Here is a 70,418-nt window from a genome sequence, read left to right as displayed (position 1 = left end):
GGCGCTGAGACCTGCCCCCCAAGGTGCTGGGAGGTGTCGGGACACGGCCCGTGGAGGTTTGAGGGTAGAGCCCAGGCAGATGGGATTGGTGCCCTTCGAAGGAGACCCCCAAGGGACCCTTCACCGCTGTCACAGGACATCCCAGTGGTCACCACGAGACGTCTGGGACCCAGAGGAGGGTCCTCTCCCCAACCTCAGACCTCCTGGCTCCAGGACTGTGAGCAGTGTCTGGCAGGTCCCATATTCTTTCACTGAAGAAGCCAGACCGTGGCGTCGGGAGCGTGTGTTCAAGTCCAGCGTCTCCCCATGGAACTGGTCCTTCCAACGGCCGCTCCTGCCTCAGCAGCGGAGAGTGGAGAGCCGAGAGCCCACGCAGAAGGCCAGCCCCCAGAGACACAAAGCAGGGACACTCTGGTCTTGGAGACCACGTCCACATGAGAAGCCAAGCAGATATGTGTGTCCCTTTTCCACCACGCTGCCGGGCGACATCCCCCAGTGGGCAGTCGTGGCTGTCCCGGGCCTCCCTAAACATGTCCTCTTCCTGTCTGTCCCCAGGCCAGGGGCTCGTAGCTTGTGGCCCAGGGTCCCCAAAGGACCTGGAGCCAGAACCACCAGAGCAGAGGACGAGCCGCATGCAGCACAGAGGGGCACCCCAGCCCTCCCCCCAAAAGCCCAGCCATAAGCACAGGACACTCCCGGGGGCCGCTCTGCTCCGGGAACCCCCACAATGCTGGTTTCTCCCGTCCTCCTGGCTCACAGACCCCTCCTGACCGCGCACCTCCTCCCTCAGCTCATCTGCACCCCTGGTCACGCTCTCGGGGTCTGCTTCCCAAATACCCCACATGACGCCACGGGACGGGGCTGTGATTTGTCTCGTGCTCTCTGGCCTCCAGCTGAGAAGGCAAACATCTGGGGGCAAGCACGGCAGTGCCCATGACTGTGTCAGAGGAGGAAACGGCCAGTCTGTCCCCGCGGCAGGTCCCCATCACCAGAAGGGTCGCTAATGCTCATGGCGGCCAACCCAGCTGTGGTGCTGCATCGTTATAAAATCACCATTACCATGAGCGTGGGGGGAAGGGCAGCAGGCTGGCTCAGACTGTGAACACCGGACTCCTGATCTACAGGTAGGGGTTCAAGCCCCACGCGGGGGGCAGAGCCTACTTGCACACACACATGTATACACACGTCCGCACACACAGAGACACGTACACACAGATACACAAATACATACATGCATGCACACACACACACACATGCACACAGACACGCATGCACACACACATAAACACGTCCGCATGTGCACACAGACACACGCGCACGTGTGCACACACACACAGCAGTTGCATACATCAATTTGTTTCCCGTCCCGCGTTTCAGTTTGTGCATTTAGAGCCTTCTGAGAGGGGGTCCAGAGCTCCGCCAGATCCTGGGCTTTGCAGCACAAGGAGGGGTTAGAACCCTGCCCTACAGCCAGCATGTCTGTGTGGCAGCGCCCCAAGGCGAAGGGTATTCTGGTTTAAAGGGTAAAACTGCTACAATAGGCCACACGGGCGCGTATTCCCAGAAGCGGACCAGGGTGCTGGCTTTACTCTTCATTCTTCTAGAGCCAGGCCCCGCGTGTGCAGGCAGAACAGAGTCCAGGCCAAGGCTCGTTCTCGGAGCGGGAGTGGGGGTGCCTCTCTCCCAGCTGCTCCCGCTGACATCCTGCTGGCACCCCAACTTCTCCAGCAGGTGCAGCCCAGCACTTCCAGAACCCACAGGAGCCAGCCCTCAACTTTCGGAACAAACAGCGTGGAGGCGGGCTGCTCCCTGGTTTCCGCGCCCAGCGCATGCTTCCCCTCCGCGACCTCCCCCCAGACTCTCCGGGCAGGAGGACCACCGTGCTCCTGAACAGCAGCTCTGGAGGCCCCTCAGCCCACATCTTCTCGCCGACTCCCCCTCCTCACGGCTGCGTGCCACCTACACTTGACCAGGGGCTCTCAGAGCGTCCTGCGCGGCTGCCAGTGCCCCCCACGCTGGCACGCGCCCCTGACGGAGGCGGCCGACTTCAAAGCCATTCCAAGCACAGCCCCAGTGTTTTCCAGGTTCCTGCAGATGTGCCCAGCACACAAGTGCACCCCGCCTCCTCCATCACACTATTGTCTTCCTTTGCCTGAGGTCGCCGCGGGCTGCGCTCTTCCCAGCATCTGTGCCAGGCCCCCGCTGCGCCTCTGGAACGTCTCCGACTTCGGGCAGCGTCTCCGGATCAGCACCTGCATCCGTTTGCTGCTCAGGTGACTCCCCGCCAGCGGTGCGGGGGCCGTTCCTGGAGTCTTCCCACCACCCGGCAGCACCCCCGGCGCGGCAAACCCACAAGGTCACACGGCTCGAAAAGCAGCACACATCCTCCTTCATGGAAATTTCCAAACCAACAGCTGTGAGTGTTGGTTGCGTCTGCAGAAGACCAGCCCTTGCTCTACAAAACCAACGCAGGTGACGTCCGCTCGCACCAGGACCCTGCTTCCCTCGCTGAAAACCGGGTGCTGTGACCCACGCGCCATTCGGAGGGCGGGTGTGACTCCAAAGAGGGGAGACGTGTGGGTCAGGGCCGCCCAGCACCGCTTCTGACCTTCACACATCTACGTGTTGTCGGCCCAGGATGACCTGCTCTGGCCAGGACGGACGGCAGGAAAGATGCTCACTACCGCCAATCCCCGCGGAGGGGCCTCAGCGTCTCTCCTCCTGCCGGCTCCGTGGGGCGCTCTGGCCCAGCCGTGTCAGCGCAGAGACCCCAGCAGTGCCCAGCCCCAGCCGCACAGCCAGGCAGCCGCACAGCCAGGCCCTCCTCGCCCCGGAGCAGCACCATCCGATTGGATCCTGAAGTGCCACGGGGCAGCGTGAGGAGATGGACGGAGGTCGAAGGCCAGAGGCACGAGCCCCGCGAGGAGGATGCCGCGTGTCTGGGGAGAAACCGGGCCGGGGAAGAAGGGGGAGGAGTGGCTACACGGAGCCGGGCTGCCACCCTTGCTCAGGACACCCCAGAGTGAAAAGGGGGACGTCACTCGCGGGACAAGTCCTGCAGAGCTTACCAATGGGGACCACCCCCACCCACCCGCCCCCCGCTGAAAACGCAGCACATTCTTAGCAGTCCGTGGTCCGTGGAGGGGCCACGCAGAGGAGGGGCAACCCCCACCCCAGTCCCTGCTGTCTGTCCCACTTCGAGGTCTCCTGTGAGGACAGCTCCTTTAGCCTTCATATGACGCCGCTGTCATTCACCCCACCAAGCAGACCAGGCACCAGTCAAGGCTGTACCAAGCCGGGGGCGGGGGAGGGCAGGTCAGAGCTGGTGCAGCCACCTGCCGTCCACACTCACAGCTGGGGCGGGGCGTTAGGCCGGTCCGGGGCTGCGGGTGCCTGGGCTCGGTTGAATGTTGTGCCTCCCTTGTCCAGTGCTTGGTCGAGCGTCACCTGGACGAAATCCCAGAGCCACGCTAAACAAATCCGCAAGTTGGTCCCGTGCAGCCCTCGGTTCCCGAGGCTGTTCTCTGTGTCAATGAGTCAGTCCTGTGAGAAGGGTCAGGCTACGCGGGGCAGGAGGAACACTGGCTTCCCAGCCTCAGGCGCGGGCTGCACGGTGACGGGTTACAAGCCCGCGTGTCTGCTCTGTGAAGACTGAGGGTCTGAAACGCGGAGGCCCCATCCGGTCGCTGAGGCTGCGGGGCTGTGGACCCACGTGGACGCGGCTACAGGGCGGCCCCATCCGGTCGCTGGCTGAGGCTGCGGGGCTGTGGACCCACGTGGACGCGGCTACAGGGCAGCAGGCGTGAGCTCCCCCCGCATCCCCCCTCCCACGAACAGCGCCTCCGTCTGCGGACCGCGCTCGCTGTGCCCCGCTAGGGCTGGCCCACATCCTCTCCGGGCTTCCTTGTCAGCCTCAGGGCGGGAAAACCCTGGCCTGGGAGGATTGCCACCAGGAGGCGGCGAAACTGGGCCTCCAGCTAGACGGTCTTTTTCTAGAAAGAAGCAGGGAATGGAGCGCGGAGCCGCCAGCCATCGCCCCAGGACACTCTGAAGGAAGAACAGGTTTCATGGACCAGAAAACAGGTCCCTTTCAAAGGCGCCAAGCTGGAGAAGCCCCTGGGAATCCGGCTGACGATGCCGAAGAGGAGACGGCCGGGCCGCGGACAGACCCCCAGAGCCAGCACTCACTGGGCTCAGACTCCGGGGACGCCCCTGCCACCGCAGATGGGCCTCTGCCCTGTGTGTGGTCGGGGGTGGGCGGGTGGCGGGCAGGCGTCTGTGCCTTGAGACAAGGTGGGAATCTGTGCTGTCGATGGCGTCCTGCCTCCTCTCACATCCCCGCACTGAGACCTGGCGGGACCCTGGCCGCCGGCCCGCCAAGGGCAGCTCCACAGGCCAGTCGCAGGGACAGACTGACCCAGCGGCCCCGGCAGTGGCCATGCCGTCAGACCGGCTTATGTAAACCCCCAAGAAGGTGAAATGCCACAACCGCTTTGGAAAATGGTCTGGCAGGTCCTTGAAAAGTTAAACCTGGGGTTTCCGCATGACCGTACTGTAGCATTTCTATACACCGTCCTTGAAGTGTTAACACATGAATAATAACTTTAAAAAAAAGAATTACTGGACGACTAGTAACCCAGGAGAAAGGAACACATTTATTCCCGCGTGAAGTTCCCACAGAGGCTCACGGCGGTGTGATGGTTCTAACCCAAGTATGTGAACAACCCCAACGTCCACCCATGGCTGAGGGGAAAATGGGAAGAGAATGAAAACTTCTTGGCAATAAAAAGGAACAGGCACTGAGCTACAGAATCACAAGGACGGTGCTCAAAAACATGCTCTCTGGAAGACGTCAGCAGGAGAGGACCTGTGTGGTGCCGGGAGGCCCGAGGGCAGCCCAGCCAGGCCTCCATGCGGAAGTCAGGAGGCAGTTTGGGGCAGGGGTGCTGGAAAGCTGCCTATGGGAACTTTCTGGGGTGGCAGGAAGGTTCGATCCTTGTTCTGAGTGGATCCCGCGAGATTGTGGAAACTCTTCGGACCGATCTGTTGAGATCTGTGCCCTTTGCTGGAGTCCAGTCTTACCCTCAAACATGGAAACCAAGCAAATAACCCAAGTCTTGACTTTGGGGTCTCCAAAAGCTACAGTCCTTGCAAAGACACTGGATTTAAGGGAGTCGCATGGCCGAGTGGAGGTTACCATTCTCCCAGGGCTCGGGGAGGTGAGCCCCGTCGGCACACACCAGGCGCGGTGGCGTCCACCTGGAGCACAAGGACAGACTCCCCCAATCCGTAAAGTCACAGAGGCGCGGACTGAGGGCCAAGACTGAGCCACACCCCAAGCCTCCTTCTGGCCCCAGGTCACACGTGCACGCGCTGGGCGGTAGCTCCCCGCAGCTGGGCCGAGGACACGTGCACGATCACAGACAAAATGGGCACATGGCGAGCACAGTGAGGTGCACCAGGAGTGGCGATGTCTGCGCTCAGGCAGTCCAGGCTCCTGGGAACTCATAAGCAGGGGGGGAGCGGAGAGGACCCCAGACTGAGCAAACACGAGTCGAAAACGGCCGAGTCTCCAGGACCTGACAGGGGCTGACCCGCTCACCCGGGCAGAGGGTGTGCTCAAAGCGCAGATCTGGCGGGTCTGCGTGGAGAGCGTGTTGAGTCGTGCACAGCACCTGAGTTCCCAGGAGTGGCGATGCAACCCTCTGCCCGCGGTACCAGCGGCAAGTAGTTCGGCCCTAGACGGCCAGTACGGCAGTGAGCGCGGCTGTGAGCGCCTCTGTGTTCTTCCGAGGGAGAACTGGCTGAGACGGGGCGGAGACGGCGGCGGCCTTCAGTGCTCTCTCCTGGGTGGGCCACGGGACTGTGGCCGCGGGGCGTGGGAAGAGGCGGCACCCGTGCTGGGCCTGGGCCCTGCCTGGTCACCCCACACCATGTGCTCCCACTGAGAAGTGGAGAATCGGGAGGAACAGGTCACGAGTCTCCCCTGCAGTTTCCTCCGCTGGGAAGAGGGACTGGCTGGTCTCCCAGAGCATCTGCTCCACGATGTTCCACGGAACATCCGCACGTCCAGCCAGCATGTGTTGACCCAGCAACACCTGGACTGGGTCACGGGGGCACCATGAGAACCCACGTCGAGGTCGCCCCGGTGACTGGTCCCGCTGCGGGTACAGGCGGCACCAGGAATGTGTGTCCGTGCATAGGGCACCCCAGCCGCCCGAGGGCCCAGCCATCCGTGGGCACCACCTCTCCCAGCAGCGTCCACACACAGGGGGAGCCAGTCAGGGCTGGGCACTAAGCGCCTACTGAATGCAGGAGCTGAGCTGTGCCTGTGTCTGCCCACACTGCCGTTGGGCACAGGACGTGAGAAATAACAAGCAAACTGGTAGGAATGTTTAACTGATGGAATTTTGGCAAAAAAAAAAAAAAAAAAAAAACCGCGTGCCCCCAGTGAGGCAGGAGAAAGGGAAGAAGTGAGCCTGCGGTTTTGTCGTAGGTGGTCAGTATGGAGTTACCGACACAGGTGATCGGAAGAAGGTGACCTTTCAAGACACAATCACTTATTTCACTTTCAACTGGAAAACCTACTGTCAGAGAAGGAATCCAATTAATACACAGATGTCTAGTTCATGTCTTACCACCAGGAGCTAAAGGCTTAGCATCATGACCGACTCGTTCTCAGCTCGTTAGGACACAAAGTAACTGTCCACATCGTCTGCTCCAAGGAGCACAGCCTTGCTGCTGCTCCACGACCCGAAGACCGTCCCGGCCCATTCGGACACAGGGACGCAGCCGCCAGAAGGAACACCGGCGCCCGAGAGACGGCCACTCGCACGGTTCCCCGGGAGCAGGAAGCGGGCTCCGAATGCAAGGCCGGCGCCTCGTGTTGTCGCATCACCCAGGCAGACACGGAGATTGGGGCGTGTGCGCAGACACACGCGTGCGTGCGCCCGGCCATCTGCATCGGTGACGCCCCCGCCACATGCTTCCACGCCTCGCGACATCTCTCCCCTCTGCCGTGGCCAGTCGCGCAGACCAACCAGCAGCCCCGTGCTCCCGGGAGCCTCCCAGAAGGACGTGACGGGACGGCGGGAGCAAGAGCCGTTAGGGTCGCACCTGCCGCCCCGTGAGTTATGGGCGCCCCGACCGTCTCCGCGTCTCCCCGTCAGTGAGAACCTTTATTTACCCTTAAGGCACTCGGCAGCTGCTAAGCGGCTGTCTGTGGCAGTTTGGTGGAGGCAATAATAATACATTATAAATCAATGAAAATGAAGTTTTGCTGTGATAATCCGATATGGATTTGCTAACATTTGTATGAAATTCAATTCTGTTTGATTGCATCAGCATATGCTCCATCTCCCCCAGCACTATTGATTTTGAAGGCTCTTATCCATATGTCTAAATTATTTCCATCACGCCTTTGTGTGGCTGCTTGGAAATAGCCCGGGTGAATGTGCCGCTTGCCTCACGTCCCGCTGTTTGAACACCTCGTTCGTCCTGGGGACAGGCTCGGGTCTGCGCTCCGAGAGGCAAGAGGAGCCTTTGTAAGAACGTCTTCCTTCCGCCGCCACCCGGGGTCCAGCATTCAGTGCTGGGTCCGTCGTCCCCCCACTGTCACCGCCTCCGGAGCGTCCACCTTTCGGAAAGGGTCAGAGCGTCCCACAGCCGCACATTGGCCTTCTTCTTGGGAAGACCTGCCCGCTGGGAGTGGGACCGAGGCCCGTGGGCCGGCGGCAGTGCGGGCTCCGCCAGAGCTCAGGAGGAAAGGACAGGGCCGGGCTCACGTGTCTGTGTGGCTCTGCGGGGTCTTCAAAACCCCGTCAGAAATGCCAGCTCCTCGGACATGAGCGCCTTCCCAGCAGGTGGGCCGGGTGCAGTTCCCAGCCCCCAACGCTAGGAAAGAGCAGAACCAGCTCCTGCCTCACCTGGGCCAGACCCGACCCTCGACCCCAGCCCGGGGGATGCCCAGTCCCGGGAGCAGACCCGACTTCCTTCCCTTCGGTATCACCTAATGTGTGGGAGCACCTGGGGGAGAGAAGGGGTAATATATTCACTAACTGAGACTTTTCTCCTTTAAAATGCAGTTGATTTCTAAATAAGCGCACCGAGGAGTTAGCCCGCTGTCTGGCCCCTGCGCGCTCCCACGTCCTCAGCATTTGGAAGGTTCCGTGATGACGACTCACCCAAAAGTGGCACTTGTCACTCATGCCCAACCTGCTGTCTCTCATAAAGCCAAGTCATAGGGGCGCCTGGGCGGCTCAGTGGGTTAAGACGATGCCTTCGGCTCAGGTCATGATCTCAGGGTCCTGGGATCGAGTCCCGCATCGGGCTCTCTGCTCGACGAGGAGCCTGCTTCCTCCTCTCTCTCTGCCTGCCTCTCTGCCTACCTGTGATTTCTGTCTGTCAAATAAATAAAATCTTTAAAAGAGAAAAAAAAAAAAAAAAAAGCAAAGTCACGTAACGTGTAGAACAGCCCTTCACAGTAATGCGAAATCACCCCACAGGGAACAGCACGCCCAGCCAGACCAGACACTGGCGGCGGAAGGAAGCTTCTCACCTTTGCAAATTGGCTCCCCAATTTCTGCACCTACTTCCAGCCCGCATCTCACGTAAGACACGGCCACGACCACGCGTCACGAGTCATCGGAGCGCGCGCGCCTTCCCTTCCGAGGCCGCCCCTCCCGCGCGGAGGGCAGGTGCGCCGAGGGCCCCCGCCGCGCGCAGGCCGGTGAGAAAGGAGGTTTGTGGTGATTCTCGCCTGCGTCGTCACTTCCTTCCCCATCCACGGCCTTTTGTGTCACAGAAACAAACACAGTAGCTGGAAGTTCACATGTGCTCTCCTCACGTGGGTAAGGGAAGGCCCCAGAGCCACGGGACAGGACAATAGGGCCAGCGTGCAAGGGGCCTCAAGCAGCCACCGGTCCCAGCCCCCACAGCAGCGCCACAGACAGAGCCAGGACAGACGGCTGCCTCGCCTCCAGGGACAGAGCCCTCCGGGTGCCTTGTAAGGTGTTTTGGGGTTGAATGAACCGTTTTCACCTGGGCTACTTGGCGCCCTACGACCACATTACAAGCACTCAGAAAGCAGGTCGATGGCCAAGCCCACAAAGCACTCAAGAAAGTCGTCTCCTTCCTGCCTGCCATGATTACGGTTTCCAGGGGAACCGGGAACAGGCCGGCTTACCTCGATTTCCCTTGACAAGGCATCAATCTCTTTGCAAAATAAAAGCTTTGGCAAACCCCATTTTCTAAAGTCACGTATCAATTTTGTTTAACTGAAACTTCACTCCCATCAAGTCAGGCCTTTCTCTATATATATGGCTTCTGTGAGTTACCACCAGGAGCGACTTGGTCGGTAACAGGTCCCTTTCATCGGTTTTAACAGAGGAAGTAGGGCCTTGGGATAAAAGTTTTGTTTTGCTTTGTTTTTTTAAGCATCAAATTACGTTATTAAACTTGACGTTTCAGGAGCTTATGGATACGACACCTGGGGTTGACCGCTGCATTTTAACCTCAGGCCTAATTTAAAGTTTCATTTGTGCCATTTCTGATTCAACTTTGTACTTAACCAAAACCCTTTTTTTGGGGACTGTTACATTCTGATTTTACAAATCATTTTCATACTCTGTTCCCCTCCATCCTATGATGCAGTAAATACCCCCCAGGCCCCTGCTCTGGGAGAGTCACACCGCAAGTGCCCGCACACAAAGCACACACCAACAAACACCGGCAGGCCGTCAGGCACGTGCCCCAAGGCCACCCTGCTCACACCGACGCAGCTCGGAACGTGAACACCTGGAGTCAGAAATCAGAACTTGCTGTGCTAGAAAGTGAACAGGCGTTTGAACTTCGTCTCCCAGATTATTCTGAGTGTGTGTGTGTGTGCACGTGTGAGTGTGTGCACGCGTGTATGTGTGTGTGCGGGAGTGTGCACATGTGGGGTGGGCGTGCATGCGTGCCCGTGTGTGTGTGCGTGCCCGTGTGCGTGTGTTCACGTGTGCACGCACCCTCCCAGCACTACTCCTCCGCTGATAACAACACTACTGTACAGTTAACCCTAGCGCTCGGGGGCCGGGTGTCCGTACGCGGGAACAGCGTCCGACAGGAGCGCGATGGGTTTTCTGGACGTCGACTGATACCGCACAGACAGCTCTCGCTTTGCGGCTGGGATCGGAATCATTCTTAAACTACCAAAATCTAAAAACAAGGGAAATGCATGTGTTTTAAAAAAATGCTTTCTTTGTCCTGTTTTCAAAGGCTTTTCCACTATCCCACTACGCATCGGACTTAAGTGTTGTGAGACCCCGTCACTCCCTCTGTGACAACAAAAGCACAGTGGCACCGTCTCGTGACTGTGTCACCGTCTCTGATTCTCAGGCCCCTCCAGGCCCAGACGGCCGTTGCGCCCGTGCACTGCTGTCCTGACCGGTCACACTGAAGTATCTCAGGAGGCCGTGTGGCGCCCGGGAGCGGTGAGGTTTGACCCCGCGCTGGACGGGGCGGACGGCCCTCCGCCAGCCTCCCCCGCCCCATCTCCCCATCCAAATAACCAGACTTCCGCGTTGCTCTGCTATGGCTCTGAGGCTATCTTCACAGGAACCGCAGCACCATCTTGCAAGTGCGGTTTGGTCCTCGCTAACCCACGTCCTTACGCCGGGACAGTAAGGGAATCCGATTACTCGGCAAGGACCAGCGTCAGTGCCGGATGCCCCAGATGCTCCTGAAAGCCAGAAGCAAGATGGTGGAGGACCAAACCCCGGCGGGGCGAGCCGCACTCCTGTCAGAGCCCGCGCAGCCCTCCGTGTCGTCAGCGCGTCCCCCGCGGCGGAGACAGCAGGCACGGGGCGAGTGACCCCTTCACCGGGTGAAGCATCGGCACAGCTGTGGGCCGCAGGGCAGGACACCGACAGCTGGACTCCGGGGTCTGTTCCTCACGCCATTCTCCTCATTGCCACGTGATGCAGGAGACACCAGACCACGGAAATAACCCACGCTAGCTTCTACTTTGGTCTACCGTCGCTCTGCTCACCAGAAGTCTGGGTGTTGAAAGGGCTTTCCGGGAACCAGGAGTGCGGGGCCACAGGCTCCGTGAGGGATTCCGTGTGTGCCGGGCCCCGGCATGGCCTGACCTGCCCCCAGGCCTGCAGCAGACAAGCACAGTGTCCACACCCGGGAACAGTGCTCACCCCGGGGACAGCATCCACACCCGGGGACGGCGTGTGGATCCGCACCATCCATTGCGAGTAGGAAAGGAAGATGGGTCAGACCTCTCGGGGTGCCGTGGGGAGCCGGCATGTTTCGCCGTCATTCCGTGCGTTCGTTTCTTAGATTCAGAAAGAAGATCCTGAGACAACGGCAGAGACTCTCGGGCCCACTTCGCGGTACCCGTGGCGAGGGTCGGTCGTGGCCGCGGGGCCGGGGCTGCTGGAACGGCCTTCTCCGACGGTCCTCGGCCTCCGCGGTGTGTGCGCGGCTCCCGCGGCTGCTGCGGCTGCTGCCTCGGCCTCAGTTTCCACCCTTCCCCACCCCCACCCCAAGGCCCGCACTGCGGCTCAGCCCACTGGCCGCCGCGAGCAGCCCTGACGCCCAGGATGTCACCGGAAGCGCAGACGACAAGAGGGCATAAGCTGGGGAGTAGCGGCGTCGGAGGAAAGTTCTTCATTCGCTCCTGCCCTAACTCTGTCTTCTTACCGTACATAGAAAATAAAAAAATCAATACCGCCTCACAGCGCTTGATGAAGGTGCCGGCCGAGCACGGCAGGCATCTGGAAATAGTAAATTAAAGTGATCAAAACTTCCCACCAGCTCTGCCTGCGCCCATGGAAACGAACAACCCCGTCCGGCGTCCGGCCGCCGGCAGCGTGGCTTTCTCTGCGCCTCTGAGGACCTGGGAATGAGCGCACCTGCCCGCGTCTGGGAGCCTCCGTCTCTGGCGTGGACATGTGCCCCAGGGAGGGGCTGCCGGCAGGACGGCCATCCCACGAAGCCACAGGCCGCTGCACGTGTGTGTCCCGAGCGTGGCGGGCCGTGCAGGGGCCGCAGACACGGGGGTTGGTGCTGCGGAAGGCCATGGAAGGAAGGAAGCCTAAGGAAGCCTCGGGTCTTGTCTGCAAAGGGCCACGATAACCTTGGTATCATAGCATCCACCCAGGCCGCAAGCATCTGAGATGGACACGTGCTCCCACACTGTGCGTTTTCTTCCCTTTTGTGTGCAAACACACACGTACACACACGTACACACACGTATACACATGGACACACACACATGCACGCACCATCAACACTGAAATACGATATGCTTTTCACCGCACAGACAATTTTCCATCTGGATAGAGAAACATTCCGTGTGCATAGTCCTAAAACACCAGATTATGGAAAGACAGGGATCACGCAGCCCTTCACAATTACCAGTGCGGAAACCAGCCTCCCCCAGCTCGAGTACAAGGCACGTGAGCTGGAGTCCAGGGCCACAGTCAGAGTGTGCGCCACCCGCGAGGACAGCTGCTGGGAGCCCAGCGACCCCGTCCAAACCCATGACCCTTGTGAAGTCACTGAGGCGCGGCCACGTCGGAAACGCACTAAAAGCTCACACCGACCTTCAGAGAGAAGCAGGAGGCATCAGGGTGCACATCCATCCGCCCGCCAGCCTGCCCAGGCCTCCCAGCCAGCTGCAGGGAGATGGCGGGACAGCAGCCAGAAACTGCGGGAGCACGGGACAGATCCGCGGGACAAAGTCCATCCCGAATCCACATGCACGTTTCCAAGTCCGGAAGGTGGCCCCCAAACCAGCTCAGAGAGAGGAGCCCTGAACCCGAGGGTCCGCCCAGCTGACAGCCTCAACAGGACACTCCCTCTTTCCAGAGTTTTGAGCTCCGTGAGCCAGCGCCCGCAGAGGGAGTCATCACCCCCTTGCTGGCGGCACCTCCCAGGAAGGCCACAGGGGCCAGAGGAGGCCAGGCCGGGACACATCGCGCTCAGCGGCTCTCTGAGCCCGGCCGGTCCGTGTGGGCCCACGCAGCAGAAGCCCACAGGCGGGGGCTGTGCACCAGACAGGAGCGGGTCTGCGTACAAGCACGCACACACACGCATACACCGCACAGGCACACACGTGCACGCACATCACACCCGTCACAGGCACACACGTCGCACAGGCGCACACACACTCCCTGCAGAGCCTGGAACCTTTCCCTCCGCGCTGTCAGCAGCCAGGGCAAGGACAGGAGTGCACAGATCTTGGCTGTAAACACGCATCCGCCCGGGCCCTGGGGACCCCTGGGTCCTCCGAGTCGGACAACAACGATGAGCAGACCCTGTCCCGCCGCCACCGTCTTATCTGAGGCCGACTCCCTGGGGCCCCCGAAGGCTCAGTCTGCAGCACGGGGCATTTCCAGACCCTCCAAGGTTCGACTCTCCTCCCTGTGGCCCCGAGTCTCTCTGAGTAACACCGAGCCTGTGCGGCAGGAGCAGCTCCCCGAAGTCCGCGGGAGACCATGGAAGGAGCACACCTTCCTTCAGCGCCTGAGGAGCTCGACTGGGGCCGCTCTCTGGCCGCTGTGTCTGCTGCGGGCCGTCCGGTTTCTCACCTTCTGTTAGAAAGTCAACCGTCCTCTGGACACATCGGAGCCCTGAGTCCAACTTGCCGAGTCGCTCCTTTGCCACGTTCCTTGCCACCGTCAGCCCCCAGACCCACCACGGACCCTCCCGTCGGGCTCAGGAGCAGGTCACACGCTCGTCTGTGGAAATGTGAGTCATCCGCACACACGCGTGTAGGACCCGGGAAGGAAAAGCTCCAGCCCCGAAGCCCAGGGTCTGCGAGCGCCCCCACCGCTGCACCAGCATGGGCTGCGCGCGCCAGTGGTGCACCGTGGAGGCTCCAGGCTCTGCACCGACCGACGGCGCCGGCCTTGGCTGTGGTGGGTCTCCCCGGCTTCAGAACCCAGCCTGAGGCTTTTCCTCAGACAGATTCTTACAGCCAGCTTATTAAACGTCAGTTAATAATTAATACTCCCGACATTATAATCTTATTGTCTAACTTTTAAACCAGGAAGCATTGAATAGTTGGGGGAAAAGTATGTTTTTAAAGTGTACCTGTGGGGTGCCTGGGTGGCTCAGTGGGTTAAAGCCTCTGCCTTCGGCTCAGGTCACGATCTCAGGGTCCTGGGATCAAGTCCCGCATCGGGCTCTCTGCTCAGCGGGGAGCCTGCTTCCCTCTCTCTCCACCTGTCTCTCTGCCTGCTTGTGATCTCTGTCTGTTGAATAAATAAATAAAATCTTTAAAAAACACAATATACCTGTGAAAGGTGAGGTGCGCATAAGCGACGTGACACTGAGTGGCCACTGCTGGCTGCACGGTGGCCTCCCAGGACAGGAGGGGAAACCCTGAAGACACCTCGACCCCGCAGGTGTGGTTCTTCTCTGTGTCCTGGTGTAAAAGGAGCGAGAGAAGTCCTCCCAAACCCACGTTTCCCCCAAAACTCTCCAGCAGCTCTGCCTTCGTGTGCCCCCAAAGGCGGCAGGAGTGGGGGATGGCCCCCCCATGCGCCCCAGAGGGCTGGTGCCCGAGGCGTCACGCGGACAGCCCCACCATGACTGCCCCACGCCACAGACGACAGTGGCTGTCCGTTGTGGATGCGGACTTCGACGTAAATGACACAAAACATTCTCTGTCTCCCCTGGAGAAGGAAAAAAGAAGTCGCCCGTGTTACATTTATGCGTTCACAGACCCCTCCCCAGCTGTGCTCAGTCGGGAACGCGGTGTGGCCAGAGAGAAGCCTGAAATCGAAATAATCTGGTTCCCCGGCATTTACTCAGTGCATCCCTCGGAACTCCATGCGCCGGGGCCCGAGAGCTCGGATTCTAGGGCTCACGTTTTCTAAAGGGTGGTTTTCCTGTTCCAGGAAAGGAAGGAATTCCTGGTGAGAGCGGCCGCTGTCCACTCCACGGACAGGGAGGCGGGCGTGCACGGACAGGCCTGCATTGCCGTCGGACACGGTGTCCACGGTCCCGCAGACCTTCCGCCTCCGCCGATATTAACAAGTTGGTTTGACGTCATAAACCCCTTCCAGATCACATTTGGAAACTTGTGCTAAAATGGCTGTTTTTATAAACCTCGTGAATGGCATTGCCGGTTTTATTTTGCAAATATATATGCTTCCTTCTGTTGCTTCCGTTTGTAAAGATGTACTCATTCTCGGTATATGAATTTATTTTGATCCGACCATTGCAAGGAAGAAAGAAAGAAAGAAAGAAAGAAAGAAAGAAAGAAAGAAAGAAAGAAAGAAAGAAAGAAAGAAAGAAAAGGAACAAGAAGAGGTTCTGGATGCCTAAGGCCTTTCTGCAAACGACCTCCTCCGTCTTCACGCCATGCGACTCCGGAGCCCTGAGGAAGGTCCGGCTGGCGTAAGGACAGAATGAGAGAGCGTCGTCTTTGGTTTAGAACTCTCCCAGAGTCTGTGGGCACGCCAGCCTCCCCGGGCCTGCGGGGCTCGCCTGGGTAAGTGAGGTCTGTCTGATGACGGGGCTGGGAAACCGTGGGACACCAGCAAGAGCAACGGCTCGGGTCGACCCAGAGGCTGCAGCGCCCCACGGGGGAAGGGGAGCGCGCTGCGGGAAACACCGTGGCAGTCGCCGGCTGGCACGGCCTCTGAGACCACTTCTGCCCCTCCGCTTCCAATAGAGCATGACGCCACATCCAAAACGTCTAGATGAAAATTTTTTAATGTTTCAGGGTGTTCTCATTCTCTCGGGTTTTTTTAAAGGTTTTTTTTTTTTTTAGATTTTTATTTACTATTTATTTGACATGGAGGGAAATCACAAGCAGGCAGAGAGACAAGCAGAGAGAGGGGAGGAAGCAGGCTCCCCGCTGAGCAGAGAGCCCAATGCGGGGCTCGATCCCAGGACCTCGACATCATGACCTGAGCTGAAGGCAGAGGCTTTAACCCACTGAGCCCTTCAGGCGCCCCTCATTCTCTCATTTTTAGCAGAATTAAGATCTACTTCTGTGATGTCTAAATATTCTGGACGCCCATGTCCCTCAGGGCCGTACTCTGCGCAGAGGCACGGGGACAACTTCGTTTGCTTACGTGTCTCCTCGCTGTAGTCTTGCCAGCGGCTTTGCGGCAGTGCATCTCCTGACACACCGATATCTACGGCCCTCTGATTGTTTTCTTAGGATCGAGACCTAGAGGTGGAATTATTAGGTCAAAATGTGGGATGTGGTTGGCATTTGAGACCATATGGCTCTAGTAAGTGAAAACCTAATCATCCCCTAATTCCTCAATGACCCAGCTTTTTCCTAGTGAGCCTAAAGCCTGGTGTCTGCGCTCCTTGCCCAGTGACCCTGGCTTGGCCGCGTCCCCACTTCGGAAGACTCCACCGGGACTTTGGTGGAAACATGAGGGTTAGAGCTACTGGCGGTCCCTGAACCCGATTTCCCCATGACCTCTCACCCCCAGATGACAAGCCCATTAACTTCTACTAAAAGAAAATTTAATTTGTTCATGGCTGTTGACCTTAACATACGATAGGGTCTCTTGGTTCCCAAAGCAAAGGCCGGTGTTCAGAAAAGACCTGGAAACTCCGAATTGTCCCATGCCCCCAGGGACATAAGAGTCTCCGGACACTTTTTCCTATGTCTGTGTGGTTCATCTGTGCCTCACCAGGAGCCTGTAGCTTGAAGAAACCGTTCCCAGCTGAGGAGAGTGGACACGTTCTCACTCATGAGCCTCCGTCTTGCTAAAATCCTCAAAATACAGCTTCATGGGTCGACTCTGCTTGGGTGTCACAGAGACGCAACCGCCCCACCCCAGCGGTCCTGCCGAGTCTCCTCTGGTGCCCCCCTGTCTGTCCACCCCCTGTAAGACGGACACCGTAGTCACTTTCCACGCATCCGTCTCTCGGGCTGGCACCAAATTCAACAGGGAACCGTGAGGAGCTAGGACATAACCAGGATAAGGATCGGGCCCTCTTTAAGTCACCAGGGAGGGGCCCACTCGGAGGCTGGCTCTTCCCTCAACATCCATCCACGCGGCCCACACAGGCACAATTTCCAGGATTTAGGCTTGCTGCATAGACAGGTCTGCGCGAAGAACGCTGTAGAGAGAAAGATTCAGCTGAAGGTTACACATCACTGTCTCGGGGAGCGGAAGAGAGAATCAAATGGAATAATGCCCCAAGAAGAAGGGACAGGACACCCAGTGACGGAACGGATTCAGAGCAAAGTGGAGGGGCGCCTGCGGGGCTCAGTCAGGTAAGCGTCCAACTCTGGGTTTCGGCTCCGGCCATGATCTCAGGGACGTGGGATCGAGCCCCGCATTGGGCTCCGCACTGGCCTGGAGTCTGCTCGGGGCTCTCTTCACCTCCCTCTGCCCCTCCCCTCCCGTGGGTGAGCACCTCTCTCTCTCTGTCTTCCTCTCTCAAAAAAATAAATGAATGCATGGATGAATAGACAAATAAATAAGAATACTGTAAAAAGCCACATTAGGTCCTCCCCAAAGGGCAAGCTAGCATCTTCTCAGATTCTCCAAGAAACCCCAGAAAATCGTGGGCCTTCTTCCCTGCCTCCCTGTGTTTCACATGAGCTGCTGCATCCGCGTGCTCGAGAGCCTGGTGAGCCTCGAGGGTCGAGGGCAGCCAGAGAGCCGTCGCGTCCTCAGGCGTGGGCTTCGCAAGCCACAGTGCAGAGAACCCTAGAGGACCGGGCAAGGAAGGGCGGCCGTGGCGGCCGGAGGAAGCGCGGGTTGTAAACAGAATTTCGGGAATGGACGGCTCCCCTTCAGAGCTTTGGGAAGGAAAATCTCTGCATCTTACAGTCTCGGTTTTACAGTTTGTGTCGTTCACACGTCAAGGGAAACGTATGAAATCTCAAGTACGACCAAGGCCTGCAGGGACCCACCACCGCGAGACCCTGCACACTCGTCATCCCCCACCGCGAGACCCTGCACACTCGTCCCACCACCACGAGACCCTGCACACTCATCCCACCACTGCGAGACCCTGCACACTCACCCACCACCGCGAGACCCTGCACACTCGTCATCCCCCACCACGAGACCCTGCACACTCACCCACCACCGCGAGACCCTGCACACTCGTCATCGCCGAGAGAAGCTTTCGCCCCAAACTGCAATCCGCAAGACGAGGAGAGTGACGGCAGCGGCCGGGAGCGGGACGTGGGAGCTGCGGGGCTTCTAGGCGGCGACTGGGTCCCTGGGTCCCGTGCGTCGTGCGCCCGCTGGAGGGGGTCGCTCGCCCCATGGGCAGCCCAGCTGGACGTGCTCGCTTTCCCTGCGCCCTGGGCCGCCAGCTTCCTGGACGGAAATGCCTACGACATTCTCTTCTCGGTTCAATCTGTTTTACCCTCTTGTCTGATATTTTCCAGGCCTTTTAATCACAAGGCCAGCGGATTGATCAGTGACGGATATGAGCAACGACTTTTGCATGCTAACAGTGCTGGATTTTTTATCTGAGATAATATTTCTCTCTTAAAAAGCCTCTGCACGGCTATGTATTAATTAAAATCTAAATACTAAATATTGATTGATGCGTTATCAGGCCATAGCAGTTGGGCCCTGCCACATTGATTTTTTGCTGTGATTTATTATCATATTTAAGAAAAATCATTTTGTGTGATTATACGAGGAAATAGACTTTAGCGAGGGTGTAATTCTTTTGTATCACTGCTGTTGTGGGGGCCGGACCAGCCCCTCAGTGCGGCTGTGATAGCTGATATCTTCCACCGCGTCGCCGCGCGGCCTCCGCCGGCTAATGCTTTAAGCCTGCTTGGTCTTGTCATTAGAAATAATGGGTATTAGGATTTCCTCCTTAATCACAACCGAGATTAACAGATGGATGAACCCACGTTCTTGAAATTATCTGGTTATTAACAAGTATTTCTTTTTATCACATTAATAACATTGTTGCAGAGGATTTTTCTTTAACAAGTAGAACGAAGCAGAGCCCCAGAGCAATGCTCAGCCTGGCCCGACGGGGAGCCGTCAGTCGCTCCATCTCTCCTCTTGGTGCAGAAGCCAGGGGTGTGGGACGACCCCCAGCCATGAAGAAAAACGGAGCGTGTGTCTGGGGCGGACGAGGGCTGTCTCTTACAGAACACACCTGCAGTCCTTCAGCCCCTCGCACAGGAACGACACGGACTATTCCAGGGGAGACCGCTGACCGCCTTGGATGCCGACTGTTTACATCATTCCCCAAACAGCAAAGGCAGAGACACAAAATTGACCATATGAAAATATTTGCACTTCAAATCACAGATTAAAGTATTGATGGAAATATAATCACTCTGGGTCATTTGAATTATTGAGTCTAAATGTTCCTCGTATTTTATTTTCTTCACATTTATTTGTATATTCATCTTGGGAGAATAAAATTACTTTTGTATTAATTGAAACCAAAGACCACTCATTGTTTTCCCACTCGCCATCTCTTACCTAGGGATAAAAACTAAAGAAAACAAACGTGTTGCCTTTAACTTTGTGCTGGTGATTTTTTTTATTATATTCAGTGATCCTTTCATTCTACAGAATTTCGGCAGTAAGGAAGGACAAACAGAGAGGAACAGAGGAAGGACAGGGAGAGGCGAGGAGAGGCAGGAGCGAGGCAGGAGGAGGCCGGCGCTCGCAGTGAGGGCTCGTGTCAGGGCTGTGCTCCGCCAGCCTCCAAGCCCGAGGCCGGACCCAGAAATGGGCCCAACACCAGCCCCCGAGCTGCCCGCCGCGTCGTGAGGGGCCGTCCCGCGGACAACCTGAGGCCCCACGCGCGCTACGGGGACACGGACAGTTGCCATCACAGCCACGGCAGCCGGCGTCCCCGTGATGAAAAGGCACCTGAGCGGCGTGTGGAAGAAGCGGTGGAGGGGAGGCCGCTGGGCAGGGGCCGCCGAGCGCAGGGCTGGAACCTCGCTAGGGGCGTTTTGTGGGTCATGAGGCGTGTGCGTTCCACGGAGTCCAAAAATGTATTCGGGATCCGGCCTCCTACATCCGAGAAGGGAGCCTGAAGCTAAATCTGTGGAAATTATTTTATAGGAAAAGCACTAAATTCAGTCCCACCTATAAAACCCTGTTTTCATGCCTTGGCGTCTGTGGCTGAATTATGAGACAGGACGTAACAGTCGGTGACCCGTCCGTCGACTCGTCAGCTCCGCACACGCCCGAGGACGGAAGGCACAACGTGAGGGCGGACGGAGTGGCCTTTAGTGGCCTTGCGGGCCTCTCACAATGCTCACGCCTTTTCCTGGACGAAACCCAGAAAAGCGGCTTGACCGCACGACGGCCTGGCCCTCGAGCTCACATAGCCTCTGCCGGGAGGTGCGTTTGCGTTCGGTCGTCTTCCTCATACTTGGGCAAACACCATCATCCGTGCCGTGTGGCAGGGACGCTTTGGCTGCGAACGTCCCCACTTGGGGGAGGGCAGGTACCTGCAGTGCAGGACAAACGGACGGATCGCCCCCCCCCCCCGGAGGTCAGTGACCTCACACGCAGAGGCGGGGGTCACCCTGAAGGACAGGTGACGGGTCTGGGCCCCGGGACTCGAGGTGAAGAAAGATGGGGACTGAGAGAAAGAGGCTGGCTCTGACCCAGCCCGGACTTCATTCTGCTCCGCGGTCACGGGGCCGGGCACCGGCGTCACACACGCAGCGCTCCCAGTGGAGGGCCACTCGAGCCACAGCTGACCTGACGGTGGGGAAGAGGCGCTGCTTACAGCAGGGCCGGGTGGGCGGAGATCCCACCGATTCTCAGAATCACGGCCGCTGCCACGGACGGCACAGAGACCCGCGTCGGGACATTGCCGCACAGGACTCGCCATGCCACCCGTGAGACGCACGGTCTCACAGGGTCACGCGACGCGCGTATGGGACCAGCCCCGTGTAAACGGCTTTGCGGAAAGTCAGCTCTGCGGACACGGGAACTTACTACGACGTGACGCCTGCCCCGTCACATATCCCATTGCCATGTGGACGTGGCGGAACGCCGCGTGGGCGAATCCTCATGGCACAGGAACAAGAAGGACGCACCTTCGTGGCTCCCTGCCCGCGCCCGCCAGCTTCACCCCTGCACAGGCACAGGTTCCCGTGCAGGGGCGGTTTCCGCTCCTCCCGATCGACATTGGCTCCAGTATTGTTTGTTACTTTCTCTGTCTTTGTGAGTCACGGTCACCACCGCTTGCTGATCCGGTTTTCCAGTCACACGGAGGGACCGGACGCAGCCCCGGCACCCTCAACGCCCAGCCTGGTGGCTGCCCAGTAATAGCCTGGTGACCGGCGTCCCCCGCTGTGCGGGACCGACAGTCCCGGCAGGAACAGGTGGTGCCCATGAGAGATGCGCGACACGGTCACTCGTGACCGCGGGTCCCTGCATGCACATTATCTTCCCGTTATTGAAAAATTTTGCCCCCAAGTGAGAAATCGCTGATTTCCTCAACCGCAGCTCAGCGTTACATACAGAATCCTGCATTTGCACATCTAAACCGACTCGTTGGCTCACAAGCGTGAGTACGTGTGTCATGTTCTTTCTTTTTCTTGGGGTGCGGGCATGATCACAGTGGGCTGAACGGTGACCCCAGAAAGATCTAGTGAAGCCCTAAACCCCGCTCACCGTGAATGCACTCCCCAGAGGCAGGGTCTGCAGGTGGGCAAATTGGGAGGAGGTGACTGGGAGGCCCGTGCCGTACGGCCAAGACCCTCGGAAGGAGAGGAGTCAGACGTGCAGGGGGAGACAGGAACACGGGCCAAACACAGATTGCCACGGACCGCTAGCCACCACCAGAAGCGGGGACCAGGGCGAGATCCCAACGGGTCTCCATGAGAGGCGGTCCCACACACACGTGGATCCTGGACTTGTCCTGCAGAACCTGGCAGGGGAAATGCGGTGTTCCTCTGGGGGTCTCAGGAAATAACCTCGGGACACACGTCTGCCACAGGGATGCTGAGGGGAGACCCAAGGCCATCCTGTGAAATGCCTGCACCCTCAGCCGAGCCTTTCCTCACTCCTGCTCGGACCGCCTTCTTCTTGTCAAAGTCTGCTCTGAAGCACACTTTCACCTTGCTTTTGTTTTTGTATTAAAGACTTTATTTATTTATTGGGCAGAGAGAGAGAGAGATCACAAGCAGGCAGAGAGGCAGACAGAGAGGAGGAAGCAGGCTCCCCGGTGAGCAGAGAGCCCGATGCGGGACTCGATCCCAGGACCCTGAGATCATGACCTGAGCCGAAGGCAGAGGCTCAACCCACTGAGCCACCCAGGCACCCTTGTTTTTGTTTTTAAGTAGGGCTCCACGTCCAGTGCAAAGCCCAGGGTGGGAACTCATGACCCTGAGATCCTGACCTGAGAACAAGAGGTGAGTGGCCAGGTGACTGAGCCACCCAGGTGCCCTTGGAGCCGACCTTCCAAGCCTGTCATCATCACTGTCCACAGCAGCATAAGGACGACACTAATCGCCACGGTGAGCAGACACCCTCTCTGGCTTCCTGGTGAGCACAGGAGGCTGGCGTGTTCTTCATTACTGGTGGCCCCTGAGATCTGCTCTCTACGTGGTCAGTTCTGAATTGGGTATGAGAGTCCAAATTAGGTCCTCCATTCCACTAAGTCACGATTTTAGTGGGGACCACGGAGCGTGGAGCTAACCTGTTAACAGGCAGAACAGAAGTGGCGACAAGTGTGGGTTTGCACGTGCTGCAGCGCCCACACGGACTGGACCCGTCACACAGTGCGGCTTGCCTGTCCCACATGCCCTTGTGTGTCCCAGGCGGACGAAATCGGGCTGTGAGCCGGCAAGGTAGATTAGAATTGCACTCTGAAAACAGTTTCCCACGTTTGCAGGATTTAAAACATCAGCTGCAAAGTAAAGATAAAACATCATCATTACTTTGACTTCCCAAAGAAACCGGACAAGGTCCTCACTCAGACAGAAAGATTCCAGTGTGGGGGACCAGTTCTGTCCCAGCGTCCGTCCCTGCCGCTCACTGAGTTACGCTGACATCCCCAGTGCCACGCACTGCTGATCAAGGGCAGCCAAGGTCAGCGGACATGGCATTCTGAGAACGGGCTCACCGTTTTTGTCCCTTCCCTTTGCTGCCCCGAGATGGGGAGGCGGCGTGGCATATCTGACGGATTCTCCCGTCTGTGGCGACATCTGTAATGTTCGACCCGCTGCCACGTCCCCAAACTGTCCTCTGCGCGCGTCCCGTCTGCTGTTCACCGGCCTCAGCTAAGTGCAGAGTTCCTATGCTACGTGGATGGAAATGAAGACCATAAATCTGTATGGACGGTCCCCGTGTGCCCAAATCTCATCACGGATTTTTCCACTAGAGCGGCGTGATGGTGACCCAGCTCCGACCCCGTGGACACGCCCGCGAAGAGCAAACTCCCCGCGAAGAGCAAACAAAACCACACGGCTGCCGTGGACCCACAGTCCTAACTTCGTCACCTGCCACGGTTCCACGTTGCCCAGCGTGGCTGAGTCTTGCACACTTCGGCGCATAACCGCTAAGAACACCCACCCAGTACGGGTGTCACGGGCTTCAATTCACACATCGAACACCCCCCGACAGAGAAGGCTGCCTGTCCCCCACGTCCACATCACTGAATCCCGCAGAATCCCGTGGGACATCTAACAGACAGGTCCCACAGAAAAGCCGTCACTCTGAGAACCCAGGGCTTGCGTGGGCTCTCCCTCCTCACCCAAATCAAGAAAGCTCCGCCTTCACACTTCCCTTCTGACCCTGCCAGGCCAGGAGCCAAAAGACACACACCTCCGTCCACAGCGCCCAGCCTCCCTAGCTGGCGTGCTGGTGCCACCGCCAGCAGGCACGGGGGGCGGGTCCAGCCATGCGGAGAACCCGGAGAGGGGCAGTGGCCACATCGGCCTCTAGTACGGGGTCCACAGGGAGCTCCTGCTGTGACACGAACCGTGCCAAGGAAGGAAACCCATGCGCGGAGAGCCAGGAACACAAACACCCCATTACACGAGGTCCCCCCGCCGAAGACCGGCTTGCTCTGGAAGAAGATGCCTTTCTTGGAATAATGACCAAACTAACAGACATAGGAAAAGTCTTAAAAACTGCTAAGACGAGAAAAAGTTATAAGCTATAGCATTTTCAAACACCCTGACCCACAGATCCCGGACAAGGTCACACGAGAACAGCTCTCCAGACGTGGAAAGTGCAAAGTGTCTCTGTGGCATGACTGTCCCTAAAGTGTCTGTGTCCAGAGAGACGGCCCTGCACCCACCCCCACCGCCGCCCTGCCTGTCCCCACCAGCATGTGGTTTCCCAATTCACCAGGGCACCGTCCTCCGCTTGCTGCAGAGGAGAGACAGGGCGGAAGACAAGGCGCATGGCTTCCCCACTCCCACGTTCACTCGACGTTCTTCCCGTGGCTGGCGTCCCCGATAAGCCCCCGCAGACCTCTCCCCAGGATTTCATGTCCTTAGACTGCGGGACGCACGGCTGTGAAACCCTGGCCGTTCAAAACACAGAGGAACTTCGCTAACTGAGAAGGGCACAGCAAAGTCTTTGTGACCAGGTGGGAATCTGATCATGTTGTTTTTTCCTATTAAAAACAAAGAAAGAAAGGAAAAGAAAAAGATAAAAGAAAGCTCTGTAGCATTCCCAAATACAGTACGACCGGAAACGTGATGTCTACGCGCGGTGGTAGCTGACATCTGGCTACCCCCTCCCCAGTGTCCCGGAACTCGCATCCAGTGAAACACTAAGATGTGTGTGACCTTCTCAAGCCTACAAGGAAATAACAAAGTTGGAAACAAAAATATGTTTTTTGAAAAAACGTAAATACTTGCTGCTTCCAGGAATTTCTCCTAAAATTGGTGCCTACGTGTGCCATGCAGCAGGGCCCCAGCCGCTCGGTCTCCGGGCTTCTGGGTGGGCTGGGCCCCGGGTACCGAGCTGTCCCAAAGCCCCAGAAGAACCCCACCATGTGCTCACAGACCTGTGCACCTCACGGGCGAGTTACAACACCATTATCGCTGTAACCGTGAGCTCAGGGGGACGAGAACGTCATTCCCCCCAACCCCACCCCCCGCCGCCACTGTAAGCCCCCAGCGAGCAGGTGCCGGCTCTCAGCCTGGAGGGACACGCCCAGCCATGGCGCAGCCCACTTACCCAAACCAGTGACCAGAAATCCCAGGGGAGAAGCTGTTTAGTTAGGAGTCAAGTCGACACTTACAATGCGTGCTCCACGCCTTTCCGCGGCAACCTGGGAGGTGCGGTTGCCCGGCTTGGTTCTTCCACACACCACAGCCCCAAGACGCCAGCACCAGAGAGACCGGAGCTGTGTGCTTGCGGGGAACACCTGCTGTAGCAGAAGACATAGAGCAGACAAGACGAGAGGCTGCAGACGTAGCTCGCTCGCCGGGCAGCATTGAATTTGGTAAATCTGGAGGCCCGACCCCTTCCTCTGAGTGGCCAGTGTCCTGGGGACACGCTGCGGGTCGGGTGCTGCCTGGGTCCCCTAAAGGGTCCGATTGTCACCGTAAAACATGCTGGGCCATTGGGTTCGCTCTGTGGTCACGGTTTTGCTGTTACTCCCTAAAAGTAACACGTTGGTGTCACGAAGCGCTCCTGGCACAGAGACCTGGTGAGGTTTGCGAGCCATCGCCAAGTGGAGACGCCCGTGATGGCAACTCCAGACCTTGGCGTGGGGCCTGCCCAGCAGCAGAGGCAACATGGCCTGGCGACAGCAAGCTCGGGCCACACTGTGGACCTAAAAAGAGACAAAAAGGCCATGGCTGTGGGCAATGTGGGGTCATGTTTCTTCTGCTCACCGGCTGCCCTCACTCCTCCCCGCTTCTTCGGGACAATGCCTGTTTCCTCCCGACCCGGGGGCCAGCAGTGGGCGCGACGGGCTCAGTCAGAACACCAACACACTGTCAGCAGCTGGACGTCCTTCTGTGAATGTCGAGGGTGGGGGGGTCTGGCCCAGAGGGCTGGGGTCCAGCATGACGGAGAGCTGGAGCCTCGAACAGCATGTGTCCATGACCGCATGGGAGGAGCTCCCAGGAAGGGGACCAGCACTCGGGACCAGTACTTGCGACCAGCACGCGGACCAGCATTTGCAACCAGCACTCGCGACCAGCACTCGCGACCAGCACTCGGGACCAGCACTCGCGACCAGCACTCGCGACCAGCACTCGGACCAGCACTCGCGACCAGCACTCGCGACCAGCACTCGCGACCAGCACTCGGGACCAGCACTCGCGACCAGCACTTGGACCAGCACTCAGACCAGCACTCGTGACCAGCACTCGCGACCAGCACTCGTGACCAGCACTCGGGACCAGCACTCGCGACCAGCACTCGCGACCAGCACTCGGAGCTCTCTCCAAGCTGCAGCAGAGCTCCCAGCTCGGGGCCGGCATCGCTGTCCTCACCACACACCGTGTTCAGTCTGACTTAGAAAAAGCGTCACCAGCACTCAGGTGCCCTTTGGCTGGGATGTCTGGCCCGGCACATGTGCTCATAGAAGGACCAGTCAGGCAGGAACAAGCGCCCCCGGGGACTGCCCACAGGGGCTGCCTAAGGCCTGTGCTGGGCAAGTAACCTGCCTGGGCCCCAGCACTTCCACCTCCAAGGGCACAGCCTTCAGCCGAGGACAATTCAGGAGCATTGTCCCCGCTCCATTCAGTAGGCGGGCACAGCAAGGAACGTGCTCGCCCAGGCCACAGGCTCCTCTGGGCTCACTGACGCCCCACATTAAATCACAGTAATTCCACTCACCTCCAGCTGAAGCCCCAGCCCCAAGTCTCACATTGGGCCACCATCGGCTGAGCACAGAGCAGCAGGGGACGCTCGGAACCCACCCCCACTCAGGCTTGCTTTTCTGCAGACGACAGAGGCCAGTGACCCACAAAGGGAAAGTTTAAACAAAATTCCCACTGGTGAATTCAGGTCACCCTCCCTGGACGGGGAGACACGCAGGGCAGACTTTGCACCTGTTACCCCCAAGCGGGGAGTCCTGACCTGACAGGGGTCAGAAAAGAAGCACCCGTGTGCACCTGTCGTCATTGCAGACCCTGACAGACCCTGGAAAGTGGGGCCGTTTGCTGTATGTCCATGTCCACTCAGCACACCTGAAGGCAGAAAAGTCAGCCAGGTTGACCCCGTTCACTCTCATAAGTGACATTTGTGTCACATGTGGCAATGCACACCTCAGCCTTTTCCGGTAATGCGAAGGTCGTATATTTACTCTACAATGAGCTCATGACAACCAAGGATAAACGTGGTTTTGATCTTTCAAGAAAGTCACAGAGTATAGAATAAAACCAGCTTTTTCCAATGAGCTCCGAACAGACCACCAGTTCGTGTCCCCATCAGCAGGGCTGCTGTTCACCTTCGCGGCTGTTCCTCTGTCTCGGGGCCCTCTAGGAGGCAACTCTCTGGCCGTGGCCACACGCACTGTCCCAGGGACCAGGAGACCAGGGCCACTTCCAAGGCCGGCAAACCCTGGGAACCTAGTGATGTTGACATGTGACTCAAGGCAACCCAGATTCTCAGGACGCGCCTCACAGAAAGCAAAGCCCCCGCGTGTCAACCTTTCTCTCCGGATTTTGGGAAGATTTCTCCCGCAACGGAAGCGTGCCGTGAGGGTTATGAAAAAGACATCTGGCCCGGGACCCTTGAACTCTGGGGTTTATGATATGAAAGGCACACACCTCCTACTCTACCCCGAGTGCAGGAAACACGGCCATCCAGCGAGAAGAAAGCTCTAGACGTCATCTCCCCTTGGTTGTTGCGCCCTGGCCCTTTGCAGGAGCATCTCCGGGGCACACCCGGGCCCGTCCAGGGGGAGTCTCGTGCTCCCTCCATGAATGTGGCACAGCGATTAACACCGGCTCCCCGAAAGTAAGACACGGGAGAGAGAAAGCAGGGCTGTTAGCAAAACAAGCCCAGAAACAGCCGTTCAAAAAATGCCCTGGCTGATTCTTTGCACAAACATATTTAAGGTTTGGTGGAGTTTTTTAAAAATCACAATGTGATATCGCGTTAATTCTCCTTGAAATTGGTGCATTGTGACAAAATAATAGCAACTAAATTATCTCTCTGCGTTGATATGACTACAATGTGTGTTTAACGGGGAATATGAGGGGCTGATACACTCCAGAGCCACGTGACCCGAGGAGAACAATCCCAACTAATTCCGGGATGAATTATAATGACGGTTCCCAGCAAGAAGCTGGAATTTGCAGGCGTGTGTGCGGAGCCACGCACGCGGACCGTGGGCGCACTGCACAGGCGACCCTGCGGATCGAGCCCCGGAAAGGGCCCCGCGAGGGGGAGCGATTAGTTACTTTCACAGCAATTACAGCACGTTTTTAGATGGCTCCGCTCTTAATCAAACACAAAAACGCAGAGAACGCCCGAAACACGTGTGTACGTTACGTACCTCACACTATGGGCGTTTCGTATCACACTTTCCACACTGAGGTTTCCAGCTGCGATCTGATGCAGGGGACATGGTCAAAGCCAACGGAGACAGCAAAAGCCATCAACAAAGTGGAAGACAGACCGCGCGCTGACGTCTCCGGTGACGATGGGAGGAGTGTGTCAGTCAGGCCGGCAATGGCCTCTGACGTGACTTGGTGCCTGCATGTGGGCCCGACCGGCTCTCTGCGCACCGCGCGGCGGCAGGGTCAGAAGCACGCTGGGGACGGAGGCGTGTCGGCGAGCCTGTCCACCAACAACCAACGCCGCGTGCAGCCGCGTCAGCATCTGCCCGTGTGGGAGAAACCAGTTTCCTGCCTCTCAAAAGTTCGAAGACTAAAGAAACGGACCAAAAACTGAATTACAAGGGCTTATCCTCTGCAGAAAACGCTGGTATATGAAATTAGCTTTTCATAAGAACATGCCAAATTGGCCAAATTTCTAAAAATATATATACCAATGTCATAAGAAATGTGGTTAGGCCAACGGAGAAAAGACGTGGAAAGTTGAGCCCACGCGAAAGGCGTGGAGGACTCTGCTGGCTTGTCACACCACACTCAGCCACTCGACCCTGCACCCACCTGCCCTCCCCTGCCAACTCCCACGCAGGCAGCGTGGGGGTATTGGGCGAGTTCTTACGAATGTGACAATATCTGGTTTTCTGGCATAATTCTAAATCTGTCCGTCCTTTTAATAGTTTACGGTTTCCCACATGTTGTTTGATAACTGCTGAACTCGGGGACTTGGTCCCAATGCTGGGGAACAAGCTCCTACAACGTAAGACACTTGGGTTCACAATATTAGATGAATATGTTGTGTGTTAACAGAAGGACACACCAGCTCAGAAAAAGGTCGGACAACAGGAACCTTATTTCTCCATCGGAAAGCTAATCTGGAGTTTGAATACAGGTGAGAAGACACTTACTGTCGTGTGAAAGTAAAACATGACATGGATTCGAGTTGTAGTCTTAATTTTAAGAAACCATAGCATTTGGGGCGGCCACTATACAAACAGTATGGAGAAGCCTCAAAAAATTAAATGGACCCACCATGCAACCCAGCAATCCCACTTCTGGGCATCTATCCGACGGAAACAGAGACTCCTGCCGCCGTGCGCGATGCACGTCATGCAGTAGCCTCAGCATGGGAACGTCACGCGTGTCTGTCGACGGACGGAGAGGGGAAGAAATGTGATCTCCTGCGGTATTATTTAGGCATAGAAACGGAGGACAGCAGAAAGAAAGAAAGGAAATCCTGCGATTTTTGTTTAAAGATTTTATTTATTTATTTGTCGGAGAGAGAGAGAGAGAGAACAAGCAGGGGGAGTGGCAGAGGGAGACGCTCCCCTCAAGCAGGGAGTCCCACACGGCGGGACTCGAATCACGACCCGAGCCAAAGGTAGACGCTTCACCGATGGAGTCACCTGGACATCCTGGAAATCTTGCCATCTGGGACTTGGGTAAACCCAAGGGCATTCTGTGTGACATTAAATACACTGGACAGAAAAAGACATTACTGTATAGCCTCACTTACATATGGAATCTTAAAAAAAAAAGTCTGACTCAGTGGAAACACAGCAGACTGGTGGCTGCAAGGGGCCAGTGGTGACGGGGAGATGGTGGCTACAGGGTACCAACCCCCCATCAGAAGACAAATAAGCTCCGGGGGGTCACGTCAAGCATGGTGAATAACGTCTCATAACTGTATTTTCTAAAACAGGAACCAAGCAGCCTCCTCCGTGAGGCTGGTATCGTGCTCCCCGAACAGTGAACACGGATTTGCACTGCCGCGCTTCGACGCTGGGCGCACCTCGGAGGCCACCCACGGCAGGACCCACGTGTCCCGGATGGGGAGCTTCTCCTTTAACCGAGATTTGGCTGTTACACAGATTCCAGGATTGCTTTAAGTTGGGTCCTCAAAATTCAGTTTTCAAATGGTGCACATTTTAATGAATTATAATTTTTTAAAACTTCCGAACTCTGGGATACGTCATAACAAACGTCATTCCCGATCACTAGTGCTCGGGCGTAGCGTCATGCATCATCCCTGCCGACCACTGCTGACGGGCCTGGGCCTCCCGTCCTGGGCCTCCCGTCACTGCTGTGTCTACCTACAGACTTTTCCAAGTCAGCTATGAAAACAAGGTATTGGTTATTTCTACCCTCAAAAGCACCCGTGAGACTGGAGAACAAAATAATAATTTGGTCGGATGCCTCAAGTGCGCTATAATTGAAGAGGGGAAGGGTGACCGCAGGCACCAAATTGTGGAGCAGAAAACTACGCCCATATGCAAGGGCTTGGCCAGAGACACAGTCTGTCAGAGCAGAAGTTGAGCTGCTCCAACTGCAGTGTGGGCCCTGGCCACAGAGCTTCCCAGCCACGGAGTGTCCCGGCCACAGAGCGTCCCTGCCAGTTCTCAAGGGAGACACGCCACAGGTTGGCCAGGTCTGCTTGTCCATTCATCTGCCACAGTGCCTTAGCCACCTCCTTACCCCTGGGGCCACCAGGCATCTTTGAGGGGCATCTGCAGACCCCAGCGGCCAGCCCCGTCAGCTGGTTCATCCTGGCACCTCCCCATCTCTCCTGGCACAGACGCCTCAAACGAATGTGTCCTGCACCGCACACCTGTTCACACCTTGGGCCAGTGCCGCTGAGCCCACGAGGCAGAGTCCCACGGGCCCCAGCCCTCGCCTCCCGTGCCCGCCCTGGACAGCATCCGAGGGGCACCTCCATGCGAAGTAGCAACGTCACCACGGCAGCTTCCTCTCAGTTCAAAAAACCAAAACAACAAAACTGTTTTTCAAGAGTTACACAGAGACACAATCCGTCACCAAGGTCCCTTTATTCCGCCTCCGGAATGTCCCTGGGTTCTGGAGCGCATCTCCCGCGGACGGTATTTCTCCTGATGCTTCCCCGTTGCTCTCATCTACCCAGGCCGTAACCCTCTTCTCGCTGTGAGTTTTAAGAGATCGGTATCTTCACCTGGACACCAGGCGTGAGGCCTGCGGGTGGGCGATGGCCTCCTGGTCTGGATCCTCGGCTCCCGTGTCAGCTTGTGGAGCCGGGTCCTGCACACGCGTCCCCTCAGGAAAGGACAGCCCCCCCCCCCAACCAGGGCGCTGCTCTGCGGGATCCCTGAAGCCAGGCCCTGCCACAGCTCCAACCTACCAGGCCACCCCCTCTCAGGCTCCTTCAGCCCCGCCAGGCCCCCCAGGCCACCTTCCTTCTGTGCTGACTCGCCCTGGGCACGTGAAGTCCAAGTCGGCCAGCTCCCAGGGTCTCAGACACCTGCCTCTGCCTGCCGGGTCTGTCCTGCTGTGCTCAGCCTGGCCTCCCCGTGCTGCCTTCCTCCTCACTCAGCCCACCTCTGCGGTGCCCACCCGAGTCTTTACCCACATAATGTCCCCCGGACACCCCCTCCAGCCAGGATCTTCAGTCCTGGAGGGACCCCCGCCCTGGGAAAGGGGCCCCCCACGGGCAGAAGCCAGGGCCCTGCCAACACCCAGGATGCATAGGAGGGTCCACGGTCAGCAGGGTGAGGAGAGAGCCCAGCACTCAGGGCCTGTTGGGGCCATTGCCGGGGGCCAGCTGGGATTTTCTGCAGATACATTCAAGAGGCTCTTCCACAACCACAGAAATGCTCCTCAGCCCAAACTTTCTGCAGGATTTGGAAGGAACAAGCTCAGCCGGCAGAACAAAGCAGCTTGCCTGACAACGCTGCCGAAGCCAGACATCCTGGGGAAATACGGAGTCACACTCACGAGAGGCTTCCTGAACAGCAGGACTTATCAGGGCTTTAGAACGCTATCCTACAGTGTGGGAATTCTCAGAGAGTTAGAGAACAGGCAGAGCTCCAGCTTCTCTCCCTGACCCCGAGTGCCCTGTGTTTCGGATCTGAGGGCAGCACTGTGGCCAGTGGCTGGAGGTCAGCAGGTGGTCGGCTGCCACACTCCGGGCATCAAGACCATCACTGCTGGACATGTTCACTCGGTCCCGCAGCCGTCACCACACCTACAATTTGTCTTCAATCATTTCCTCAAAAATACTCATATGAGGGTAAGAAATGAACTGAACTGAGTCTCGTCCCCCGTCCTAGGTCGTGAGGGAAGCTGGTGGGCGTCTCCAGAAATACAGAAACGACACGCAGACACAAGCACGCGGATGGATGGGGGAGGAGTGGCCGCAGCTCACAAGCCCTTTCCCGCGCGAACAGAAGCCAGAGGCACCGAGGGGCTCCGGACGCCAGACGGCCACAGTGACACAAAGACAGAGCCGGGATGTCCCGGGCACCTCTTTTCTGGGCCCTGTCTGGTTCTCCTAGCAGTCCCTCTGTCCCTACAGGCCGCACGCGGGCTGGATCTCCACCAGCCCCAGGAGCCAGCCGGTTCAGCGAGAAACGCACCCACAGCGGTTCCTCCGGCCCCTGGGTAAAACCGTGCGCGGCCTCCAGACCCCCTGGGAGCGAACCTCCACGAGTGGTGGTCAGCCAGGCGAGCGCCTCCAGCCGACCCCCTACTGGCTGACAAGTGCATTCAGACTCCCCCAACAGTGGCCCTTTCAAATACGTATTTGTGCCGTGAAAGCTTTCTCCTTAGATAAAGTGATGCCTGTTTCTAGAAACAACGGTCACGAAATGTCATTCCGCCTACACTCCGCAGCGTCTCTGTCTCTGACAAAGCCGCCGGGGGAAGTCGCAGCCGACACCCGCCATCCGGCCACGGTGCAGGAGTACTGGGGGACACCGATGTGCACGTCACGACGCACCCGTCAGAGGAGAAGCCAGGCCTTCCCGGAACAGGGATGCGGAGGCTCCCCGTAAACCGCACGCGGCTCCGGCCAGCAGAGCTCCTTCCTGTGTCGTCCCCGTGGAGGACCCTCTCGGCCCAGGCTGTGCATCTGCTTCCCCGTGCATCTGCCACTACGGCCCCCACCTCCACACACGTTGCTTCTGCACTAACCCTTCCTTTGAAACGTGTATCTCCTCTGATTTAGCACGAAGAAGAGAAGGCTCTAATGACCAGACGAGAGTTCTTATATAAGTGGAGGCAATTTTCTTAATTCGAAATCCTGCAAAGGTTCAGAGACTAAGGAAGGAGCTTGGTCCTTGGAGATGCCTGGGTGTTGCCTGTGTGAGCTCAAAGAAGGGGCTGCGCTCATGGCCACAGGTGCGTCTTTGTCCATGGTGACCCCTCCATCCACAGAACTCTAGCACTGTGGCCCTGGACAAGGGACAAGAGCTCGAGGGCCTCAAGCCCCTCCCCGTAGAGTGGGGAGACAGGAAGTACCTACTGTGAGGACCCAAGCATACAATGAAAACCCTTAGCACAGAACGGTAGATTATATAGTGCGTGATCTTACTTAAGGACACACATGACTGAATCACGTAGTATCCATGATGGCTAAAAAATACACAAAAGCAGGGGCACCTGGGTGACTCAGTGGGTTAAGCTCTGCCATCGGCTCAGGTCATGATCTCAGGGTCCTGGGATGGAGTCCCGCATCGGGCTCTCTGCTCAGCGAGGAGCCTGCTTCCCCCTCTCCTTCTGCCTGCCTCTCTGCCTACTTGTAATCTCTCTCTCTCTCTCTGACAAATGAATAAATAAAATATTTTAAAAAGAAAAGCAGAACCAGAGAGTGAAATACATGTAATCTTGAAACACTTCCTCAAAGGAAAATGTCAAATTGGATCCAAAAGTGAGTTAAGAAAATGAAAGCAGAGATGTTTCAGATATGTTAGATGTTCGAAGAGCGGAAGGTAAGCGGGAGCCCACAGGGAAGTTGGCTTAGGTGGGACAGAGCAAGAGGGAGGGTAAGAACTGAGCTCATCAGCTCATCTGAACAAATCCATCTGCAGAAGAAAATGCTACACTCTGCCCCCAAAACCCAACCAAACAATAGCAACCATGACAGGAAGGACGAGCGCAAAGTGCTTCTGGGGAGGGCGACATGCTGCTTACAGAGACGGATCGCCAAGAAAGCTACACCGCACAGACTGTGAATGTCAGCCTTGCCAGAGAAGACATCAGCAGTAAAAGGAACTTTGCACCATCATCAGGACAGGCGACGCTCACTGGTGATTGTCTCCAAGGAAGACCAAAGTGTGGGCAGCTTCCGCTACTAACGTGGACCCTTGGGATGTCCTAAATATCAGTGAACTGACATCAATGCATCTGTAAAGTGGGTTAATGAGCAAAACAGGTGGAGAAACCAAGGAGCTTCCGACAAGACGCCTGGCCCCATGGATGTTGGGCAAAGGTGCCTTGGTGTTGAGGCACTCTGAGAAACTACAGAACACATTCTTCCCTCGAATTAGCTCAGGAAACCTGACAGGGAGCAAAGTGAGAACTTTACCCCGGGGGCACGTGGATGTGTTCGTGCACGTCAGAGAACCCCTTCCCACACCAGCTGCCGCAGAAGCACTCACGGGGCTGAAGTTCTGGAGAGGACGGACGCAGAAGCTGGCTCTGAAATGAATTTGAGAACAACATAAAATGAAGTCTAACCAGAGCTCGATTCTACGGGAAGGACCGTGATCTTTCAGAGTGAGTCCCGAGAAGACGGGATGAAATCTGAGCTCGGAAGCTAGCACAATTTCTTGTTCTCAAATTCGCCGAAACAAATAAGCGGCTCCCACCGCGTTCCCGTTTACCAAACGGAGGCGCGCTGTGCTCTCAACGCCGTGGAACGCCTTCGAGCAGAGGACAGGTGTGCCAGAGGGACTCCGTAATGGAGGTGCCGTCAGGGGCTTGAACACTCGTAGTGTGGATGCCGTGGGGACAGGCGCATGGGAGACCCATCCTGTCACATGTGACTCTGCGTGCTGACATGCAACTCTCCAACCTCAGCTGTCCCTCCAGGCTCCGGGCAAGCTCGCTGCTCTGAGCCCCAATGCCAACCACCTTCTCTCCTGGCTCTGCCCTTGCTCCTTCTGAGACCACAGGCCCTCCAGGCCTGCACCCTCGCACCCCCTTCTCTGGTTTGGGATCAAAGATCACAGCCGTCCCCTCTCTTCTTGCTTTCCTGGGCCTCCGATTTCTCTTGCCCTCTGCTGCCATAAAAGTGCCCCCACACGCAGGTAAACACGCCCTCTTTATTAGTGTCTGATCTTCTCTCCTGCCTGGACCCCTTCTTTTAGCCTAACATTTTCTCTCTCAGCCTCAGAGCACGCTTTTCCTTCCATGTGCTGTGACCAGGCCTGGTGCCTTTGCTGCCCAAGGGGCCAGGTCAGAGCTGACGTGGGTGAGCAAAGCTGTCCTTTCCGCGAGCAGAGCGGAGTAATGAAACATACGGCAGCGCGGGCACATCCAGCTGAAGGTCACCGATCGGAAACTTCCCGGTGCTGAAGTTACCTTCAGTGATGCAGTGAGCCTGGACTCTGGAATCAGTGTGCCCCGCTAGACACGGGCTAATTTACAGTATTACTGTGGCACGGCCTCCTTAAAAGGAATCTGCGTTGAATTCTGAAAAGTGAAAAACTACCTGTAAGGCAAATTATGACCCCTTGCACCCTCAGTCCTACAAATCCAGTCCAATAGGTTTTCTTAAAGCGGAGCACGCATGTGGAGAAGCCGACATTTCCAGACTTTGGGCAAAGCCACTGCTTACCCAGTGATCAAATTGTTATTAAGTCTTTTTTTTTTTTTTTAACTTTCCAATTTCAAGAAAATCCAAGTCTTGGGGGGACGGAGTATCCCCGTCTCTGGAGAACGGGGACCCGTCCTTTCATGCGGGAGCTCTGCGGCACCTCCTGCATTCTGACTGCAAACAGAAAAGTCTGGAAGAATCAAACACATACAGTTGAAGGCCCAAAAGACAGTCAGTGCCGATGGCCAGCATGCCGGCCTGACACCGTCGCAGCGCGTATAAGCTCCTGAATCCAGAGTGCTGCCCTTTCCCCAACGGGGTCTCACTGCGGCAGAGAGATCAGCTCCCCCTCAGCAATCCTGCCAGGGAGGCCAGGCCGCGCGGCCCACGTGTGGGCCATCCCTGCTTATCTATTTAGCTCATCAAATCATGCTGCAGGTTTGAGTAGAAGAATGTTCCTTCTGCTGTCGAGATGTTTTCCTTTTCCTTTTATTTTTTTTTTTTTTCCTGGGGAATGAAAACTGACTCTACTCTGTGTGATACTTGTTCCTCCTCTCCGGCAGCCCGCCTGCCAGGACGGCCTGAAAGATCTGCTCTGCTAATAATAGCCCAGCGCGACGGTGCACAGTGAAGACATTTATCCCAGAGCAAGAGCAGGACCCCAGCACCTGACTACCTTTGTCCCCATCCCAGTGGTTCAAGATCCGGAGTGAGCGCCTGCCCCCAGGCCGGTCTTCTGCAGAATGTCAGTCCTGCGCTTTCACAGAGCTCACAGCCAAAGCAAATGACATTTGTGATAATGAGAAAGCCAAAACCACTGGGAACCGTCACATCAAAGTTGTGCCCACTTTTTAAAGACTTCTTTGAACATGTTAGGAAGAGCGGGTGTGCACTCCAGCCAGGGACGTGGGGAGGGGGTGCCCCATGCAGTCAGGGCGCCAGAAGCACAGGGGCCCCGAGCAGGGTGGTCCCGCAGCTCTCACGCCCCATGCAGTTCGGCAGCCCGCAGCCCCCAGCGAGCAGGAAAGCAGGAGGAAGAGACTGCTTGGAGCTGCCCCGGGTGTGACACCCGCAACCCCCCACCCCCCGCCCGCCCCTGGCCTGGCCAGCACTCCTCTCAGGGACCCAGGACGACTGTGGGGCGGCGCGAGGTCACGAAATCACTCGTGGGGTTTCATCCAAGACGCCCCCGGACAGCGATCAAGCAAAGTAGCCCACGTGGAGGGGTGGGCGCCAAAGGGGGAGGTGGGAGGCGCCCCTGAGCCTGGGCCTCTGGGGTCCATGTGAAGGCGGGCGGCGCGCGCCCAGGGGAGTGAGCCGGGACCGCCCCCAGCTAGACGCGAAGGCGCCCCGCCCCACCTGGCGGGACCCCCGCCCCGCCGGCGCCGCCTCCCCCCACCCCCGCCCCACCCCGCGCCGACCCTCGGGACCTCCCTCGGGCGGCTAGCGCGGGAGGGGCCGCAGCGTGGCTTTGTCCTACAGTCAGGGTGGAATCCAGGCCCGAGGGTCCCCCTCGTGCCCCCAGCCCCCTTGGCCTTAATTAGGAGGCAGCGGAGGATGGGGAGGGGAGGCCGCGCTCCGTGGCCACGTCATTTCACCCCCACGGGCTCGTGGCAGAGCGCTGCGGGACGGAGCTGATGGGGGGGGGGCGTTCCGCGGAGGGAGGCCTGAAGACAGCCGCCCCCCCACCCCAGACCCGACTCGAAGCCGGTAGATGCGGACGCCCGCCCCGAGGAGGTTCCCGGACTCGGAAGTTGTGGGGTCCTGCCTGCGCCCCTCCTTGCCCGCACCCCTACGCCCCCCCCGCCAAAAGGCGCCGGAAACTCGCCGGGGGAGGGGCCCGAGCGTGCAGCGGCGCCTGCGGGGACACACGCGCGCTCGCGGGGCCCGCTGGTCCCTGCTCCGGGGCTGCCCGGCCGGCGCGGGGGCGGGGCGGCGGGGGGAGGGGGCAGGAAATGCCATTAATTGGGGGAAATGCACACCAATTGCGAGGCGGTCTTTGATGTGCGCCTCCAAGCGCGGCCCCTCCACGCCCAGCCCACCCGGCAAGCGCCCCACTCCCCGCGCTCCCGCGAGCGCAGCCGGCCGAGCGCCAAGGACAGGACGTGTGACATTGGTTTGAAAAAGCAGGAGGCCCTGGGTCTCCTTCGGTCTCTAAGGTCAGACAGCTCGCCTGGAGCCCCCTCCGTCTCTCCCCGAGGGCCCGATTCCTGGGGGTGGGTGGGGAGGCCGAGCCCAGGCGAGGCTGGCCACGCTGACTGCGGGCGCCGACGAGGAGCGGCCGCCGCGTGTCGGCCCAGCGTACGGACACGTAGAAATACAGTGTTCGTCCCAATGACAATCCGCTCAGTCTCCTCTCGCCTCCCCTTTTCTTTTCATCATCAGCAAATAAAGATTAGCTGGTAAGATTATAAAAAGCGTTTTCAGGCTGGGGCTGATCTTTATTCCAGAGGCTTTGTGACGATATTGATGATGATGATGGTCAAGTGGACAGTTTGATTTTTGTGTTTGGAGCTAGTTATAAAGAATCAATATTATATCAAGGGGTAACTTTCGTGATAAAGGACTTTAACCACTCTGGCTATTCATCATAAGTCTGTAGCAAGCAGATAGGTCAAAAGAAATTATATTGCACTAAAGACTGAGTCTTCTTATCTCTCCCATACCAGGGGAATAGGGACAAGCCGATCGATACAGTAGCTGCTGTATACTTCTTGCAATTATCAATAGCTGATTTCGCCTTTTGAGGCCTGCATCTAATAATGCAAGCTAATAATAATCGTTTGAGCTTCCATACCATAAGCAGGGGAGTCAAAGTTTTAGCTGGCCAGCATTATTTTTGTCACCATACACTGAGGTGCCCCTCCTGAGTCTATCCGCAGCCCAGATACACAGGTCAACGCCTACAAGAGAAGGACTTCCATATCCTTTGCATCCCTGAGTGTGAAGATGGGTGGCCATGCGCTGCTGTTTCTCTGCGAGACATGAAAAGCCCCAAAATGTTTGCCTGGGAGCCTACTGCTGACGTGGTAAGCCATCCTGTAATGTACAAGACACTGGGACGCACACAGACCTAGATGGATTCATATACTATTCTCTTGGCTCCCATCTATCGAAAATTGCAACACAGTTACCTCAATAGCTTGGACAGGCAAGCCGGTGACAGCAGGAGCTGAGCGGGAATGTGGGCGGGGCATTAGTCCTGTACCGGTTGATTTAAGGAGAACATTTTTTTTTAAGAGGGTAGAGTTATCTTCAAGTGGGTGAGCAAGAAGCTTGGGAAAAGGCATTTTCAAAAAGTCATAGACATAATTTGGGGCTATATGTTTCCTGGCGCCCCCGCAATGTCACAGAAAAGCAACATTTATAATTGGCACTTGACATGCTGTTTGCGTTGGGCTGTGGTACACCAGGCACAGATTTCCTGTTGATGGAAACATTTATCATTGTGACTGCCCCAGAGTGGCAGGTGGTGTTATCAATTACCTCTTCTTACCAATAATAATATTAGTATGGTAATATCTTTGCTCAAGTGAGAACCAATTAGCGGTCACTTGTCACAGCATTAAAGACACAAAATCATGCTGGATTTAAAGGCAAGGACCTAAAACAAAAGTTGGGGGTAGGGGAGGAACCAGAGAGAAAGGAGTGAAGGCCAGTGACAAGAGAACTTTGATTGGGGAAGGGGGGAGCATGAAAGGAGACAGACAATAAAGCTGTAATCCTTTAATACTTTTTCTGTATCAACTGGCTAGGGAATAAGCGCAGGACAGAGTATCAAATGTGCACCGCAGGTAAAGGGCGCTCTGGGGATGGAGGGCCAGGTAGCTTCCCTAAGCTGGGATGTGGAAATAGAACCGACTCTTCAACCTCCCCTTGTCAAATCCATCTTGCAGATAGGCTTTCTGTCTTATTTGAATAAATGATACAAATTAAAATCAAACATCTAATTATATGTTCCACTAATGTAAAATCTACAGTATTAATTTGTAAATAATATTATTAAGCAGACAAAATAATAACGTGTCGCCTCATAAGATGAAAACAACATCGCAAGAGGAAAGACAATTAACAAATTAGATTTAATTATAGAGAAGAAAAGCAACTTTTGTTTTTGCAATAGTATTTAGGTATTACAATATTTTAATAGGCAGTGGTCACGTGACGGGGAGTCTGAGTTCTGCATGCAGGAGTCCCTGTCTGCACCTCAGGCGCACATTCCGGTGCTTGCCCTTAATCTAGGCACGACTGGATAATCCTGTCCCTCATCTGTGAAAATATGCTGTTGACACGCTGTCACCTCACAATAAATCTGTTGTTGTGACTCAAGCTTAAAATATGTACGCTTTCATCAAAACTGGCCGCACTGCGTTAAAACAATTAAAGAAAAGTTTCATATCTCTGTTGGGAGCCAAGAAAGGCAGAACAGGTAAGAGAGGAGGTAATGCGCCTTTTGCTTTCGACCTTTTAAATATATACATATTGATCGTGTTTACCTCAGTCGATTTTTTAAAGGGGTGCACCTCAGATTCACCGATCCGCACCATCAGAGCCCTGGCGGGGAATCTGCAAAGGTTCTCGTTTCATATTCTCCCTGACCCTTTCCTCCATATCTGCTCGATTTTCTCAACGAAATCCCAGCTCAGTGCGCTCAGAGGGCGGTGTGGAGCCTGCCACTTCCCCCAGCTCACTCCACCCTGCATGCCTGGGTGGGGACCAGTGCTCACACAGGGCAAGGCGGGCCGGGGCAGCTGCCAGTCCGGCGTTCGCGCCCGCTCGCCGTGAGCCACTGTCCACCACAGCGCCAAGCAGAGCCCGCTGCACCTTCCCTTATGAAGCTCGGCACGCCTTGTGTGACACCTCTGCAGTCGGAGGGCTTGCTGTTACAGATACTGGGCCGGTGTCTCAGACTGACCTCCGCAGGAGGAACCTCAGAGAGCCTCTCCAAGACCGTACCTCGTAGAAAAGGCAAACCAAGTTGACATAAATTAAAACAGTTGCGTTTGGAAGTCCCATAAAGACCTAGGAAAATCGTGCCAGTGTGTTGGAGAGAGGCTGGGGACAGGGGGAGACGGACGAATGGCCTTAAGAATAAAAAAGGTGGGGGTCGGCACTCACAGAGTAACCGAGGAGGAGGAGTCGGTGCTGTGGGGGCCAGGAGGCTGCGGGGGAGCCGGGCTCCGCTTCCTCTGAAAGGCTTCGGAAGCTGCGGGAACCTACATTTGCTTCTTATTCGTCTTAAAGTGTGGATTTAAAAAAAAAGAAGAAGGGGAAAAAAGAAAATTAACCAGGTCCCCAAAAGCAGTGCACCTTTAACCTGGGGTCTGACCCGCCGATGAGGGCTTTTGCATTCTTTCTCTTCTAGAAAGACGTCAGGGAAATCTACCTTTCTGCAGCGACTCTGCGACTTCCCCCAACTCTGGCCGGTCCTGTAAATTCTGCAAGAAACTTCCATCCGCCACAACCGCCCCTCCTCACGCAGACACGTTCCCTTCCTCCCCTACTCCCGCTTCTCCTCGCCTCTTTCTCCGCTGGGAAGTTCCTGGCCCCGCTTGCCCCAAAGCCCCGGCTGCAGCCTGCAAACTTTTCACTGCAGCTCCGTGCGGGGTGCAGGAGCGTCCCCAAATGCTCGCGACATTCGCGGAAGTTCACAGGATAAGGGCAGTATAAGGAAGCCCCCCGCCCCTCCCCCGGCTGCACCATAAAAGGGTGGTGTGGGGCGAACAACTCTCGACTTCAAACATCTTTTATTTGTCTTTTTTCCCTTTTCAAAACCAAAATCGCCCGAATGAATATGCCCGCCACTAAAAAGCAAAACAAAACCAACCTTAAGGGTTTTGTTGTTGTTGTTTTGAGGGGGGACAAATGTGGCGGCGGGGGTGGTCTTTGGAGGCGATGCCGACCTGCGCGCTTCCTTCCTCTCTGATTTTCCTGCGCTTTCCTGGAGCCCAAAGCTGTTGCTTCGTGAAACTTACACAATTAGAGTCGGGCGAGAGAACGCAGGCTGGGAATCGAGAAGATTCTAGAAGGGAAAAGAAACCCGCGGAGAGGCGGGCGAGCAGCTCAGGGTCGGGGTCCATCCCGTGGCGGGGGGGGGGGGGGCGGGGGCGGGGACCCGAAGCCGGGCAGAGTCCCACCCCCGGCCACTCGAGGAACTCGCAGCCCTCCGTGCGCTCGGGGCTGGCGAGTCGCCGCCCGCATCCCCCCAGCGCACGACCCTGGGGAGGCCATCTGTGCCAAAGCTTCGTACCACACAGGGCCACTTGCAAGGACAAAAATAAGAAATTTAGGAAATGAAAAAAGAGAAACTGGGACAAGGGGCGCACAGCGGCGGGCGCGGCGGCGCCAGGGCCTGGGGCACATCCTGGTGGCCGCTCGGGGACTGAGGACACGCGCGAGAGTGTGCACGGGGACGACGGGGTGCGCGCGCGGTGCGAAGGCGCGTGCGTGAGCGCGGGCGAAGGGTGGGTGGAGGTGCGGGAGCGCGCCGCACGGGCCGCCCGAGGGTGCGGGGCCGGGTCAGACGCACGCGACCTCCTTACCTACCACCCCCTCCCCCAGTCACTCCCGAAAGTCCTAGAACGCGGCGGGCCGCGCGCGAGACTTTCGTGGACTTGGAACTTTGAGCCGCGTGGCCTCGGGGCACCTTGCGCCCCCTGCCCACTCCGCAGACGCCCCGGCCCTGTCCCCGTCGGGAAGGGGAGCTGGTGTGTGTGTTGGGGGGAGACACCGGAGCCCCGCCGTCCCCTCCCTCCCGTTGGCTTTAAGGAGCCGCTGGCGGCGGGGAGGCCCGGCGGGCGGGGCGGGCGCTCAGAGTCGGAGGGGCCCGGGGGGGGGGGGGGGAGACAGGGGGACGGAGGGGAGGGGTCCGCGGGGAGGGGAGGGGAGGGGAGGAGCCGCACGGCCCGCGCCGCTTCCGAACCGGAAAGTTGGTCTTGCCGAAGTCCCGCCACCCCGGCGTGCGTACTCCGCTCCGCTCCGGCCGCGAGCCTCGGAGCCGGCCGGTCGCCGGCGGAGCCCGCGGAGGGGACGCGAGCCCGGAGAAGAGAGACGGTCCGCGGGCAGGGGCACCTGAGCCCGAGCGCGGCCGGCGCGCCGAGCCAGACCCGCCGCGGAGGAGCCGAGCCGGCCCGTCGCCCGGCCCTGCGCGCCCGGAGCGCAGGCGGCGCGGCGCCCGAGCGGGCCGGCGAGACAAAGGCGCCGGGCCGGAGCCCTGCCCGCGGCCGCTCGCTCCGGGAGGGGCGGCCGGGCGGCGGGGGGGCGCGCGCGGGGCGCGGGCGGCGGCGCAGACTCTCTATAAAGGGGCGAGCCCGGCGCGCCGGCGGAGACGGCGCCGCGCGGACGCCGCCAAAGTTTGCCGCCTGCGCCCTGGGCAGCGCGGCCGCCGCGCCCCGCGCCCGCCGCCCCGGGCCCGGAGGAGCGCCCGCGCCGAGCCGCTGGGCCGCCTGGGCCGAGATGTGAGCGCCGCCGCGCCGGGTCCCGCAGGCGCCCCTCGCCCCGCGCGGCCGCTAATTGCGAGCGCGGCCTCATTTGCATAGGCCGCCGAGTCCGCTGGAGACCGGCCAATCGGCGCGGCCCGCCGCTAATGGCCATGCATTATTCACCAGCCTAATTGCTCAGCCCCATGCGCGGCCCGCGCAGCCGCCGCCGCCCGCGCCCCGCGCCCCGCGCCCCGTGTCGTCCCCGCCGGCCGCCCCGCTGATGCCGATGTCCCGCTCCGGGCCCGCGCGCCGCTAGCAGCATGTCTCGGCGCAAGCAGGCCAAGCCCCAGCACCTCAAGTCGGACGAAGAGCTGCCGCCGCCGGACGGGGCTCCCGAGCACGGTGAGGGGCCGCGGGGGTCGGGTCGGCGGGGGTCTGGCGCGAGGCGCCGCGGGCTGGGGGGAAACTGCTGGTCCCAGAGCCGGAGCGCGGCGCCTGGCCCCGGCAGGCCAGCCGGAGGGACCCCGGTCCTCCCCGGAGCGCGTGGCGCGGAGTTGCGGGCAAGTAAACTTGGTTCGGTTGCTCGGAGTTGGGGCGCAGCGCGCGGACGCGCCGGGGCTCGGGCCGACTGGGGGCCGGAGCTGCCGGGGCAGGCGGTGGGGGTCGGGGGGGAGAGCGCAGGGGGCCGCGCCGCCGACTCCGCGCTGGCCTTCCGGGACCCCGCGCACGGACCCTGGGCCGGGCCTCGGCGACCGCGCGACCCCCGGGCCGGCGCGGCAGCGGGGAAGTGTCCGGTGCTCACCGACCGCCGGACTCGGGCCGGGCAGGCCGCCGCCCGGCAGCTTTGTTCGGAGCCGGGCCCCGGGGCGGTGCGCGCTCGGAGCGGGGCCGCTGCCCTGACCCCCGGCCTGCCCCCCACCCTGGCCGGCTGTTGGCCGCCTCGTGTGCCCCGAGGGCCGTGCAGCCTGCGAGGTCCCGGCGTGCCGACGAGCCCGGATCCCGTTCCGAGGCGACTAGGAAGTCAGTGTCGCCTGGCCTTTCTAATGGCCGCCTTGGGAATTAAGCCGGGTGAGCCCCGCCGCGGCGTGGGGGTGGTCCTTGCACGCGGTAGGACCCGGCACGTTCCTGGTGGCTCCAAGTTTCCTCGGGCCTTTCCTGTTCTCTCGGATGCGCCCCGGCACCTCTGCAGCCGGTCGGCTGCCTGGAGCTCCCTCCGCATCCCGAAGGGAAGGTAGGCGCCGCGGAAGTGGGAGGCGGGCGAGTAGGGGACCGGCCGGGGCTGCGCTTTGCCGCCCGCGCGTCTGCGGGTCCCCCGGGTGCGCCGGGGGCGGCCGGGGGCGGCCGGGGGCGGCCGGGACGGGGGCCGCCCGCGCCGCGCCGAGCTCCGACCGCAGCTGCTGGAGAACGCAGGCCGCCCAACTTTGTGGACGAGCCGGCTGTAAGTTGTGGCGGGGCAGGGGCGCGTCTTTGCTCCGTGAGACTCGAGCAAAAAAGCGAAAACACAAACAGAAGGAGTGTAGGAGCTTATCACACGGTGCCGCAAAGTTTGGCGAAGCAGGTATGTGTGCGCGTCGGCTTCGGGCAGGGAGAACGCGCTATCGCGCGGTGGGAGTTGGTGAATTAAAGAAAACGAGTGAAGTCCTTCGTCCTTTTTGTCGCTGAGGAGGTGGGGAGTCTTATCTGTAGCCCTAGTCACCCGAGATTGGAACAGCAGATATGCTAAAAAGAAACGCTTGCATATGGTGGGTAGATTAAGGACAAAGACTCTTTTTGTCATGGAAATGGATTTTTTTTTGTTTTGTTTACTTCATCACATAGAATTTCTCACACTTGGTTTGTTTTGTATTGCCCTCAATGACTACATGATCAAATGAATGGATTTATTTCTGCCGAATGAGAAAGACAGTCTTCCCTTCAAAAGAACTACATTGCATCCCAGTGAGGAATTTTAAAGCTTTATTATTGTGGCTTCTGAATAGCTTAAAATCGGCTTTCACAGCCGCCCCAAAATGCAACAATGTAAATACTTCTCAGCTTTGTAGGGTCCTTATCAAAATGTGCAATGTCTCCCTTTATTAAAGCATATTTTAATTAATAGAGTAAAACCCCTCGTATTTAACAATTAACTAGCGGAGGCCCTGCTATTCATTTTTAATTTCACGTCAGAAATGCGAGCGTGGGGAGCCTAATCGTGTAAACATGTTGAGGGATATGTAGCCTATATTTGAAAACCTAGATGGAGTAAATTATTTACAAGTTCTCCTTTGAATTCCTCTTGTTACTGAATTTACTTAGAGGTGAAGCATATTCAGGGTGTGTGTTTTTTGTTTTGTTTTGTTACCCATCGTAGGATTAAAGTTTGTCAAGCTTGGGTTTTCCGCAGTCGTTGGGAATTGTAATGAAGATATTGCCACAGTTCCTGGTCAAATTTTGCAACAGGCCAGAAATAGCCTGTCTGGGGCTGAGCCGTAGTCAAGTAGTATGTTTCCTGGATCGTTTTAAAGGTACTTTAGGCAAACTATTTAAAAAATAGTTCTTTCTGATTTAATTATTCTGAAGCTGATTATTCATGGAGTATAAAAGATACTCTGTTCTCTGTTCAGTCAAGGAATGCTTGTGGATCTATGGTCGTGCTGATCATCATTAGGAAGATAACTAAAATATTTTTTTAAGAGAAAGGGTTCTGAAAACTCCCTGACTCCAGCATGAATCAGATATTCTGAAAATGGTAATTTTGTTAAATGCAATGGAAGGAAACAGACTGCATGAAGTTCTAAGAGGGCTAAGTTAGTTTACAGTGTTTTAGAGACAAAGTAAATAGTTCTTTTGTATCAGTTTGGGCGTGACATATTAATTAAAGCAGTAGATGCATGGAGTAAAATTGAAGGCTATTGATAATGCCATGAAACACAAACACATGTACAGTGTTTAGTACAATATGGGGAAAGGCAGTAATGCACAGTCACATTAATTTACAGAATTACAAAAGAGATCAGTTCTTAAAAATATAGAAATGACTATTTCTCAGGCTTTGGTTTTTAGGCAGGCCATGAAATCGTGACTATCCAAAAAACAGCGCCAGCATTCCCCAAACCTTCTCATGGCAGAAATGAAATATGATGACGTAGCTACAATGAGAAAAAGTAATAATGGGTTGTGTTTAAGTTCTGAAGTTATCCTGTTGTATAATTTTATTTGAAGGATGCCTGAGACTTAACTTTCTCTCTAGGAACCATCATTTAAAATTATAAATTATTTCATTCTTGTCTGAAAATTTAGAAATAAATGTGATGCAGCTTAAGAATTCAGTTAAATGCACGCCACGGGATAATGAAATTTTTTGAGCCATCTGAGTATTTTTGTCCTAAGGAAAATTAATTAAAACTTCTGACAGAACAGCACTTGTACTCCTACTAAGAACTTTAAAATAGTGTGCTATTGCTGTCCTTTGTTGTCTAAAGTACAACTTAATAAAGATGTATTTTATTGTCATTACAAAGAATATTTAAGGAAGAACAAAAAGATACTATAACTTAAAACAATTTGCCATCCTGTATTTTGTTTGTTAGCACTAATTGTTTCAAAGTGTGTTTTTATTTTCTGCCAACTTACAGTCGCAGGGCTATCTTAAAAATCCTTTTAAATGTGGTATGCATGTGATTTAAGAATTTACCAGTGGTCTTCACAGACTGTGTTTAAATTAAGGGAAAGAAGGCCACCAGCCCTCGGTGAAGAGATCTTTCTTCTTTTATCTGTATATGCATGGTTTGCCTTGAGTACTCCCCCCTCTCCCAGCCCACACTACACACATTTACAATTCAGCATTCCAAAAGCAAACAATACAGAAGCCACTTTCTACCATTGGTAGGCAGATTGTTTTCTCTGAAACATGAAAGGTGAAAAGTAACTAAGGGGGTGGGGGGGTGGGGGGGTGGGGGGGAGAAGAATTTGCAAATATTTATTTTGAAAATAACATTTTAGAAACGTAACCTACTTAAAGATGCATCCGTTGGTGGGCACCAAGAAGCATGCCAATTCCCACCTTACAGAGAAAGACTGGTTCTGTAACAGTTGGGGTTTATGTACATTTTAAACTTCCACAACACATGCATAATCCAATATTTTTAGATCTGTTCAGAGCCAGAAAAAGAAGAAGGCATGTACCAACAGCAGGAATTACTTAGCAAGCTGATTATTTTTTGTACACAAGATGATGGCAAAAGTGGGTCAGATTTCATTTTCAACCGCAATCTCTAAGAGGCTTTCCCATTCATCTCAAGGTAGCTCTGAGAGCCCCGGGAGGGAATGCAGCCAGGATGCAGCCAGGGTGTCCGCTGAGGCTGCTGGACATTAGCTGGAATTTAGCATTTTTAAGTGTGAGAATCGACAGGGGGTGTTTTGGTGTGTTTTTGTGTTGGTGGTTCTGTGCCCCCCCCCCCCAGTGAAACAAGTCTTCACTGCTCCTGCCATTCAGCACTTTTAATGTTGCAGAATTGTTTCAAGGGGATACTTTGTGCATAACATTTATAACAGGAAGGGTGTTGTGTTTTGTTTTGTTTTGTTTTGTTTTGTTAGTTTTTATTTTCCTACATGATTTCTTGACTAGTTGCCAGAATAAGACTAAAGTATCTGACTTAGTCTCCTGGAGATGAGATCTGATTCTGCTGCTCCTGGGACAGGTCTGTGAGGACAGCCTGCGCCAAGTTGTTTCCCAGTCCATCCGAAATCAGAAGTCAAATCTATGTAAAATGGTTTCCCTAGTACTTTAAATAAACTTACATATTTAAAAAAGCAGCCCTGACCTTAGATTTTTCTCTTGTAGTTGGAACACTTTCATGCTTTAAAATGCACTTTAACTGTCAGTGTGATTTCCACGCAAACAAATAGGTCAAGTCACGTTACCGAAAGTGTAAAATATTAATTGAAATAATGAAATAACGTAATGGGTTCTATTTATGTGAGAGATTAAGATTGATTTGTTTGTTAATTAAAAGGGACCCTCTTGCGGCGGCAGAAACGTCCACCAGAGACCTGCCGGGCACCAGCCTGGTGGCTGCCTCCTGTCGTCCATGGGCCTGTCTTTCTCAGTCAGCCCGGGTCGGGCCAGGCCAGCCATGCGGCTCCCTGGCCCCCTGCGTTGCCAGAAAGCAGCGGCCCAAGGCCTGGAAGGTAGGGCTGCAGAGCCAGGGAGCTTCCGCTGGGCTCTCCCTGAGGTGGGTCGTTAGAGGCGCCGTGACAGGCCTTAGCTGATTTAACCTTTGCCTGCTTTGCCCTGCCAGGGGTGGCCACTAGATGTCAAGCTCATAATACAATTAGTGCATCTGTGCTGTTGACCTTGGCAACACGACTCAACACGGTTCTATTAAGTGTTAACACTGAATCTGTTAACGGGAGACCTGCGTCGGCTCCGAGCTGCGCTGCGTATCCGATGCCCATCTCGCTCCGCACAAGTGTTTGCAGTTCTTCAAGAAGAGAGAACGGGGTGCCTTTGTGCAGCTCTTAAACTGCACAAATTAAACTGTTAAATTAACCCCGCAGGTGCTGCGGCCGTTGGTCTGCGTTCCCGGCCTCCCCGGTCCTCCCTCCGAGAGTGACCAGCTCCCCAGCACGGATGGGCAGCCCCGCCGTGGACTCCCATCCGTGCTCGGGCAGCCCGGGCAGCGGCTCCGGCCAGATGATTCTGTGCCTGTGTGTAAACTTCGCGGACGGGCGCTGAGAAATGAAAAACGGAGATGATTCTGTGCCCGGAGCCCACGTCCGAGGCGGCTACACCTCGTCAGAGCCTTGCCGCTGGACACAGCGCACTTCCGCTTCTCTGGGCTGTTCGGGCCCAGGTGTGTTTGGACGTGTAAGTGGCCGTGCTTATTTGTGTATTTTTATGTTACGTGAATTTGAAAACTAGCTGGCAGGAGCGAGGGTTGGAGCGCAGGCACCTTCGAGGAGGCGTGCTGGGGGCCAGCGTGTGGCCGATGGGACTCAGCCCGACCAAGTCTTCAGCCAGAGTGGCCCTGTGCAGGCTTTGTTTCCCTCTCCCCAAACCTGGGTGGGAACGGTTGGCATGGCCAACCTGTTTCAGGGTGCTTCCGCGTGTGGATGGCGATGCGTGTGCGTTCCTCTCGGGTGTGCCTGCCACACGGCATGCAAACGTAGGAGCTGCTTTGCGACCGCAACTGTAGCAAACATCTTATCATGCGAGGCGGCGTCGAGGCGGAGTTCACATCCGTGGGTGTCGTGGCTGCTTTCCATCTGCGTGTGTCCGTGCAGGAAACCGCGCTTTCCCTCCCCGGTGCTTCAGCACGCAGAGTAGAAACTGCCACTGCCCTCAGCAGAAGACATTTGGTGACTGTGCCACAGGTGGTCGTTACTTAACAAATTTGAGATGTGGGCCAGTGAGCCGCAGGAAGCCGAGCGCGGGTCAGTGCGGGCGTTCCGCATAGCAAGAGTGCCCTCCACTGTTCGCCGCCGCCTGCACAGGCCTGGAGGTCTGGGGAGAGGACAAAATTTTTCTGTTGCGTCTGGAATTTCTTCTACATTGTTGAACACAGTAGGGGTCTCTATTTGTCCCCTCCTGTTTCACAGCTTGGGTTCAGTGTGTGATAATTCATCTTTCTTTATGGGATTCAGAGCTATCATAAGGAGTTAAAAAGAATTAATTTGCAAGAAAATAAGTGTCTCTGCACAATTTAGGACGACTTGAAAAATGCTCCCTAGATTTTGAAGGGTTGGTAAAGGCCAAGCACCGAGTACCTCCTGGTTTCCCACAGACCCACGTGGCATTTTATAGTTACTAATTAAAGTGGAAACTGAACACCCCTTTTCCCACACGGAGCAAGTTTCACTTCTCCTTTTGTTCATTGCAGAGAATTAACAAATAGGTAGCAAAAGTGTAGCGGAGTCCCCGTGGGCATTGGGGTTGCTCCGCAGAATGATAAAACCATCTCCTGTGTGTGGAATCGCTTAGCTTCCCTCCGCGGGCGCCTGCCCCCTCACGAGGGGGGATCGAAAACGAGCCGCAGCCGGAAATGTTGAGGGGAGCCCTTAGGTCTCCGATGTTCTCAAACGCATTCCAACAGTGCCTTTCTCTGGCCTTAGACAGATCGCCCCGCGCGTGAATATCCCTCCTGTCCTCTGCCACGTCATTCTTGGAGACGGTCCTGTGCGTTGCCAGCGAAAACATGATCCCTGCTCATTATGTAACAGACCAGAAATCAAAACAGAGAAAAAGGAAACCGTTTGGGGGCTCCTCACACGGAGGGATTTGTTCCTAAGAACAGAAACATTTTTCATAGACGTTCTCTGTGCGTTTTATTCGTGAGAAGAAAAAGAAATCCATCCATTTTGAAGACTGCCCTCGAAGGTATCCTTTTGTTCGAGGCTTTCTCCAGAAGGCTGTGGGGCCCGTTTTCCTTCTGTAGAACCTGCTCTAGAATTTCGGGGGAGTGATAGAAGGCCTGAAAGCCTTCAGTATAAATAGCGAGTGTGGGATCGCCGTGAACTAATTACACATTTCCTCTCGTAAACTGAAACAGCTTTATCTCCCAGCCTCTCTTCCCTCCTGACCGCGTTCAGGAGAACAATTTAGCTCCGCGCAGCAGCGCCCAGCTTGAAGCCCGGCTGGGCCACGGAGGACACGAGCCAAGGAGAGGTCCTCCCCAGCCGCTCCCGCTCACGTGGACCCGCAGCGGGCTCCCATCTGCAGGGCACTGGCGGGGGGGGGGGGGGGGGTCCCCCAGACGTGCCTGTGAACAGGAAGAGAAGGTCCTGCCTGCACGCCGCCGCGGGTGAGGTGCTGGGCAGGCCCTTGGCTTGCGCTGGGGACGCCGGGCCCTGTAAATTCCTGCCTCATCCCTGGCCTGTTTACAACCCCACGTCTCTCCGTCCTGTCCTTGAACGGTCAGAACGCAGAAAATAAATTACCTTGACAATAATGATAATGATTCTAATGCTGGTTTTCCAGCCCCCTCCCTTAAGACGGAGAGAATTTCCCACCGCTGCTGGAGAAATAAATTCCTCTCCCCTGTGGGGTTGTCCTGTTACCTTGGCTCACCGACTGACGTGGTTTTACCTTGAGATACAAACTGTAAGCCACGTTAACTAATGGATGTGATAACTTCTAACTACAAAGGCCAATTTGAAAAATGTAAATTTCACGAAAGGATGCCACAAGCATGTGCGTCCGGAGAAATGGCGTCCAACAACGCGGAATTAAAGGGCCTTCGAAGTTCTCTGAGCCGCATTCAGAGTTTTCCAGCATGGGCTTCCCTGTCGTAGAAAGCAGTTTTATAAAAAGAAGAAAAAACCCATCCACACGGGTGCTGGTATTTCAGCACGTCCTCACTGAATCGTGGTAACGAGAGGCGCTGTCTCAGCCAGTTAGAACAACTTTCTGTACGTCCCCCTCTGTTCTGACCACGCGTTCCCCATGCTTTCCCACCATGCTTCCCCCCTGGAATCCGCAGTCTTCCTCCTTCTAGGAGCTCTGAGAAGAGGGACTCATCCATGTTATTTCCTCCCGGGCAAGTCAGGTGAAGTCATGCTTGTTGTTCAAGGCCGTTCTCAAAACATGCAACCAGAATTACCATTCCATAATGCAATATTAGGGGTTTTACTCGTACGCATCATTTTCACCACCATCTCATGAAACGTGCGGTTCTCTCTCGCTTTCGTGGGATGCGAATCACCTGCACATTTTGGTAGTGAAATACTCTGACCTTACCTGGTAGTGAATGATCTTAGCAAGTGAGTGCGACTGTGTTTGCACAGATCCTAATTAAACAAAAGAAAAAGTGGTGATTCTGAATTATTTGCCCCAAGTAAGAAATCTAAATTGTATGTGAAGAATTTTTTCCTTCATTCATTGTAGTTTTTAAACTATGCTTTAGCTTTAAAAGGCAAATTTATTATGAAACTTTGCTTATAAGATCCAACGATTGATTGTCTTGTTAGTTTCATTAACATAAATGAACTGTTAACAGGTCCAATGGCCAGAATGCCATTTTTACACAATTTCCTCTGCAGGTTTGCTTTCCTGCTTCAATTTTAAAGGAATATAAGTGGAAGGGTACTCTGCTTTGACAAGAATATCTTCATTACGTTTAGGTAATTATCATTTACAACTGCACTAAACAGAATTGCTCATTATTTGGTAGGAAGGGCTGAGAAGCTCAGTGCTCAGTTTCTGCAGGTCAGGAGTAGCTGTGTGTTTGCAGACCCGCCCGTGGGAGACAGAAAGTACCTGGGAGGAAGCTTCCATAAATTTGGATGCAAACCCGAAAAGTCCTAGCGCACAAAGAACCAGTGGAAACGTCAAAAGTTATCTTGAAAGTAAATAGACGTTTGTTTGGGTCGCTTAAGCTCTGAGAAAAACATGGCAAAAAAAAAAAAAATAGTATTTCTGTATTTCACATATTTGTTACACAGCATATCTGGGAAATGTTCGTTTGTAAGGTATCATTTATTTATAATTAAGTTAATTTTTCAAACACCGAACGCACTTTCAGTCTGCCTTATTGTAAGCGTTTATTCAGTGAATTGTCCCTAACACATAATCCACATAAAGAAAAAGCAGTCTTTGAATGAGATCCACATAGTGTTTACTTGCATAAAATTTTAAATGTTTACACCATGTGAATGCTTCTGTGTGCCCTGTGATGACACATTTTATCTCTGAGGAGTTAAAGGTAGAAAATAATTCAACAAATTAGCAATATTTAATTTCTTGGTATTTTACTCTTTGAAAAGTATTAAAATAATAATCTTTAGAAGATGAGGGCAAGCCTTTAATATTTCTTTAAATATTGGGAAAGAACTTTAAGAAATACTTTGTTCTGTTTAGCTAGAATAGTCATGATACAGTGTAACATTGATTCCAACTTGATTACTTACTATATCAGAAGCTGTTTACCTGAAGATTTTAGGGGTGGGGTTTTTTTTTTTTGTTTTGCTTTTTTGGGGTGTGTGTGTGTGTGTGTGTGTTTGTCCTGTTCTATAACCTTAGCATGTTTAAAATTAGATTTTGCATACATTGAGCAAAGTTAAGAACTACAAGTATTTATTTTGTTAATGTTCCTATCTGCAGTATAAATCAGCTGTGTCTTTGCTTCCAGCTATATTCAACCTCATTATAGACACCTATTACATTCCTTCCTTATACAGTAATGAGACTTCATACAGTCTGATCTTCAGCACTGAATTTAGTTTAAGAGTCTAGCATGTCTTTATGGGCCGCAAGCTCTAACTTCTTTTCCCCCTTCAGATGGTTTAGCCAGTTAAGAAAATGCTAATTGAACACTGCTAATAATTTTTTTAAAGGCACGTATAAATTACCTGGAAATAATGGCCTCGTGGAGAGCAGCTGACTAGCCTCGAAAAATATTTTTATTTTCTTTCCCAGTAGAGGGACTAAGTGATTTTGCAGTTTATTTTTTAAAAATCAGATTCCTCTACTAAAACCGGCCAAGTTGTTCTTTTTCCAACTCCCCCACCCCCCGCAAAAAAAAAAAAAGAAGAAGAAGAAGAAATATGGAGACTTTTTAACAAATATATTTGTTGATGTTACAGCAGCAAATTATTTGCGGGGACACAGACTTGAGGGTGTTTTGTTCTCACACTCAACAGTGCAGGATAACAAAAAGCTGATTTGCAGCTGTCATTTGTCTCTGTTCAAACTGATTTGTGGCCGTCACTCCTTCTGTAAGTTGACGAAAAGCAGTTACGAGCCAGGAATACGTACGGCAGCACATCGAGCCCGAGTAATTACCAGGCATTACCTTTCATCCCAGCTCCCAAAAAATAGGAGCTAGGAATGTGCCCATGTGCTGATGCCTCGCTCCTGGATGGCCATTTATTTGATCAGGTGTGAATTAGAATTGTTCATTAAACATGGTTGTTATTCGGCACAAGAGGGTACGGGAAGTCAGGAAGTAGCTGCCTACAACAGTAATTAAACATGTGTAACCAATTAGAGGGCTTTCCACTATGGCACAAGCATATAATTTGCCAAGTCTTTCTATGAGAATAGATGAAAATAGGTACAAAAAGTGTGTCTGACTACAACATTCTCATGTTAAACATGTCAACATAAATGAACTTTAAATATATAATTTCTAGTTTGTTAACAAACTGCCGAACTCTATTGGCTAATCACAACAACATATAATTTTGGTTCATTTCGCCAAGAAATATTGCATCTGACAGAGCCAATTAATTGTATTAAACATGATTAATTTTCGGCCCAGACTATATTGATGATATTCATTTCGCAGATCCTAAAATGTAGAAACGTGCCCTGTCCGTGAGGAGAGTCAAAGAAGGGCTCGCTGAGAACATTCAGGATTGATTGGTTGATCGAACTAGGAGTCAGGGAGATGATTTTTCTGAGCAGGGACATAAGAAGCGCTTATATTCTCTTTGTTACATTTACAGATGAAAGTATTTAGATGAGGTTTCATACGTGAAATAAATGCCCATTGATCTGGAAGGTTCTATAGAATTACATTAAATGCGTAATGTCTCTGCGCCGTGCAAAGACAATAAATCTCGTGGTCCAACCCTGCGAGAGTCACGGCGGCCGGCTCCCCTGTCAGGTGCTGACGTGAGTTTGAAAGGTTACAGATTAGTTTAGCGATGTTAAGTGAACTGGCAAAGGCATCTCTAATTTTGCTGGAAATGAGGAAGCCCGATGGTAGGGGGAATCCTAATGAGCCCGTCGAAAGCTGCCTTTGTGCCCAACAGACAGGGTGGCTGCAGATTGTATGAAAATATTGGAAATCAATGGCTTCTATGGAATTTCATTAAGAAGCCGTATCCACAATTGATAGAGCCTCATAATTTGATGGATTGTGTGAGAAAATGATTAGCCAGCTAGAAGGAGTCATAGAATACACACTCTGGGACGTCAGGAACGTTGAAGTGGGGTAATTTGTACAAAATAAAAAATATTGATTTTACTTATGTGCGAAATTTTGAAATGGAGGTGGTTGTCTCAGGCGCCTCTGGCTGACGTAATCTCTTGGTTTTTGTAGCCGTCCCCGGGGACGGGGCCACCGCCGGGGACAGCGGGAGCGAGGCCAGGAGCGGGAGCGAGGACACGAGCGTGTGCGAGAAGTGCTGCGCCGAGTTCTTCAAGTGGGCCGATTTCCTGGAGCACAAGAAGGGCTGCACGAAAAACCCGCCGGTGCTGATCGTGGGCGAAGATGAGCCGGCCCCTCCGTCCGAGCACTTTCCAGAACCTTCCCCGGCCAGCTCTCCCAGCGAGCGGACAGAGAGCGAGGCGGCCGAGGAGGCGGCGCCCGCAGACAGCGGCGAAGGCGGTGAGGCAAGGGCCCCGGAGAAAGAGGAGGAGCCCATGGAGGCCGAGCCCGCTGGGGACGAGAGCTTCCAGACCCCCGGCCCCTCGCACGCGGGGAAGCCGCCTCTACCTCAGATCCCCGAGCCAGCGCCCGTGGCCGCCTACAGCATGCCAAACACCAACGTGACCTTGGAGACCCTCCTGAGCACCAAGGTGGCCGTGGCACAGTTCTCCCAGAACGCGAGGGCTGCGGGCAGCGCGGGATCTGGCGGCGGGGTCACAGCGGTGGCCGTCCCCATGATCCTGGAGCAGCTCATGGCCCTGCAGCAGCAGCAGATTCACCAGCTGCAGCTCATCGAGCAGATCCGCAGCCAGGTGGCCATGATGAACCGCCAGCCCCTGCGGCCACCCCTGAACCCCGGGGCGGCCACGGCGGCCCCGAACACCCCGGTGCCGGCCTCCAGCCAGCTGCAGGGGCTGGCCACCCACTCCGCCCTGCAGCTCTCGGCCGGGGCCCCCCCCACGCCCACGGCTCCTGGCCCCGCTGCCCAGCCGGCCACCTACGAGGGCCCCCAGCCCCTGTCCCAGCCGGCCTCTGGGGCAAACACCCCGCACGTCCCCGGTGGGGGCCCCTCCATCCCCACCGAGGCGAGCGGGCCGGCGTCCTCCGGCACGGCCCCGGCCTCCACCGTCCCAGCCTTGGCGGCCGGCCCCTCCAGCAGCAGCTCCCAGCCGCAGAACGCCTCGACGCCCCCCGCCCTGGGGCCGGGGCCCCTCCTCAGCTCAGCCCCCAGCCTGCCAACCCCACTTCTACCTCAGACCTCCGCCAGCAGCGTCATCTTCCCCAACCCGCTGGTCAGCATCGCGGCCACCGCCAACGCGCTGGACCCGCTGTCGGCCCTCCTGAAGCACCGCAAGGGCAAGCCCCCAAACGTGTCGGTGTTCGAGCCCAAGGCCAGTGCCGAGGACCCCTTCTTCAAGCACAAGTGCCGATTCTGTGCGAAGGTGTTCGGCAGTGACAGCGCCCTGCAGATCCACCTGCGCTCCCACACCGGCGAGAGGCCCTTCAAGTGCAACGTCTGCGGGAACCGCTTCTCCACCAAGGGCAACCTCAAGGTCCACTTTCAGAGGCACAAGGAGAAGTACCCCCACATCCAGATGAACCCCTACCCCGTCCCGGAGTATCTGGACAACGTGCCCACCTGTTCCGGCATCCCCTACGGGATGTCGCTGCCTCCGGAGAAGCCAGTGACCACCTGGCTGGACAGCAAGCCCGTGTTGCCCACGGTGTCCACATCGGTCGGGCTGCAGCTCCCGCCCACCATCCCTGGCGTCGGCAGCTACGCAGACTCCCCCAGCCTCACCCCCGCAAGCCGCTCCCCGCAGCGGCCCTCGCCCGCATCTAGCGAGTGCACCTCCCTGTCCCCCGGCCTCAACAGCTCTGAGTCCGGTGTCCCGGGGGCAGCCGAGTCCCCCCAGCCAGGGCTCAGCGGCTCTTCTCAGACCAAAACCGAGCCCGTGAGCCTCCCCTGCGCGAACCCCAGGCCAGGGGAGGGCCCCGGGAGCGGGCAGGTCTCTGCCACGTCTGCGGCGGCCATCCTGACGGATAGCAGCGCCTCCACGGGCCTGTGCAGCCCGGTCCTTCCGTCCGGCTCGGACCAGTTCAAGGCCAAGTTCCCCTTCGGGGGCCTGCTGGACTCCATGCAGACGTCTGAGACGTCCAAGCTGCAGCAGCTGGTGGAGAACATTGACAAGAAGATGACGGACCCCAACCAGTGCGTCATCTGCCACCGCGTCCTGAGCTGCCAGAGCGCCCTCAAGATGCACTACCGGACGCACACAGGGGAGAGGCCCTTCAAGTGCAAGATCTGCGGGCGCGCCTTTACCACCAAGGGCAACCTGAAGACGCACTTCGGGGTTCACCGGGCCAAGCCGCCGCTGCGCGTGCAGCACTCGTGCCCCATCTGCCAGAAGAAGTTCACCAACGCCGTGGTCCTGCAGCAGCACATCCGCATGCACATGGGGGGGCAGATCCCCAACACGCCGCTGCCCGAGGGCTTCCAGGACGCCATGGATGCCGAGCTCCCCTACGATGACAAGGCGGCGGAGGTCCTCAGCGGCTACGACGACGACGCGGATGAGAACTCCATGGAGGACGACGCCGAGCTGCGGGAGCCCGCCGGCGACCCGCCCAAGCCGCTGCTGTCCTACGCAGGGTCCTGCCCGCCCTCGCCGCCCTCGGTCATCTCCAGCATCGCCGCCCTGGAGAACCAGATGAAGATGATGGACTCGGTCATGAGCTGCCCGCAGCTGACTGCCCTGAAGTCCCTGGAGAACGGGTCCGGGGACAGTGACCGTCTGAGCAACGACTCCTCGTCAGCCGTGGGCGACCTGGAGAGCCGGAGCGCGGGCAGCCCGGCCCTGTCCGAGTCCTCGTCCTCCACACGCGCCCTGTCGCCCATGAACAGCAACAGCGAGAGCTTGCCCTCCAAGTCCCCGGGCCTCAGCGCCCAGGAAGAGCCCCAGGAGATGCCACTAAAGACCGAGAGGCCGGACAGCCCGCCCCCTGCCCCCGAAAACGGAGGCGCGCTGGACCTCACGGCGGCCCCGCCCGGCCGGCCGGCCATCAAGGAGGAAGCCCCCTTTAGCCTGCTGTTCCTGAGCAGAGAACGCGGTAAGTGTGCGGGCACTGTGTGTCGTGTCTGTGGCAAGCCCTTTGCTTGCAGGAGCGCGTTGGAAATCCACCACCGCAGCCACACGAAGGAGCGCCCGTTTCTCTGTGCGGTCTGCGGGCGCGGGTGCTCCACTATGGGTAATTTAAAACAGCACTTACTGACGCACACGTTGAGCGAGCCGCGTTCTCAGTTCTATGACCCCGACTTTGCCCTAGGTCCCAGCCAAAGCACTCCTAGCCTGGTCGCCGGCCCCGCGCCCGCCATGATCAAAATGGAAGTGAACGGGCACAGCAAAGCCATCCCGCTGGGCGAGGGCGCGCCGCTGCCGGCCGCGGCCCAGGTGCCCCCGGGGCCCCAGGCCGTGATGAGCCCCGGCCTCGCGCCCATGCTGGCCCCCCCGCCGCGCCGCACCCCCAAACAACACAACTGTCAGTCGTGCGGGAAGACCTTCTCCTCGGCCAGCGCCCTGCAGATCCACGAGCGCACGCACACCGGAGAGAAGCCCTTCGGCTGCACCATCTGCGGGAGAGCCTTCACCACGAAGGGCAACCTCAAGGTAAGGCCCAAGGAGTCCGGGGTCGTGGCCGGGGTGGACACGCCAGGTGCCCACCCACCGTGTCACGTGTGCACCTGCTCACCAGGGAGCACGTGCTGTGTGGCGGTAGCAACGGGCTCACCTGCCCGAGCGGGCCGGGCCTCCCTCTGGGAGGCTTGTGCCACCTGTTGGGGGCTGACCGCGCAGGCTCTGCTCCCGGGCAGCCGGTCGCAGAGCCCCGTGCCGTCTTGAGTCCAGAGGAACCAGGACAACAAGATAAGCTGGGCTTTTAAACACTCGCACAAGATACAAGTACTGTGCATCCTGGGCCGGGGCCAGAGCTTGGTTCTGCCTTTGTCCACATGGTGGCCAGCAGAGGCCGGCAGGCATCTGGTGAGGAGCTTCCCAGCGTGAGGGCCAGTGTAGGATTCCTATCTAAGATGACGACCACACTGCCCATTCTCCCCAGAAGGTGGGGTGTGCACGACACGCTCAAGGAGCCTCTTGCCCTCATCTGTCCACGCCACACGCCTGCCCTGGTCTCGGTGCACTCTTCCAAGACTGTGAACAGCTTGAAACCGGTGGCGGCTCCTTCCTGTAGGACAGGAGTCGGTTACACGTGCCCCAGGGGATGCTTCCGTGTTGGGGGAGAGCAACCATGGGGCCCAGCAAAGCTGGGAGTTCAAGTACACGGCCGTCCTGTGGAGCAGGGAGAGGCAGAAGGGGCAAAATGGTCTGCGCCCTCTGAGCTTTGCACCCTCCCAGCCCCCTGTGGCCTGTGGGCTTTCCACCCTGTGGGGGAACCTTATTGTGTCGAGGTCATCAAGTGAGAGAAACGTGCACGAAGAGATTGACTGATTTTGCTTTTTGTGTGAGGAGAACTATTGCATGTGTAAACATGAAACCCTGAGAACGGGGACCGAAACCGACTCCGACACCGCGGCGCTGGGTCTCCGACGGCACGTGGGCCGCGTGGAGACAGACACACCCCGCACCCGGAGCTGGGCCGGCTCACCTGTGCCTTGTGTCTCCCTGTCTCTCGCGCAGGTGCACATGGGCACGCACATGTGGAACAACGCCCCCGCGAGGCGCGGCCGCCGCCTGTCCGTGGAAAACCCCATGGCTCTGCTGGGGGGCGACGCCCTGAAGTTCTCAGAAATGTTCCAGAAGGATCTGGCAGCGCGAGCAATGAACGTTGACCCGAGTTTCTGGAACCAGTATGCGGCAGCCATCACCAATGGCCTCGCCATGAAGAACAACGAGATCTCCGTCATCCAGAACGGGGGCATCCCCCAGCTCCCCGTAAGTCTCGGGGGAAGCGCCCTCCCCCCCTTGGGTTCTCTGGCCGCCGGGATGGACAAAGTGCGCAGCGGCGGCAGTCCGCCCATCGTGGGTTTGGACAAAGCCAGCTCCGAGACAGGAGCCAGCCGTCCGTTCACGAGGTTTATCGAGGATAACAAAGAGATCGGTATTAACTAGCTGAGGTCGGCTCCGTCCCGCGCGCACCGTCGAGGGCGGCCATCAGGCTGCACGGCCTTGGGCCCCGGTTCCCCTGAAAATGGTCCCCGTAGCAGAGGCCGCGTTCCCTGTGCGGCTGCTGGAAGGCTGTCCCGGACACATGTACTCTTCCCACGCGAGCCTGACTGCTCTGGGGACTCGGCCGGCTGCTCGTAAATTGAGATCAAAAAGAGGAGCCTGTAGGACCGCCCTGGGAACGCAAAGGGCTCACACCCCATCCGCTCGTTCCTCCCAAAACCCGATAACCCCCGCGGGGGGGGAGGGGTCCCCTGCGTGTCCCAGCGACACTCACTTGAAGGTTTTGTTCGAGTTAGTTAGAAACTTGAACTCGGCTTTTAGACTGTTGAGGATGTGGTCGGGTTCTCCCAGCGCTGTCTTCTGGCCGCCCCTTTGACTGTAGTATTTATGATGTTAAGATTATGCGGGTAACAGATAATGCAGCCCCACCTTTAGAGGAAACTTTTGTACCGCAGAATACATCTGGCTATGTGATTTTTTTCTTTTAAAGCAGAATTTGTTTTACTATAAATAAGTGAGTTTTTTCAATGCAGGCAGACTGTGAAGTCCCCCTGCGGAAGACCGCATGCTTTCGTGTGCAAGTGCCCGTCAGTGACAAGCCTTTTTTTTGTTGTTCTTTTTTGTTTTTTTGTTTTGTTTTGTTTTGTTTTGTTTTTAATTTAAATGTTTGTAGCTGCTATCTGGACAGTTGTTCCCTAGTGTGGTCTGTAGCCCAGCGATTGGGAGCAAGTTACAGACAAAATGTCACCGTAAATTATTCACAACATTATAAGTGGTTGTGAGGACATGCTTCACGTTATCAAAGTTGTACAATAAAAAGGTAATGTTTGTATACTGTGGTTGCAAACTCTTAATTTATACTTTGCACTTTTAGGATTTTGTATTAGGGAGGTTTGTCTATAATTTGAAAACTTAAAAAGATGTAAAGTATTTTATAAATAGTACTTTGGTTTAAGGAAAATGAAAAAAAAACTGTCACAGTTTCTTATTTTGTCTTAAGGTCAAACACTATGAGAAATCCTTACCACCTACACAGAAAAGCCACCAAGACTTGTCTGTTCCTCAATAAATGAGGGCCGGCCATTTCTTAAATTAAAATGATTTATTTAACTTTTCTACAAAGCCCATGTAAAACCTGACCGCCCCTAGCACGAGTCTGATGAATTAACCCAAGGACCGTGAGCCAGCGGCGGGCGGGGCCCGGAGACGGTGGCAGGCGTGCAGACGGTGGCGGGGGTCTGGTGTGCGGTGACCGCCCGGCCCTCGCTCGTGCAGGCGGGACTCGTGTCCAGGCTCTGGTTCTCGTGTACAGTTAGCTGCAGAGGAAGAGCAACATCGGGCAGTAGAATCCGTCACCACCGGAACGTTTTCTGATTTATTTATTATCTTCTCAGATGAAAACGAAGCACAATGTCGCCTGACCGTGGAAATACGGTCCGGAGCTGCTGACCTTGTTTAGACGGCTTGGCCCGAGCTGGGGACCGCGGGTGGGGTGGCCCGCGGGCAGGGGTGTGTGCGCTACCTCATTTTGTGCGGTGCAGGCCTGCTGGCGTCTGGGACGGCTCGCCTCCGACCGTGGCGTCCAGAGACGCGGTTCCACGTGTGTATCCTGAAGCAGGAGCCGGACAGCGATGTCTTCTTGGCTAGGACAGGAACACGGGACGATCTTTCCCACGCCTCCACAGCCGCAGCGAGGCCATGTCGTATCCTGGAGCAAACCAGTCCCGAAGGCTCCTCACTCCACCAGCCTCGCCGTCTCCTGCTGTTGGAGCCGAGCACCGAGCCCGTGGGCGCTGCTGGGCGGCAGCAGTGGAATGTCTTTATTATTTATGTGTCCTTTTGGTGTGGTTTTTTTTGTTTGTTTTTTGGTTTTTTTGGTTAGTATTTGGTACCATGTAGTGTTCTCTCTTCTCCCGGAAGGATGTGTATATTACTTAAAAAAAGAAATGTAAAGTGTTGTAAATAAGATGGCTCATGAAGGGCCGGCGAGGCGTGCCCCCTTCTGTATTCAGGACCAGGCCGTCCCTCCCTGCGTGGTGAAGAGAGACACTATTTTTCTACTGCAGCACCATGTAGGGCTGGACCCCGAGCCAGCCGGCGTTCTTACCGAGATCCAATATTTTTTATGACAAATCTGTGGCTCGACACATCTACTGATGGAAATGGATGTCTTAGACTAGGTTACTATTTTTGTCATACGGAAATGAATAAAATGCAGGATGTAACATGACTTCTGAATTGCGTTCCTTGATTATTCGAGTGGAAACCGTGGAATTTGAGGTTCTGGTCGTTGATGGTGGATGTCCTATCTGTGGTGTTTCTCCGAGCAAAGTCCATAAGGGTTGACAGCTTAGACGTAAGAATATCTACATGTATCTTGATTGGTCTTGAAATTTTTATTTTTCACTTTTTTCCTAAAATAAAAATGCAGCCTCCTAATTGTGGATTTTTTTTTTACATCTGTGATGGACGAAGATGTAGAAATCGCCTCCTCGTTAGAGACCGCCTGCCGTGCCCAAAAATGGCCACTCTGAACTGCTTTCCCGTCGTCAACCTTAAGTGAACGTATTGGCTCTTGGGATCGCTTGAGATCAATCGCTGAGCGTCGAGCTGGTTCCAGGTGGGGAGGGGCCGCCCGCACCTCTGTCCCCGCTCCCAGAGGGAGGATCTCTTTCCTTCACCAGTAATGCTTTATAGGACTTAAAACTTCAAAAAATTTGGTAACTCCTGGAATTCAGTATTCATCCAACCCATTCCTTTTTTCCGATAGCTACAGACACTTAGAAGCCACAGTGATTCTTGCCTGGGGAGTGTGGGGCGAGCCACCTGCCGGGGCCAGCCTTCCAGCACAGATCCTAAACCTTAGGGGCTAAACCATGTTGGTTTCAGGGCTAGGATGGAAATTAGCAAACATGAGCGGGCTCAATAAGACCATAAATTCGTCTGTTTCTTAAAATGATAAGGAAATACAGCCCTTACCATTTGAAATAATATTAATTAAAATGCAGGAAAAACAAGATCTATTTACTTCGAAAGCATTTCCAGTGTAAAAATCTAAGGCTGTTGCCGCTTAACAAGCCCGGATATTTATTTCCTGACGTCAACTCTCGAGTGCTGAGACCGTGCATCAGAGAACCATCAATGCCAACAGTCCCTAAAAATTATTTATTTAAGTATATTTCTATTCTAAGTTCATTACAGGAACCATTCACATTTAAAACTAATTAAAAAGTATCGCTGAAGGGCTGAAAAGCAATTGTTCTCAAACTCTGCACAGTGTCATTTTCTCCGCGTGGGCGCGGGAAGGCGGCGGTCTCCCTGCCTGCCGCCGCTCTGAGTTGGCAGCCTCTGCCGCCCCGACTGGAGCCACATGAGGCCACCGGCGGCAACAGGCCGGTCCTTTGTCTCCCATTGGCGCAAGCGTTTCCAGCCCAACCCTCCACGGGGCTGGATTTATCTTGTCTGATATCACGGAAGCCCAGACCCCTCGCCTGGGTCCTCGCATGCATGCTGGTGGCTCAGGGGTAACGTCCCACGTGTGGAGCCCCCAGCCTCGCCTGCCACCCCACCCGTGGGCCTCGGGTCTCAGCCTGTGGTGCTCGTTCGCGAATTGCCGGCGGCCGGGGAAGGTGCAGGACCCGTGTGTGCCTTCGGAAGGGCTTCGGATGGCGCCTCGCGGGGAAACAGGCCGTGATGCATTTGGACGTGCAGGTCTGTTGGCTGACTTTTCAGCTACATTAAATTCGATCTACACACAACAAGGGAAAAAATTATGTTCTCGCTTCTTTTCCCAGCTACTGGGAACTCCTGGTGTTCAGCACCCTTCGCGGAGGGAGCTTCTGCTGTTCCGCCCACACTTCTGTCCCCCGGGTGCAGGTTGGGGTGTGGGCGTGCCCTACGCTATCTGGGCCGGCGAGCTCCGTGGGGCATGGCAAAGGGCACCAGAGGCACCGGCCGAGCTGGCCTCACTGTGCTCCCTTACGTGGTAGAAGAGAAGTGGCATTAAAACTCCTTCCAATTCTAAAATGCAGGGTGGGGTGTGTGCATGTGGTCTGTTTGTTTGTTATTTTGAAAGACCTACCACTAATGTATACCTTCCTTTTTCCTCCTAAAATTCATGAGACAAATTGACAGTATTTATACAGAGAAAATACAAATGATGACCTATGAATATAAATACGAAAATTCTATTACAAATGACTTCGCTAAGGAAAATCTGTGCAATCATTTTTGGACCATGAAAACATGTGTTCGTGTCTCTGCTTATTCTAAATCTGAGTTTATTAGGGCTTTTTAAAATGAAACTATAATTAAGGTAAAATAAAGGAAGTTCTGTAAACCTTATGCTTACTGCATTTTCTATCAGAAAAGAGTCTTTTCAAATGCTGCTCTTCCCATCCGTGTGCAGCACCCGAGGCACACGTACAGTCCCTCGTCATGACCACACGCACGCACACATGCACATGCACGTGCACATATTAAGAGGAAGATGCCATCTAAAGCGCGATGCTTATTTCTTACTGTCCTTTTCAGTAAGATAGTAGAGGACATGAACTATTAACAGGAGTTTTCCTGCCCTAATTTATTACCTAACTTAGTATGTCTGCGTTTTCTGGCCTGGCTTCGGAAGTGCGGCAGATTGGATTTGGACGGCTCTGCCTCTAAGTCCCCCACTTCCGAGTGAATTCGGTGTTTCCCCGAGCCCTGGACTAACCCGGGGGAGATCACGAGGATGGCAGAGGCAGGGCCGGGAGCGTGCCATGCTGTCCCCAGCCAGAGCCCCCGGCGTCCCCGAGGGGAAGCCTGTGGCTCCGAGCCCTGCCCTGGAGAGGAGCCGGCCTCCTGCATCCAGATGAGTCACTCTGAGTGACTCAAAGGTGGAAATACATGTCTGCTTTCAGCTCTTCCAAATGGGATTATTTGAGAACACGATTTTATAAAGCCCCAAACACCTTCTAGGTTGGTATGATACACATATTTTTAGATTTTAGAATGGCCCCTAAACTGGAGTTTATAGGTGGACGTGTGGGTCCTTTCCCTCAGCGGCCATCCTGGTGCTCGAGGCGCTTTGTCTCCTTTCTAGCTCAACTTAAAGGACGCCTGAATTTTAATCGCTTTTTACAATCAGGGATATAATATCCAAGACAAAAGTCTTACATTTATTTTACAACTAGACTTTTATTATATGCAGAACATATAATGCTATTTGCTGTAGGAAGGACAATCTAAGAGCAGCTCCTGTTCTGACCTAGAATCACCCAGAAGAAACCGGACACGCCCTCCCAGGAACACGGCCGCTTCGGAAACTGTTTTCCACACTTCAGATGGTAAAAGCTGTAGCGATCCACGAGGGGGAAATGTGTAGAAGCCTCTCCATACGTTTAAATACTTTAAAGATAAATTAGATTCTGAATTTAAGTCCGCTTTCCTTCGCCAGTCAGCCGGGAGCCGCCGTGCTTTCCCGCAGGGAGTCCCAGGTGGCAGCGAGCGCAGAGACCCAGCATGTCCCCCTCGCCCCCCTCTAGTCAGTGTCTGTGGTTTCAGTGGGCGCCGGCACGTGGCGTGGCCGTCCGGGGCCCCCGATAGCAGGTGAGCTCCACCCGGGGGCCCCTCGAAGGGCTGGGTCCGGGGCCACGAGAAGAGAATCCTCTGGCCCTGACGTTTCTTCTTCGGGGCTTTAAAAGATTTCACGGACCCTCCAAAGAAGTAGGCATCGCGAAGGTGCCTCTCAGGGGCCCTGGCCGTCCGGTGGTCCGGCACCGTCTGCGGACACGCGCAAAAAGTGCGTCGAGCCGGCGGCTGAGCTACCCGAGCTGCAGCTCCATCTTCCCTGGCTGTGCTGGTGGCCGCCAGCTCGTCTGAGAGCCCGGCCTGGAAGCCACCAGCCTAGGAAATGAGCAACTGCAGCGCAAACCCGAAGACGTCCCCCACCTGGGTCCCAGCTCCCGCATCCGCCGCCTAGACTCAGTCAGGAACTACAGCAATCTGGGGAAATGAACTTTCTCCATGAATATCTGTAAATGATTCGCTTTTCCTCAGGAAAACGCCAGGCGTATTTTTCGTGGTCTCCGTGCCTCTTACGGGGCCTGAAGAAGCTGGGCGTGCTGCTGAAGCTGGTGGCTCCTGCAAGTCCTCTGTCCCCGATCACGGCTTGCCTAGGGAGGGACCATTGAGATGGACTCTTGTTCAGGCTGCCCTCTCTCATCCAGAACGTGTCTGCCAGGGCAGGGCCTCTGGGTCTCTGGTGTCTATTCGGCCTCGATCCTGGCACCTGGTGGGCTGGTGCGCCGGGCAGGACCTACCTCGGAGAGCATATTGGAAGCCACAGTCCTCCTCTGGTTCTTGTAGGGCTCGTCCCTCAGGCCGACCTCTGTGCCCCGCAGTCTCCGGGTCCTGAATTAGATGCTCGGTTTTAGAAACGGTGTGAGATCTGCCTGGCTCTGGAAAAGGCTCTCACAAATATCCTTAAACCCCAATCTGTGTCTTTCCGCAGTCAGTGCAAAGAACTCACTGAAATTGTTTTGATCTTTGCTTCAATGTCAGAAAAACATGTACGTTGTCGATAAGCTCTGTGTGCCTGAAAGAGAGACTCCTCAAAGAACTTTCTGCAGAGATGTGATGGATCCGCTCCGTGAATACCTGCTTGTCCAGAATAACAAGGAAAGCTTCTTGAGCAGAAAATAATGCTGCATTAATTATTGTATTAATGCATACTCCCTGAGGTAAGGAAATGCTAGTTTTTCTAAACTTTGTAGGCACAGATAAGACAGTTGGCATATGTTTGCAAGCCTAGCTTGATTGTTAGAAGAGAAAATATTCAATATTTTACATGCATTTAAAAATTGCATATTCAATTGCAATCATTTGTATTCTCTCTACTTTTGTAATTAAAGAGATTGGAGTTTTGCCCTTGATGTGTTGGAACTCCATTAGCAGAATGGCGACTGGCTTAGAGGTAATCCTGGAATGTTGGACTCACTGATGTGAGTCTGGCCAGTCCTCGTGCACCTCAGCGTGAGGGCCAGCTGCACAAGCTGTGGGAGCCCTCCTCGTCCCCAGCGACGGGCCTCCCGGGGGCTTTGCCCTGAGCTGCTGACAGCTCACTTCTCTTCCCTGCGCCTACTGGAACCTTTGATATTTAAGTCAGGGTGAGTTTCCTTTAGAAATGTGAAAACCATCTTAAAACATTCCCATCTTTCCAGACATAAAAAATGTTTTCCAAATGAAAAATAAAATCTATTAAACAAGCTCTCCAGCATTTGAGTGCCTAAAGCTATGGGTGAGGAGTGCGGGGTCCGTGTTCCACCTCCCACCCCTCCCCCACACCCCGCTTGGATGGTGGCTTCCCTCCTGCTCTCTGTCGCCGCCCCCGCCCCCGACTGGCCGCAAAAGCCAAGCTATGACTCCGGGACAGCTGGAAGACGCTGGTGGGCTCTTAAACCGTTCTTCCTCAGGTAATTGCCCACCAAACCCCTTGGCATTGGGTCTTGAAAACAGTGTGTCTTCGCAGGCGTGGATGAGATTGGGCCTGGAGGCGGGAGAGCCGAGGGCAGCCCTGTGCATCCCCAGGGCTGAGTATCTAATCCAGGAGACCACCCACGTAGGCCTTTAGGCTGTCTGCCAACCCCCAACCCCTCCCTGGGCACAGCTCTGGAGGGAGCACAGGTGTGGCCAGAGCAGCGGGGTTCAGGATCTCAGGACACAGGGTTCCTGGGGAAGGCAGCTCTGAGCACACTGGACGTGTCAGCCCATCCACTGCCTGAAGGTGCACTGGGCCCGGACTGGCTTGCCCGTGCCCACATGCAGCCCCAGGGCCCCATGGACGGTCATCCCGGCCGGTGGAGGGCACACCTAGCCCTCCCAGGAGCAGCGGAATGGTGTTGTGCCCTCCCAGGAGCAGCGGAATGGTGTCACACAAGTAGACACAAAGACAGTTGACCTTGTCCCCACAGGCCCCTCTGACCTTCAACCAGCCCCTGAGGTGAGGTCTGTCTGAGCCTGGGGGCTGCCAGAAGAGTCCCAGATGGAGGCTCTGCCTCAGGCTGGTACGTAGGCTCATGGCCCAAAGGCAGTTCACCATCTCCTGGCCACAAAGCACTGATCGTGAGGGGCACCAGGTGCCTGGGGTGTTCTATGGTGTCTCGGGCTGTCCGAGGGCCAAACTGTCCCTGTGGTCCTTCCCTTTGAGCTCGGCTAGAGACAAGGTTTCTCCTCTACCTCACCCCATGGTCACTGTCTGCTCTGTCCATGATGTACCTGAGGCCCTAGGTGGCGTGGATGTGTTTGAGGAGGTATCAACACTGCTTTCTCCAGTTACATCACACTTTTATTTTAAGTGCACTGCGTGTCGGTTCCTGCTCTGAGCACCGAGACCAGCCGTGTCCCCAGCAGGCAGTCTGCATTGTCAGTGCCTGCATTTTTCCAAGGTGCAGAAAATCTGTAACAGGACAGTTGAATCTGGACTGTCCACCCACTGAGGGGCCAGACTAGTTAGCTCTGTTACTGGTCAGCATGCGTCCCCAGAGAGAGGCTCAAACAACAGAGGTCTGTCCCAGGGACATGTAAGGGCGATCAATGTGAGCAAAGACTTTTGTTCAACCTCTCTGACATTCCTGACTTCCTTGACTAGATGACTGGGTGACAGTGGGGAGACGGAGAGATGGACCAGTGATGGGCGGTGGGTGATAAATGGTGGTTGATGGGTCGATGGGAGAGGGATGATGGGTAGAGGATAGATAGATGATCGGTGGGTGGTGGGGATGACGGATAGATGGGTGATAGGATGGACGGATGGACAGATAGACAGATGGATGGATGAGTAGATGATAGATGGTTCCTGTACTCTCAGAAAGAGTAGAAATTTCACTGAAATGCCATACTTGCCCTCAGGAAACCTTGCTTAGCTAGGCTCTATCCCTGTGCTGAGGCCACAGGAGGCTCGGGTTGCTTCGCCTCTACCACACACACCTCCCTCCCCCTTCGCCGTGGGTCTCCCGTTGAGCCGCTGCTGGTCCCACAGCTGTGTGCTTCAGAACCGCCTGGGCTGCTTCCACTGCAGATGCCCAGGCACACCACAGAAGCCAGAAGCTCAGGGTCAGGTTTGAGGTTTTGGGGTCCAGGATGATTTGTGTTCCTCTGGCATAGGGACCAGAGCGGGGGTTGCAGTCCTGGCCACTCCTTGGAGTCCCCTGCAGAGATGCTCTCATTCCCAAGCTCGGCTGGCCTCCCTCCAGACCAGGCGAAGCAGGGACTGGGGTGTTCAGCATTCTGGACACACCAGGACATTCATCCAGACCACCTGGAGCTCTTGTTAAAATGCAGATTCTGGTTCCACAGCTCTGAGGTGGGGCCTGGGATTCTGCATGTCTAGCAGGATGCGACGTGGCTGGATCGGAACAGCGCTAAACACAGAGAAGACACGGGGAGCCTTGGGGACTACTCAAGGACAGGATCGAACACACTGCTGTGAACAGGAGACGCTCAGCTTCCACACGGCCAGAGGCTCCCGGTCCGACGCCCTTCCCTTTCCCCAGGCCCTTCTTCTGCAGTTAAGTTTGCAGTCGGCTGCAAATAACAGAAACTCCATCTAGTGACTTAAATGGAGGGTTATTTTTGTCATGAACAGTCCAGGGTTTGATAGCTGCTGGGGCTGATTCAATTGTCGCCAGGGGCATTACTATGTTGTTCTGTCCTCATGCTGCTCCCTCGTGAGCCCAGAGTAGCTGCTGCCGTCCCAGGGTTGCATTCGCGCTCCACTCAGACGAAAGAAGCGAAGAGGACATGTGGCCTGAAGTCAATGGCCCATCTCTTTACCAGGAAAGCAAAAGCTTGTTTACGAAGAGCACCTGGCAGACTTCTGCCGTCCTTTCTCGGACCAGCACTGTGTCACATGCCCACCCCCCACCCCCACCCCGTGCTGGAAGAGGCCAA

General features: G+C 55.6%; 1 protein-coding gene and 1 long non-coding RNA gene across 2 annotated transcripts; one reads left to right on the top strand and one right to left on the bottom strand.

Moving 5' to 3' along the window:
- Nucleotides 1-40,095: 40,095 nt before the first annotated feature.
- On the bottom strand, nucleotides 40,096-43,207 carry LOC131811323 (uncharacterized). The gene is made up of 4 exons (XR_009345877.1): nucleotides 42,955-43,207; nucleotides 41,860-42,054; nucleotides 41,151-41,269; nucleotides 40,096-40,988 (listed from the first exon to the last, which is right to left on the bottom strand). It is a non-coding gene; the product is annotated as an uncharacterized LOC131811323 (long non-coding RNA).
- Nucleotides 43,208-43,303: 96 nt separating this feature from the next.
- SALL3 (spalt like transcription factor 3) lies at nucleotides 43,304-62,963 on the top strand. Its single transcript, XM_059140344.1, has 4 exons — nucleotides 43,304-43,855; nucleotides 55,477-58,416; nucleotides 58,633-58,973; nucleotides 60,000-62,963. Exons 1-4 carry the CDS (start codon nucleotides 43,774-43,776, stop codon nucleotides 60,429-60,431), a joined length of 3,795 nt encoding a protein of 1,264 aa, XP_058996327.1. The 5' UTR covers nucleotides 43,304-43,773; the 3' UTR covers nucleotides 60,432-62,963.
- The last annotated feature ends 7,455 nt before the right edge of the window (nucleotides 62,964-70,418 follow it).

Source organism: Mustela lutreola, chromosome 11, assembly GCF_030435805.1.
Source record: "Mustela lutreola isolate mMusLut2 chromosome 11, mMusLut2.pri, whole genome shotgun sequence".
NCBI classification, from domain to species: domain Eukaryota; kingdom Metazoa; phylum Chordata; class Mammalia; order Carnivora; family Mustelidae; genus Mustela; species Mustela lutreola.
The sequence above is the reverse complement of the archived record's forward strand: the minus strand, read 5'-3'. Positions and strand labels throughout refer to the sequence as shown.

Bases quoted from the DNA above. Each gene is read 5' to 3' on its own strand.
- SALL3 (XM_059140344.1), top strand. From the start codon at position 43,774: ATGTCTCGGCGCAAGCAGGCCAAGCCCCAGCACCTCAAGTCGGACGAA. The intron at 43,856-55,476 runs GTGAGGGGCCGC...TGGTTTTTGTAG, and splicing joins GGACGGGGCTCCCGAGCACG to CCGTCCCCGGGGACGGGGCC. The intron at 58,974-59,999 runs GTAAGGCCCAAG...TCTCTCGCGCAG, and splicing joins CCACGAAGGGCAACCTCAAG to GTGCACATGGGCACGCACAT.